At 33.7% G+C, this 72,089-nt stretch overlaps 2 protein-coding genes across 4 annotated transcripts; both read right to left on the minus strand.

Moving 5' to 3' along the window:
- Positions 1–20,432: 20,432 nt before the first annotated feature.
- LOC129307392 (ankyrin repeat-containing protein At5g02620-like) lies at positions 20,433–26,019 on the minus strand. Of its 3 annotated transcripts, XM_054948333.1 has the most exons (7): positions 25,886–26,019; positions 25,564–25,650; positions 23,535–23,656; positions 22,470–22,952; positions 22,105–22,251; positions 21,213–21,634; positions 20,433–21,096 (listed from the first exon to the last, which is right to left on the minus strand). In XM_054948333.1, the coding sequence occupies exons 3-7, from the start codon at positions 23,650–23,652 to the stop codon at positions 20,482–20,484; spliced, it is 1,785 nt and encodes a 594-aa protein (XP_054804308.1). In that variant the 5' UTR covers positions 23,653–23,656; positions 25,564–25,650; positions 25,886–26,019; the 3' UTR covers positions 20,433–20,481. The 3 variants fall into 3 exon arrangements, with proteins under 3 accessions (XP_054804308.1, XP_054804309.1, XP_054804310.1); XM_054948334.1 differs by lacking the exons at positions 25,564–25,650; positions 25,886–26,019 and adding an exon at positions 25,169–25,187; XM_054948335.1 differs by lacking the exon at positions 23,535–23,656 and having other exon boundaries at positions 20,435–21,096.
- A 28,049-nt stretch (positions 26,020–54,068) lies between these two features.
- LOC129305424 (uncharacterized) lies at positions 54,069–58,547 on the minus strand. Its single transcript, XM_054945456.1, has 2 exons — positions 58,448–58,547; positions 54,069–54,439 (listed from the first exon to the last, which is right to left on the minus strand). Exons 1-2 carry the CDS (start codon positions 58,545–58,547, stop codon positions 54,069–54,071), a joined length of 471 nt encoding a protein of 156 aa, XP_054801431.1.
- Positions 58,548–72,089: the final 13,542 nt, after the last annotated feature.

Consider the following 72,089-nt stretch of genomic DNA (forward strand, 5'->3'; position numbering starts at 1 on the left):
TAATACTAAGCTACACTGATGTAGTAATAGTATGAACCTAGGTAGATCTCTATGAGGAGGCTTAGTTGAAAATTTTAGTTTGAAGTGTGTTACAAGTTAAAAGGCGTGTGAGATGGATTTAAACTCAAAATTAATTAAGCTATTAAACTTAATTTTAAAGTGAATTAAGTAGATGTGTGAAAACCTATTAGAAGTAAGAACTTCTATATGAATTTAGTCACCTATCCTTGTTTGATTAAAGCCTAGCTAGTGTGGTCTTCTTTCTCGTCTCTTTAGTTTTAATGACTTAGTTATATTAATCAAGACTTAGCTAATCTCTTGACTAATCTTAATTGATAATTATGGTCTTTGAATGTGCCAAAACCTTACTAGCGTTAAGCCCAACCAAAGTACTACTCGCTTGAATCAATTATGTTAAGTACACTTAATGGAACCAACATGCTCAATATTACAAAACATGGAGATATACACATGCATTCAAGTTGGCAAGATTATGACAAGCAAGAAAACATTTTAATATCATTAAGCAAGCTAAGATTATAAACAAGCTATGAAGAGGCTAAAAATTCATGCACTAAACATAACTAAATTCAGGTTGCAACAAGCTCCTCTCAATCAAATGAATCATCACTTGAGATTACAAGTTCAAACAGTCATATAAATTTGTAATTCTAAAGAGAGAAAGTAGAAAGAGAAATCCAAACTAGCTAGAAAATAATACAATCTCAAGGTTTCCTCCTCCTCATAGTAGCTCCTTCAAGAATCTGGCCTTGTATCTTTAAGCAATCTTTAAGTTGAAGCTCTGACATTCTAGCTCTTTTTCCCATGAATTTTGCCCAAAGCTAACAAGGTTTGATCCTTATGAAAGCTATTAGGTTTTATAAAGGAGCAAGAAAGGAAGATAATGGTAGTGGTTTGATGAAATTTAGATGGTTAGATTGAGAGATATGAAAGAGAGAGAGTGCAAGTGTAGAGAAAGAATTGAGAGAAAATGAAGAACATGAAGAAGAAAATCTGAAATTGTGCTTGCTTGATCTGAAAATCTAATCCAAGCCTTATCCAAATATGTTTGGATGAAATTATAGGTGAATGACTCGCTAAACAAGTTGCCACAACACACATTACAAGTCATTAGGTCAAGTGAGGTTATGGGTAGTCTAGGTTGCAAGTTACTTAGATGATAATTCCAATGCTTGCTCTTCTAATCTCATATGTACATGGATATGATAAGTTCTTATGCTCCCTTGTTTGCCTTGGAATTTACTCCAAATGAAGATCAAATGCATACCTAAAATTTGCCTCCAAGCTTCTCAAACACAATGTAATTAACTTGAGCTTTAACAAGTTAACTTAATCCCTTGTGTGCAATTACATGAAAACTTTATGTGTGCCTTATTTTCCCTTGAAAATCATGCCCAAATGAACTCATTCTAGGTCTAAATCATGTCCATGATGCTCCTTGGAAGCTCTCTTCAATTGCCTAGAGTTATGTCTTGATTTGTCATACTAATTCACCTAAGTCACAATTAAATCAAATAATCAAATAACAATAGTGTGACATATATTTAATTAGACTAAGATATAAAATATTTAATTCATCTAAAGTATTAAAATGACTAAGGAAAAATGAATATGGAAGCCTCACATGGTAGAGCTATATTGACTCCTTGGGATTTATTTGAATGGATATAGGTAGAAGAGTAGAGTCCTATGGTAGAGCGTGTGAGTGCAGTGAGAGTTTCCCTTACTGCACCATACGCCGTGGCAGAGGGTGGATGTGTTGTAATGTATGGTACAGAACTTTGATAAGTAAGAATGTGTCCAGCTCGTGAAACAGAAGAGAAGAATAAGAGAAAAAGGTTCTAGCATGGAGAAGAGTTCAAACTGTGCTATGACTTTAGTTTTTGAGAGCAAAGATGACATTTTTGACCTGTTACTTATTAGATAAGTCTCGTACTATGTTAACCTCTGATTCAACCATGTTTTATCTTAGTTTTAACTAGTAAGAAATTAAATCCAAAAGTTTTAAGGAGGCAATTTGTTACCCTATAGTAATAGAAATTTATACAGTCAAGCTGGCACCATGGGACATCTAGTACAGCATTATACAGGTTATTACCATAGGTAATCCAGTATAGCATACTATAGAACTATTACCATAGGGTATCCAGGTAGTTTGACAACTCCCCAGTGCCCATTAAGGTGCGGTTAGGAGTCAACAATGCCTCTATCACAAGTTTGTGAAGAGGGAAACCATAGTTCGCAGGTGGGTTAGATTACCTTTGGCCAGGTATTTCTACCACCGAAAGTATACTCAAGTCAATAAGTAATTGATCCAATTAAGGTCACTCACTAAGGCCTTTGTAAGATTTGGTGTAATGAACTGTGTATTGTTAGCTATGAATATGTATAAGTTTCCTTAAGATTTAAACCATTTGCATAATATGTTGAATATTGTGTTTTGGTGATTTTAAGCTCCTTGGCCCTTTACATATGTGTGAATGGTGAAATGATTAAGTGGGCTAGTAGATGAATGTGTATAAGTGTGACTATAGATGTTTGAAGTGTATGTGGAAATTATTTAGCCTTATATGAATTAGAGAATGAAAATTGAAATTTGGCCCAAATTATGTATTTTGGGCAGTCTACAGGCCAATTGTGTGTATATGTGTTATATTGTGCATATGATTTCTCAATTAGATGTGTATTGTCTAATTAGATATGGTCAAGGCCCTAAAAGCAGCTAATGACATACGGTTTTAATTGGTGATGTTTAAGTGGTGAATTTTGACTTAAAACAATCAAAATACACTTGAGTGTCCAATTTTTAAATGGGATATCAGATTGAAATGAAACTAGTGTCACTAGTTAAATTGTGAAATAAGTTTTGTACTTAAACCACCCCAATCGAATATTGGATGCGAAAATGGTGAACTTCCAAAGTTCACACTAGAATTTACAAAATGACAGTAAATTCAGGTGTGTGCACCGCAACACATGTATCCACATGCCATGGTGCATGGCATAAATGGCCAGCGGTGGTCTCTATGCCATATGCAACAGCGTATATGGCACAGGCCATAGTGTAAGCCCCTATTTTGACTTAATTTGATGGTAGTACACATGTTTTCTTTATCTTTGATACACTTATATTTATTGCTTCTACTGTGTGTAATGTTTTATAATTCGAGTAATTTGCTAAATGATTTTGAAAATCTTTTCTTAAGATCCTAATGTTTTCAAATTGAATAATTTTAGATTGATTAGTAATATAAGTAATGGAGCGTATGGTAATGTCAATAAGGGCATTACAAATAGTTGGTATTAGTTTCTTGAGTTTCAAGATCGGTTACCCTCCTTCTTTGTTGCATTTATCATTGACCATGGCAACTTATATATTGTTCATTACACCTATTCTTTCCCTTTTGCTTACCTTTCTTTTACTTTCATCCTTAGGAGGAGAGAAAATGAGAAGAAGAGGTACTCAAGCTTTATGTAGCACTCAAGTATCAAGGTGTCTAGTTGAGGATGAGCTTGTGCCAGAGGTTCAATCGGATGTGCCTCAACAAGCCAATAGAAGAGATGGTTTGTTGGAAGATCTAAGAGATATGATGATTGAAATTAGAAAAATGGTAAGAGATCACGACGTTTTACTGAGGTAGAGATCAAGTAGATAAGAGAGGAGCCCAAGAGAGACCGGTGCAAGAGAAGGCTCGAAGCAAACTTGAGCCACCTCAAGTTTCAAGTAGTAGGAAAATTGTGGGAATTGCTGCTAATCTATCTATCAATCAAGCTTGGAAGACCTATATAAGATTCAGTCTACCTACTTTTGATGGCAATATGAAAGAGGGAGAAGCCAAGCAGTAGATTAAGTGCCTCGAGACAATATTCAAGGTCACCTATACTTTAAAGCAAAAAGTAGTTTTAGCTATGGTTTAGCTAGATGGAGTAGCTAAGGGATGGTGGGATTTAGTTAGACTATCTAGTGGTGTAAGGTATTCTTGGGAAGAGTTTAAAAGGGTGTTCTTTGACTATTACTTCCCAGCATCCTTTCATATTAAGAAAGAGAAAGAGTTCTGCTTGTTTAGGTAAGGGGACTTGGATGAAGAGGAATTTATCAAGAGATTCAATGACTTGTTAGCCTATTCCACATATCTGTAGCACCACAATGACACCAAGTGGAAGGCAAAGCGATTCTTAAAAAAGATGTGTCCAGTGTACTGGCAACAAATTGCTCTATTTGACATTACTACTTATGAGGACATATGTTATAAGTTGAGAACAACTACAAGAAGAGGCAGGGAAGCAAACGCTAGAAGAATAGAGATAGTATAGGAAGATTTAATCCTTTTGGAGCTTGAGCTCAGGCAGTGTATTGAAGAAGCCTATGTATAGCTCAAATAGTTCTGGAGCTTCTAGGAAGAGGAGCTTCATTAGAGGTTCTCAGACTCGAATTATTCAGAGAGGGTCAGTATAGAGGAGTACTGGGGTTAAAATTGGGCCTCTGTAACCTTTAAGGTAATCCTTAAACACACCAGCTCCTACTTTTAGTACTAAAAGGTCACCTCAGTGCAATATATGCAATAGATTTCATGTGAGGAGATGTTGGTCCTATTTTAATATGGGAAGCTAACCCATATTGCCAAATACTATCTAGAAGAAACAATATAGATGATAAAGTAACGGTCGACAATTTTAGGGTGAGTATTCGCTATTCGCTATGACACAAGAAGAGGCCAGAGTGTCTTTAAACTTGATTAAAGGTATCATTTCTATCTATGGTAATAGAATATAAGCATTGTTTGACTCTAGAGCCACATATTCTTTTATCTCTGAAGAGTATGCAAATACAATAAAATTAGAGTTGAAAAAGTTACCTGTGTTAATTAAAGTGACCATGCCTTTAGGATCCTCAAGTATTACTAGTAGAGCATGCTAGAAAGTAGAAATTGTGTTTGAAGATTGAGTGTTTGTGATCAATTTGATTTGCATTCCCACGAAAGAGATCGATGTAATAGTTAGCATAGATTGGCTAACAGTAATAATGCTATATTAGACTGTGCCAAAAAATTAATACCTTTGCCAATGTTGATGGTCGGGACTAGTTCTACTGGGCAGGCTAGATTCTTGTTAGTTGTGCAAGCTGAGAAATTGATTAGACAGGGATGTTATGCCTACATGGTGATTTGTACAGCAAGCAATATATATGATGGGGGTTATTGAGAAGATTAGAGTGGCAAGCAAATTTCCAGAGGTACTTTCTTTAGAGATGTCTAGATTACCTTTGGAAAGGAAAGTTGAGTTTTCAATAGATTTAGTTTGTGGTACAGAACCAATTTCTAAAGCCCCATATCGAACGTCACCCTCGAAGTTGAATGAGTTGAAGAAGCAAATTGAAGATTTTCTTGATAAGGAGTCTATCAGGTTGAGTATATCATCTTAAGGTTCAAAAGTATTATTTATAAGAAAGAAGGATGACAATTTATGAATGTGCATCAACTACTGGCAGTTGAATAAGGTGACGGTGAAGAATAAGTATCCTTTACCTAGGATCAATGATCTGTTAGATCAATTGGTTAAAACCTCAATCGTTTTCAAGATTGACTTGAGGTCAAGGTATCATCAATTGAGGGTCTTTGAGAAAGATGTACCTAAGACGACCTTTTGTATGCGTTATAGGCATTATGAGTTTCTTGTCATGCCATTTGGTTTGACTAATGTACTTGCGGTATTCATGGACTACATAAACCATATTTTCAGACCATATTTAGACAAGTTTGTTGTAGTTTTCATTGATGACATTTTAGTTTATTCAAAAAATGAGGAACAACATGTCAAGCATCTCAAAATTGTCCTTTAGATTTTGAAAGGGAACAAGTTATACACCAAACTCAGTAAGTGTGAGTTTTAGCTAAGGGAAGTTAGATTTTTAGGTCATGTGGTGCCAACAAATAGGATTTCTATTGTTCCGCATAAAGTTAATGTTGTGTTAAAGTGGGAGCAACCTAGCTTAGTTATGGAGATTCAAAGTTTTCTAATATTAGCTGGATATTACTGAAGGTTTATCCAAGATTTCTCTTAAATTACTTCTCCATTGATGAAGCTAACCCATAAAGATCAACCTTTTGTTTTGGATGACAGGTGTGAGACTGCATTTTAAAAGTTAAAAGAGAAGTTGACTGCTGCACCTCAATTGTCTGAGGTGTACATGGATGCCTCTTTAAGAGGTTTGGGTTGTGTGTTAATGCAAGATGTATGAGTAGTAGCCTATACATCAAGACAATTAAGGTCACATGAAGAGAATTATCTAGCTTATGATGTTAAGCTTACAGCAGTGGTCTTTGCACTAAAGATTTGGTGTCATTACCTTTATGGCTCAGTGTTTAGCATGTTTAGTGACCATAAGAACTTGAAGTATCTGATGGATTAGAAGGAATTGAATATAAGGCAAAAGAGGTGGATGGAATTACTTAAGGATTATAAGTTTAAGTTGAAATACCATTCAAGAAAAGCTAATATGGTTGCTAATGTATTGAGTAGGAAGACGTTACATATAGCTAGTTTGATAGTCCGAGAACATAATCTAATGGAGTCTTTCTTCGATTCCCAATAAGATGCATTGTTAAAAGCTTTAGTTGGTATGTATATTATTATGATCAGTAGTGATTTCTAGAAAGAGTTGAGAATGGCATAGCTAGAACATAAGCATCTTCTTAGGATTTAAGAAGATGTTGAGTTAAATCTATCTAAGGATTTCAGTTTTAATGATGATGGATTTGTGGTATACCGAGATAGAATCTGTGTACTTGATGATGTTGACTTGAGAAGAGTAAGTTTGAATGAAGTGCACTATAGTAAATAAACTATTCACCCAAGAGCTACGAAGATGTACCAAGATATATAGCGCTGTTAGTGTCTAGTGTTAGCCAAGAATGAAGAGAGATGTAATTGAGTTTGTAGCACGATGCTTGACTTGTCAAAAAGTGAAGATCAAGCATCAGAGGCCGATTAAGACATTACAGCGATTAGAAATACCTAAGTAGAAATGGTACGGCATTTCTAAGGATTTCATCTCTAAATTGCCAAGAACTTAGTCAAGGCACGATGCTATCTTAGTGATTGTAGATCAATTAATAAAGTCAACCTACTTCTTAGCCATCAGAATCAATGATTTTTTAGAGAAGTTGGTTGAGATCTATATCTAAGAGGTGGTTCGTTTACATGGAGTGCCTAAGGATATAGTGTCTGAATGGGATCTAAGATTCACATCTAGGTTTTGGGCAGCATTACAGAAGGCCATAGGTACTATCTTGAAGTTTAGTGCTGCTTACCATCCTTAGACCATTAGGCAGACTAAGTGGACTATTCAGACCTTGGAGGATATTCTATGATCCTGTGTGTTAGAGATATATGGTAGCGGGATAGCTACTTACCATTAGCTGACTTTGCATATAGTAATAGTTACCATTTTAGAATTCAAATGGCACCATTCGAAGCTCTATATAGAAGGAAGTGTAGATCACCATTATGCTGGACAGAGCTGAGTGAAACAAGCATAGTAAGGCTTGATATTGTAGACCAGACCACTCAAAAAGATTAAGTTGAAATTGTAGAAGTTATTGACAATACAAAGCCAACAAAGAGTTATGTTGATCGAAGAAGAAGACCATTAGATTTTCTAGCAGGCGATCATGTTTTTTTAAAAGTTATGCTAGTAACAGGAATCAGGAGATCGATTAGAGCCAAGAAATTGACTACTAGATTTCTAGGTCTATTCAAAAGTTTAGAGAGAATTGGGCCGATTGCTTATTGAATTGCCTTACCTCCTCAATTAACTAGAATTCATGATGTGATCCACATGTGTAACCTCCTCCTATATGCACTTAATATAGGAGAAGATTATGGTGTTACCATTGCCTCACATCAAGTACAATACTCAAATTTCATTACAAAAGCTTCCATCGAAAACTTATTTTTTAAAAAAATCATTCAATTCACAACACAATCAGAGAAATACCCAGATGAAGCAAATTATACACTCCTATAACACGTAATGGACATAACCCACTAGCATTCTTATCTTAATATCATGCTTTTCATCATAAAATAAAACTAAGAATTGGTATGTGATGGACCTCATAGCACGGGTGACATAGCATTAATGGCAACGAAGCTTGAGGATGGTAATCATGAGCATGGTGACATAGAAGGGGCCTAATACTTCCAATCCAACGTACCTAAAGACCCATTACAACATATAGGAGGTTCAATGATAAGAGCCCGAACTAAAGCCATGAAGCAAGCCTTGTTCAGTCTTGTGCAAGAAGTTCAAGAGCTTGGAGAGCATTGGGGCACTCCTCTCAAGCCCAAAAGAGAGCATCTATACGTGTATAATGTATTTAAGATCCAAACTCATGAAGAGTCAAGCCTAAGAGATGCAGACCTTAGCCTAATGCAAGGAAGACTACAAGTTGAGCCTCTTGCAAGCGAGGACACATGAAACCTTAGTAAAGAAGTCAAGGGTGGCATGATTTTAAATCCTTTATGATCCCTTAATTGTCTCCTAAATTCTTTCCTATTTTAATGGTCCTTTGATTTGATTTTCTATTTTGAGTCTAGTGAAAGGTTAGAATTAATTATAGTATTAATTTCTAAATTTTATAATCCCATAATTTTAGGATCACATCTCCTAAATTATGTGGCTGAATATTTTATCATTATTTTATTTTATTTCTCCTTTTAGTATTAGGAAATTAGGGTTTTAATTTTAGGAAATATTTTTTTCTATAAGCCTATATAAATTAGGCATGCTCCCTATTGTAAACAACACAGAAGTTGAATGAAATTATTCATTTTAGAGTTTATAACTCTTATGAGCCTTAGTGCTTTGTGGTGGTATCCCGTGTGAGAAATAGATGTGATCAAGAGCGTGATCAACTCTTGTGGTGTCTTCGAAGGTTGAGGTTCCTAGAGGCAGGTGCTCTAGAGGATCTTCTCCTTGATCATTATCCTATCGTTTACTTCATACCTTTCTTTATTTCTGTCATAAATTTCGTCCCTTTCTTTTTGTTCTTGTGTTTTTGTTTTTTCAGGGTTCTGTCCCTAAACTAGCACGATTCTACTTTCGCGTCCCTATTAGATTGGCATCAGAGCTTTGGTTGCTAGTTTTGGTTTAAATTGTTGTCCTTCCTTCTTCTTTTTCATGTTGAGTTATTTCTTTTTGTGATCATCTCTTATCTACCCCATCTACTTCTATCTTTTGGTTTTTCTCTTCTTCATCTTTGTGACTTTTTATCTTATGTGAGTTTTCATTTTATTAGCCTTCTCAAAAAAAAAGAGAAAAAAATACCTAGAAATTCGTGCAAAAAAAAGGCAAAAAAAAGTGTTAGTGTGTTGAGAAAAAAAAAGAGAAAAAAATCCGAAAATTCAAAAAAAAAATTACAAAAAATATATTGCTGTGAGTTATGACTGTAGAAAAAGGCTATTCTTGAACTCCAAGTCACCAAGAGGTTGCCTAAAGAGAAAAGTCAACTTGGGTGATAAGAAAGTCTTATACGTTGATCACTTTCTTATTTTTAATTTTTGATAGCACTTTTCAAATTCTCTACTCTCTTATTTGCTATTTGTACTACTCTCTTATTTTATTTAGTTTTTTTTTATTTTTGTCTTTGAGTATTTGACTCTTTGACTTTTATTTCTTTCTTTCTTATTTTTGTTGTCACGTGTGGTTTTTCTTTTAACAAGCTTAATTTTATTTGAAAATTTTGCTTTCCTATTTGTTTCAAAATTGCAAAAAAAAAAAATCCTCTTTTCACCTTGTGCTTGTTTTCTAGTTTCCTTAATTTAGAAGATATTCACTTGATTGTTCCTTAGTTTCTTGATTTGTGTTGGTTTCACCATTGGATTCTATCTACAAGCTTAGTGAGTGGTAAAAGGCAAGTGTGTTTTTCATCATTAAAAAAAAAGCCATTACTTTTTTTTTATGAAACACGAGTAACTTTATCTTGAGAGTAAACACGTGAGTTTGTGTGTGTGAGGACCTATTTTTATCTTATATGGTTTCTAGTGCTTCTGTGAACATGAGTAACAAGGATGAATCTCCTAGTATTGATATGAACTCTGTTTTAGAACTTATCAAAATACAGTCGCAGCAGTTTTGCTTGGAACTTGATCATAGGTTCCATAAAGAGGATAAAGATGAGCTAAAGACTTCCTCTTCTAAAGGAAAGAAGCATAAGATCCCCAGCGATGATGAGGAGTATGAAAAACCCCTTTCTCCAAAGGGAAAGAAATCCTCAAAGCGTGGTGTTGACTTACCGAACCAAAAAGTAAAGTATCCTTTATTCAAGGGTAGTAACAATCTAGAAAAATACCTTGATTGGGAAATGAAGATGGACCAAATCTTCATGACTCCTGATTTGTCTGAGTCAAGAAAGGTAAAAACTGCTTCTTTGAATTTCACTGACTATGCTATTTATTGGTGGCAAGATTTATAGTGCAAAAGAAGCCAACTTGAGAAAAAGCCCATTAAAACGTGGGAGAAGCTTAAAAGGTACTTGAGAAAGGCTTATGTCCCCAGCTACTACTATACAGAGCTGAATAGAAAATTGAGAATGTTTTCTCAAGGATCTATGACAGTGGAGGAGTATGTGCACGAGTTGAATATCTTGAAGTTTCATGCAAACATTCAAGAAAATGAACATGAAGCAATGTCAAGAATTATGGATGGCTCGAGGCCAGAGTTGAGAGATAAGCTTGACTTGTACACTTTTGTGGATAAGGAAGAGCTCATACATAAGGCTATAAAGTTGGAGCAGAGAAATAAGAACAAACGTTCCAAGTCCTCTTGGAAAGACTCCAAGACAACTTCCAAATGGAAGGATTCCAAAGCCAAAGATACATCCCAGGCCAAGGAAGAAATAAAGACCAAGTATGAGGGTAAAACTTCTAACCCTAAACCTTCTTCTTATTTATCTAACACTTCTCCTATTAAGTTTTTCAAATGTCATGGTGTGGGCCACATGGCGAGAGATTGTAGCAATAAAAGGGTTATGATCTTGAGAGATGATGGTGGCTATGATAGTGTGCATGAAAGTGATAAAGATGATGCTAATAATGTTGATGATGATTCTACCTCCCATGAATCAAATGATGAGCTTGAATGTAATGGTGTAGTTGACTCTATCTTGGTGGCAAGAAGAGCTCTCAATATTCAACCAAAGGAGGATGATGAACATGAGCAACGCGAGCATATTTTTCACACTAGATACTTCATCAAAGAGAAAGTGTGTAGCATGATAATTGATGGTGGTAGTTGCACTAACGTCGCTAGCACTTTACTTATAGATAAATTATCTTTACCTTTAATTCCACACCCTAAGCCCTACAAATTGCAATGGTTGAATGATTCTGCTGAAATTAGGGTTTCTAAGCAAGTGTTGATTACTTTCTCTGTTGGAGTTTATACTTGTGATGTATTATGTGATGTAGCCCCTATGCTTGCTGGACACTTGTTATTAGGTAGGCCTTGGCAGTTTGATAGTAAGGCTACTCATGATGGTTTTAGAAATTGTTACAAGGTGCCTTTTAAAGGCAAGACTGTTGTATTAAATTCTCTCAGGCCCATCTAAGCCTATGAAGATCAACTAAAGATTACTCAAAATTACAAGTAAAGGAGAGATCTCCTTGATTGTGGCATGAGTGAGAGAGAAAAGAAAGAGAGTATTACTTTACTTGAAAATCAATTAAAAGAGAGGAAAAAGAGTGGTGAGAAGGTGAGAAAAGAAAAAAATAGAATGGTGGGAGTGAAGGAAAATAGTGAAAAAAAATATTATTGTGTGGGAAAAGTAAGATTCAAGAGGCTTTGATGAGTGAGCAAGCCCTTATTATAATTCCCAAGAATATTTATTTTTCTACTAACACTTTTGACCCCACTTTGCCTTCTAGTGTTGTCTCTTTGTTGCAGGATTATAGAGATCTATTCCCTGATGAAATTCCTGATGGACTTCCTCCCTTAAGAGGAATTGAGCATAGGATAGATTTCTTGCCTGGAGCTGCTATTCCAAACAAGCCTGCTTATAGGGCTAACCCTGAAGAGACTAAGGAGATCCAGCGCCAAGTAGAGGAATTGATGATGAAAGGCTTTGTGCGTGAGAGCCTTAGCCCTTGTGCTATCCCTGTTATCTTGGTGCCAAAAAAAGACGGATCTTGGAGGATGTGTGTTGATTGTAGAGTAATCAACAAAATCACTGTAAAGTATCGTTACCCTATCCCTAGACTTGATGATATTCTTGATGAATTGCATGGTGCTTCTATCTTTTCTAAAATTGATCTTAGAAGTGGTTATTATCAAATTCGTATGAAAGAGGGTGATAAATGGAAAACTGCCTTTAAAACTAAATTTGGATTATATGAATGGTTAGTTATGCCTTTTGGTTTGACTAATGCTCCTAGCACTTTTATGGCATTAATGAATCATGTTTTTAGAAAGTTTATAGGCAAGTTTGTTGTGGTTTACTTTGATGATATTTTGATTTATAGTAAATCTTTGACTGATTATATGAATCATCTTAAAAATGTGTTTGACATCTTGAGGGAATATAAGTTATATGCTAATTTTCAAAAGTGTTTCTTTTACATGGACTCTGTTATCTTTTTGGGATTTGTTGTTGGATCACAGGGAATTCGTGTAGATGAGGAGAAAGGTAAGGCTATTCGTGAATGGCCAACCCCTAACAATGCAAGTGAAGTGAGAAGCTTCCATGGCTTAGCAAGCTTCTATAGGAGATTTGTTAGGGATTTCTCTAGCATTGCTGCCCCTCTTAATGAACTTGTTAAGAAGAATGCGACCTTTAAATGGGGTAAAACACAAAAAAGGGCCTTCTAAACCCTAAAGAATAAATTGACTAATGCCTCTTTACTTGTTTTGCCTAATTTCTTTAAAGCATTTGAAATCCAATGTGATGCTTCTGGTATTGGTATAGGTGCTGTTTTAATGCAAGATTCTAAGCCCATAACTTACTTCAATAAAAAGCTTCACGGTGCAGCATTGAATTATTCCACCTATGACAAAGAGCTTTATGCTCTAAAGAGGGCCTTAGAAACATGGCAACATTATTTGTGGCCCAAGGAATTCATCATTCATTCTGATCATGAAAGTTTAAAGTTTCTCAAGTCTCAAGGTAAGTTAAACAAGAGACATGCTCGCTGGATGGAATTTATTGAAACCTTTCCTTATGTGATTAAGTATAAGCAAGGTAAAGAAAATATCGTTGCTGATGCCTTATCTCGAAGGTATACATTACTTTCCTATTTGCATGCTCAATTACTTGGTTTTGAGATTCTAAAAGATCTTTATAAAACTGATCCTGATTTTGAAAATATTTAGAAATCTTGTGAAAATCATGGATCTAGTGATTTCTTTAAATTTGATGGATTTCTTTTTAAGAAAAATAAATTATGCATTCCTATTTGTTCTATGCGTGAGTTGCTTACTAAGGAAACACATAGTGGTTGTTTGATGGGACACTTTGGTGTAGATAAAACTTTGGCTATTTTGTCTGATCATTTCTTTTGGCCTCACATGTAGAAAGATGTCATATCTGTTTGTGATAAATGCATTAAATGTAGACAGGCAAAATCTAAGATCCAACCTCATGGACTTTACTCTCCTTTACTCGTCCCCTCTCACCCTTAGGAACATATCTCTATGGATTTTGTAATTGGATTGCCTAAATCTTCTGCAGGCAAAGATTCCATATTTGTTGTTGTTGATAGGTTCTCTAAGATGGCACACTTTATTGCTTGTGCTAAGACTAATGATGCTATTAACATTGCTGACTTATTCTTTAAAGAGATTGTTCGTTTGCATGGTTTACCTAAGACTATTGTGAGTGACAGAGATGTGAAGTTTCTTGGTCATTTCTGGTATACCCTATGGCATAAATTAGGGACTAAGTTACTTTTTTCCACTACTGCCCATCCACAAACTAATGGTCAAACTAAGGTAGTTACCAGAACTATGACTATACTATTAAGAGCAATAATTCAAAAAAGAATTTGAAGAATTGGGTGAATTGTTTACCTCATATTGAATTTGCTTACAACAGGGCTGTTCATTCTTCTACTTCTTATTCTCCATTTAAAATTGTTTATGGTTTCAATCCATTATCTCCTATTGATATTTTACCTTTGCCTTTCTCTGAGCATGCTAACACTGATGGCAAGAAAAAAAGCTAAGTTTGTGCAGGACTTACATGCTAAGGTTAAAGCAAACATAGAGCGAAAGAATGAGCAATATGCCAAGCAAGCTAATAAAGGCAGGAGACGTGTGATCTTTGAGCCTGGAGATTGGGTTTGGTTGCATTTAAGGAAAGAGAGATTTCCTAATTAAAGGAAGTCCAAACTTCAAGCTCGAGGAGATGGACCTTTTCAAGTTTTGGAAAGAATTAATGATAATGCTTACAAGATTGATTTACCTAGCTTTTATGGCAATGTTAGTGCCACATTTAATGTTTTTGATTTATCTTTATATGATTCTGCAGATTCGAGGACGAATCCTTTCCAACTGGGAGGGAATGATAGACCCCATGGCATGGGTGACATAGCATTAATGGCAACGAAGCTTGAGGATGGTAATCATGAGCATGGTGACATAGAAGGGGCCCAATACTTCCAATCCAACGTACCTAAAGACCCATTACAACATATTGAAGGTCCAATGATAAGAGCCTAAACTAAAGCTATGAAGCAAGCCTTGTTCAGTCTTGTGCAAGAAGTTCAAGAGCTTGGAGAGCATTGGGACACTCCTCTCAAGCCCAAAAGAGAGCATCTATACGTGCATAATGTATTTAAGATCCAAACTCATGAAGAGTCAAGCCCAAGAGATGCAGACCTTAGCCTAATGCAAGGAAGACTACAAGTTGAGCCTCTTGCAAGCAAGGACGCATGAAACCCTAGTAAAGAAGTCAAGGGTAGTGTGATTTTAAATCCTTTATGATCCCTTGATTGTCTCCTAAATTCTTTCCTATTTTAATGGTCCTTTGATTTGATTTTCTATTTTGAGTCTAGTAAAAGGTTAGAATTAATTATAGTATTAATTTTTAAATTTTGTAATCCCATAATTTTAGGATCACATCTTCTAAATTATGTGGCTAAATATTTTATCATTATTTTATATTATTTCTCCTTTTAGTATTGGGAAATTAGGGTTTTAATTTTAGGAAATATTTTTTTTCTATGAGCCTATTGATAGGAAATTAGTCGCTTATCCTCAAAATTACACTAAAGCTAACCCTAATGCAATATAGGGCCAACCCTAGGTCATCTCCCAAGGAATGGTTTTAAGTCTAATTGAAAGTTATCTAGTGAAATAAATCAACCAAAGTTTGTAGGAATTTAGTTATCTAGCTAATTATCTAAACTAATTACCTAATATGCAAGTAATTAAAATGCTAGTGAAAGTGAGTGAAATGAACTTCCCTTTTTACAATAATGGAACCCTAGAGATTAGTTGATTTTGGACTCATTATCTTCTCATGATTAGGCTAAGTTTAGCTTCCCTTTCCTCTTGACTAAAGCTGTCATGACTTAAGAAAATTATCCTAAGCCAATTAACCTAATTAGCTAACCTCCCTAGGTCTTAGATTAAAGTCCCTAGTTCAATTAACCAATTGGTGAAGACATTAGCCAAGTGATTCATTTAAAATTCTCTCTCAACAGCCATGGTCAAATACATAAATTGAGCAACCACAAGATTATGTCAAGCTACTTAACAACACAAGCATTAACACCACAAGATTATGCAATATTAACACAAGAAATTCACTAATTGAAAAACACAAGATTGTGTGCCAAACAAAGAGTGGCAAAATTCAGTCATGGCTGTCCAAGGAAGAAATTAAATGAAACAATCCTCTCTCTTTACATCAACATCAAATTCAAATTAGAATTTATAAGCTAAGATGATTAAACCCTAGATTAAGGAATCTAACCATCTAGTAAAAAGAGAAGAGGATAGGAAACAAAAGAACTTAGCCAATTTGAAGCTCAAGACTCATCCTCCATCTTCATCTCTCTAGGATTCCACAAAGAAACTTAGCCAATCTTCATCTTCAAGAACCCTAGTTATTGCTTGTGAAGGCCAAACTCCATAGCTCTTGAATGATGGAAATGAGCTTCAATCCTTGTGAAAATGGAAGGGATGGAACGAAAATGAAGAGAGGAGAAGAATGGTATGAGTTTTGTGGAGGTTTGGTGGCTGAAAATGGAGGTTAGGATGCTGGAAAATGAAGAACAAAAGAGAGAAAATGAAGAACACTATGAACAAGAGAGAGAGAATGTGGAAGATGAATGAGATATGTGTTGGATTCCATTTGGGACTTAAAATGGCGTGCTCCTTGGTGTCTCCCATCAGCTGAAGCTTAATTAAAATAAGGAAAAAGAAATTAAAATGTAAATGGGAGCCTTGTCACACTTGCAAGGTGGCAACTTCCTATTGGTTTGTAGATGATTCCAATGTGTGCCTAATTTCCCATGTGTCATCCACATCATTTTAGCTGATCTAATCCCTCAAAATAATCATAATTCACGTGCAAACCATCAGCCATTGTCCTCAAGGAGTGTTGACCTCAATTGCCCAATTGATGCACAAGTCACATGCCACCTATGTCACATAAATCACATAATTCAATTAAATAGCATATGATATAATAAAATCTAATTCATGTCCAGAATTAAATTCATAATTAGAAGGGAGAATTTATTAAATTAACCAAGTTTCAGGCTGCACAAAATTATATAAAAATTTTCACACAAAGGCAAACTAAAAACTAGGACAAACTAAGACTCTTAAGAAAGTGTTGACTTTTTTATTTAATTACTCCCAAACTAAAATGAATTTTAAAAATATAATTTCACCATTCATCAACTGGACATAAAATGAACTTTGTCAATTTTTCTTGTACATTTTCTCAAAAGTTCATTTTTTGGACCAAAATGCCCCTAGTGCACTGATCTTAGAAACTTAGGCAAAGTTCCAAATCTAATGCAATGTGTGCACTTGAAGGTGATAAATCATTAATAAAATGGTCCTAATTAACAAATAAAAGTGGGTAACAAATGTGTTCTATCACCTATATAAATTAGGCATGCTCCCTATTGTAAACAACACAGAAGTTGAATGAAATTATTCATTTTAGAGTTTATAACTCTTGTGAGCCTTAGTGCTTTGTGGTGATATCCCGTGTGAGAAACAGATGTGATCAAGAGCGTGATAAACTCTTGTGGTGTCTTCAAAGGTTGAGGTTCCTAGAGGCAGGTGCTCTAGAGGATCTTCTCCTTGATCATTATCCTATTGTTTACTTCATACCTTTCTTTATTTTTGTCATAAATTTCGTCCCTTTCTTTTTATTCTTGTGTTTTTGTTGTTTCAGGGTTCTGTCCCTAAACTAGCACAATTTTGCTTCCGTGTCCTTATCAGTATGTGTGTTGTAACTTGCAATCTATGCACCTTGGCATGTGACACAGAGCCACATGCTTACCCTTTCTGTGTCATATACCACAGCATGTGTCACCATGCGCTGTGGTACGCCTGTCTAAATTTCTGCTATCATTTTGATAGCAAAAATGACAAACTTCTTACATGTGCTGTTTTCACATACGATATTCGATTGGAGTAATTCAAGTGCCTACACAGAGCTTAGCTCGTATACTAACTAATGAGATATGTTTGGACATGATCTAACAGTCTAATTAAAATTTAGACATTAGGGTGCAAAAGTCACTTTTTCTAAAAAATTTACACACTCAAGCACTCAAATTGATCCCTTACTCTCATTAGACCACATTAGGTTTTGAACCAAGTCTAAAAGGATCTAATACACCTGATTGACCATAATTAATTATAATCATACTCATATATCAAAATTTGACCCTTCTATAGCCAATTTCCACCATTTTACTAACTTACACACTTTGCCATTTCTTGGCATAACTAGCCCACTTGGCTACTTCTCAACCTATTCGTATACAATCATATTCACAATACAATCTTAGCCCCCAAATTACTCATTTCGTTATAATTTATCTCTTGGCTTAAGATCCACTAACACAAAATCATTTCAACACAATATACTCAAATCATAGCCCCTTTATTTCAAAAAACACATATACACATAATTGGGCTTGATTTCACAAAATCTCTTTTCAAATCATGCATGCAACCCTATGAAAACTCATTTATACACATACATACAACCTCAGTTCTGTTCATTACACAAACTCAAAGTACATGGCTTCATAACTCAAGCCAAACTAGACTCTCTTCCCTTACCCTAGTCACTTCCTAATCCTATAAACATGTAACCATAGGGGTGAGATAAAAATCTCAGTAACAGAATAACTCACTCCTATTGACTATCACATGTGACAATATGGAAGTAAACATAGTATATTATTAAAAACCTCATAAAATAGCATTTATATCACATATCTCATTTCATTTCTCAACTTTTCCTCAATCACATAGGATTCCATGTTATCTTAACATATTTCATCATATCACATAACATGCTATCGTGATCTCTACCAACTAAACCTCCAAATCACCTTGACACGAAACTATAGGCTCATCTTAAACTAATGTACACTCTCATTAGTCTTGAGCTCACCTATAGTGGTAGAATCACCTAGCCAAAGATGTTTTAACGCATAATATGGACTATGGTTTCCCCCAATACATATAATAGGGTATCGTTGACTCCAACACCGTATCACAAAGACACTAAAGAGTCTCTCATCTCTAATTCCGTACCTCAATAGGCTTTAAAGAGATCTTCTCTAACACTGCACCTTTCAAGGCACTAAGGAGAATTGTTTCCAACACCACACCCTAATAAGTACTAAGAAAACCTTACCATATGATCTTTATCATCTTCTACACTCGGGTAAACTCCCACCCCTATGATCATGCTTTTTCAAACCATTTAAGGTTTCATTTATCATTTCACATACTTTCTTACACATAATATATATAAATAATACTTTACATTACAAAACACAGAAGAAGAAAGTTCCATGGTTGCAAGCCAAATTCTCTGATACCAAGAAAAGATTTGTAGTATATGAATGAATATTATATGTGGTACAATCAACCAAGAATATTGCAAGGGTTTATATAGGGAGACACGCAACACTAGAATATGGGAAAAGAAGCCATGCATATGCAAGGAAAAATAATAAAATACAATAAATCTAAGACTTATAAGAGTGGATAAGCTAAGATGTTATAACATTGTTTGTGCCTTCTTAATAATGTTGGACTGGTTCTTCATGGTCTTAGACTTGTTTTGGGCTTTAGCCTTTACAGGTACTATTGGATGTCTATGATATTTTTGTGTTTGCAAACAATGCTTATAATTTTAGGAACAGAGGTACTAGTATTGCAGTTAGAAGAAAGGAGTCTGCTTGCAAGTTGCTGGTGATTATGTATCTATGTTTGACTTTTCATTAGGTTGTGAGACAAAAGTTATGCTCATTACGCTCAAGGAGAGTTCCCATTATCCGGTTTCTCCCTTTGGTTGAATCTGGTATTGCTGTTTGTGTGCAGGAATGTTCAATCATAGTGGTTTTTTTTTTTTTTTTTTTTGAATCTTGGTCACCTACTAAGTACATAGGTACTGCTTTCAAGGGATCCCAAGAACTAAATACCAGGCTGTAGACTGTCTTGCTCTGGCTATAACGAACGAGATGTGCTCTTCATATTGGGCTCAATCAAAAGTCACCATCTCTCTAGCTCATCTTAGGTATCAAGTCCCTTACTTATCTAGGAATTTGGCTTGAGAGTTCTTGCTTCTGTTTCACACTTACATTTTTTGTTCACATTTATCTTTTGCTTTGTTCTTATTTCTTTTTGGTGTAATGCTAGTACCGTGAATACATGCTGTTTCTTTTTGAATGATAATTAAGTTTTCTAGCAAAAAAAAAAAATGGCTTTATTGGTACTATTGCTTGTGAACATGTCGAAAGCAAGCTTAATGATTGAATTGAAAACTCCCTTTGCTTAGCAATACGAATTAACAAAATAATATCTCAAAATGACTGAATATATCAAGGACAAATCACATTAAAATTGTGATAATACGTTATCATGTTTACCCGTGCTACTTTTGTAAATTAGTCGTTATATATATATATATATATATTTTATTTTATTAGTTAATTAGCTAAATATGCTTTTATGTATCAAAAGTTAATTGGTAGAGCTCATTGCTGTTACTATTTAGCCTTGTCATTGAGCAAATTATAGTTCTTAGTCAATTTTTCAAGCATCTGTCCTTAATTTTATCAAGTTGTTTGTCACAAAGGATGCACTTTTTATCCATTGCCAAATGAAAAACCAAAATATTATTTATATTAATTGCAAATTGACGTAAGATATACACATATACATCAGCTCTTGATTAGACGTTCTCTATGTTCTAGCTAGTAAAGCACATGTTTGCTTGGCCAGAACAAAGATCTTAAGTAAAATGTTGAGTAAATGGTATCATAAAAAAGTTTAAATTTTAGAATTAAAAAAATGACAATCGGCAAAATGGAAAGCATAGAAATGAAGCTAGGAACCCACTTTAACCCATGGCCATATGTCACGAAGAAAGCACTACTGAATGCTATCATCATGCTTGTTATGGAGACGAAGAGCATTACCAATCCAAATATCAGCTTAGAGGGCAGGGACTTGTAAAAGTCATACTCTGCATAACGTGAGATAAGAATAGACAAGAAAACAAGTATGGAGGATGAAGATGAGATCAATGCAATAGCATCTGATATTGCAAATATCATGAATGATCGTTCTCCCAAATAATTTGGAACTCTTGTATCATCGTTGGTGCCACCAGGTATGCTAAATCCGGCAGAAAACACTCCAGTTGCAATCAGAGTTGAAACAACCATACATGACTTAGTTGTTCTCTTCATCCATGACTCGGCATCTTTTTGTAATTCGGAGTGCTCCTTAGTGAATAACTCAGAAGGAGTTTCACCTTTTATATTTTTCATCTTTACAAATGATGGTGACATCATCTTCTTTACCTCCTGCCATATCAAATGGTTTTGTTCATGAATATAATTAATTTATTTATGTGTGTGTGTGTGTGTTATATAGCCATTAGATCATATTTGCCATTTCATAGACGCTAAGGAAGAAATACCTCAAACCATAATAATTCAAGCTTCATCTGAAAAGCAGCTCCGGAGACCAACTGAAGTCGATTGGTTGGTGCCAATTTTGCCGCCAAATGTAATATATTATTTCTGTCATCTGTGTCTCTGTATGACAATATGGTATCCTTGTTTGCACTTACTTCATGAATGAGATTGAAGACGTTAGCATGACGATATAAAACAGCAACATGAATTATACTTCGATTCTTATCGTCCAACTCCCATATTAAATCTGGGAATGACTTCAAAAGCTCATCTAAAAAGTCAAAGTTTCCAACTTTTGCAGCATCAAATAACAGTTGTGATGGTTGACTAATGATGTCTCTCATATGTAAATCTGAGTCTACTTGATTGAGAATTCCTCTCCACATGGAATCAACAAGTTGAAGCGCAACACCATGCATTATACCTAAGATATATAATTTGATGAATTGAGGAAGCCAAAGCTAAAGTTAGGAAACATATTGGGGGAGTCTATGATTTTAGTCATATTATACATTTTGGATATTAAAAAAACATGTTGATACATTGCAAGTTAAAACCAATAAATTGGTCTTCCTAAGAAGAACTCCCTCCAATCTTTAATAAAAGACACCTTTGCTTGGTTCTTAATATAAAATAACTTGTAAAGCCTGACGAAGCATTAATGAGTTTATCCCAAAAGTGCTCACATATCCAATTAATTCATTTGGATGGCATGTTTAACTTTAAGATTTAAAGATGAAGTTGATAATTTTAGTTAAGGCTAATTTAGGATTTCTATAGAAATGTTTTTTTTAAAAAAAAAAAAAATAGGACTCCTAACTAATTTTAACCATTTTTTAATCCATATGATTTAGTCAAAAGTGTTTTATAAATAGAATTGGAAGGAGTAATTACCTAAACTTGGAAGTTCACTTTGATGTTCTGCGCTATGACTTTCCAAATCTATCTCCTTCTGAGCCAAGATATGCAAACCTGTCATTCCATCCTCATCTGTTGCCATTGCAAGTTTAGGCCTTTCTCTCAGCATTTCCAATGCTAAATCTGTGAAATTTAAAGTAGTCTAGAAATGAAAATGTTAATTAAAAACATATTTTGTAACGCAGTTTAAGAAGTAACAGAGTTTTATATATAAAGCTCAAATACTTCACTAATTAAAAATGTTCTTTTCCATTTAATTTTGTTTCAAATCCTAAATCATGCTTCATCTATACTTCAATCATAACAAATGTATTTGTTATTTATAGGTAACATATACTTACCATAAATACCAGAGTCAATGCAAGTGAGGAACAACTTATTCCAGTCTGCTTCATCAAAAATTTCAGTAGTCATAGAGTATAGGTATCGTACCGTATCAGCTCTTCCTTGTAAAGCAGCAAAAAGAAGAGCCGTGAAACCATTTCTACCTCTAATTTTAGGCAAAGATGGATTTTTTTGCAGCATTAACTCAACAATCTCCATGTTTCCTGCTGCAGCAGCAAAGCAGAAGGCAGTGTTTCCCTTGTAGTCTTGTAAATCCAAATCCAAGTCACTCTCATTCATCAGGTTCACAAGCTCCTTCACAAAGTGAAAATGTCCTGCTCCTGCTGCTACATGAAGTACTGTTGGCCATTCCTTTGCTATAGCAGCATTCAGAAGCTTTGTATCTTGCATCAACATGGGCTTAGCCTTTTCCCAATTGCCTTCCAATGCATATTTGTATAGAGGCACACATAATCTCAGGAAGTTAATTCTAGCCTCCTCTGAAACAAAAGTGATTTAAACTAATTTTCATTCCATCTTGCATATCAATTTGTGAAATTCTCATACTAATTTTTTTTTTATGATATTTATTTATAGGCAAGGTTTCTTAAATATCAATCACTCGAATCTCCAATGAAAATACAACATGTGGACAAATAATAACGCTTCGGGAAACACATAATCATCTAGTTCTAATTTATAAACAAATATGTGTTTATTACGTTATTTTTATGAAATATCTAAGTCACAAAAATATTACCCAGACAATACAAAGAGATAAGAAAATCTATATTTGAAACATAAATAGAAAAAAATATGAGTGAAAATATGAGAAGTCTGTTGAACTTTGAAGTTAATAGGAATGCATAAATGTAAGAAGAACATGATTTAAAATTTATCATAAGATTAACGGTTAATTGATGACACGTATTAAGTTAATTTTTTTTTAATCATGGGAAAGTAATTAAGTTATTGAACTATAAAATTGAATCAAAAGTTAAGTAAAATTATGAGGAATAACAAAATAACTAAACATTAGTTTTATATTTGATTTTTTGAGAGATAATCAAGAGAGCAGTTACTTGTCTCTTCCAAAAGGTAAAGGGAAGGTGCCTTAAAAAAAGTTGATTGGACCCTCCGTAAATTGGTGTGATTAGGTCCTTCAGGAAGACTCACTGGCGCACAGCTTGAAGCATCCATTTATCTGTAAAAATCTTACGCATTCATTAATACGTCGCGTCACAAGTTGACTAGACATTATTTGTACAATTGCATTGATTGAGTAGCAGGATGTGAGTTTCCTATGAATGTTTGAAAAAAATAAATAAAAGCACTTAATCTTTTTTTCTTTTTGAGCAGATTACAAATACCTCTCTTAAATTATAGTCAAATTGAAGATATATCCCTTTATTTTCCAAAACTTATATTTAGTTACAGTTTTCTCACCATTAAAATATTATTCTCTTAGAGATTATAAAATACTTAATTTTATTAATTAAAATTATGTTAAAAATGTTTTTTTGAAAATATAATTTTTATTAAAATACTAATATTTTGATATTTACAAGTTAAATATCACATGTTTATATGAAAATCTTTAAGATTTACAAGTCAACATGTTTTGCGTGTAAATATAATTAAACTTGACATGTATATATATTTAATTATTAACCTTGTAAGATGTTGACTTGTAAATATAAAAAGTTTCAGTTGTTAATATTGATGATTTAGCTGTAAATCAGTAAATGTATGACATGTAAACGTTAAAATATAAATGTTTTTATAAATATTTTCAAAAAATAGTTTTGCTATCAACTTTGTCCGTTGACCATCAATGGTCACAAGCCATCAGTCAACGTTAGCTAGTGACGAACCAATGTTCGTGGGCGATCGGTCAACATTAGTCAAAGAGGATGAGTACAACGGCATTTGAATCTTTTTACAAAGAAAATTAATTGAGTTCTTTATCTGGAACTTATATGTAATTTTTTCCCTTATTTTAACTAAATTATGTATTTACGATTTAAGAAATTACTATATAAATAAGTTTACATCACTAAAAATATAAAATATGATACAAAATAAAAACATATGCATTAAAATTATTTTTGGTGACCTAAATAATTTTTTAACAACATTTATGTTAAACAAGAGTATTTTGGTCATATTAAAGGTTAATTATAGTTAGTTGTAAGGAAACGGAATCTTAAAAATAGAATTGTGATGTGTGCCGTGTGACTTTAAATTTTAAGGGAGTTCATATAGATTTTAAAAATAAAAAGAGCTCTCTATACTCTCTTTATTTAATATTATAAGATATTTTTAATTAATTTATACCTCCAATAAATTGGTTAATGTCATTTAAAATTACATACTATTTTCATGTGTTTATCATGATTTGTAAAATTGGACCGAACTGACCAATGATAAACTCACAAACGAACTGTGTGAGTGGTTCAAAATATCATTTAACCCGGTCTTTTTATTGAATCGAAGTGAACCAATTAACGCAGTAGCAACTTGATAAAACCTGGGTATAACCTAATGGGTTGATTAGGTTAGTTGAAGGAAATAAAAAAGAAGGAACGGAAAAGGAGAAAAGAAAGCCAGAGGAAGACTAGCGAAGATTGAAGATGAAGAAGCCTAGAAACTAAGAAAAAAATCCAAAAAATTAAAGAAGAATGAAAAGGAAAGAAAAAAACAAGAAGAAGATTACCAGAGTACGTACTGGAGACTTTTCAAAAGATTGAGAAGCAATTTTGCAGTACCTGTTTTACTTACAGATATAGATATATATCCTAATCAATCCTAATAAGAGAAAGAATGAAAACAGCAAACAACTTGATGAAGGACTAGAAGACCAAAAAATAAAGAAGCTAACTCAATATTTCAAGCGTGAGATATAAAGATGAAATGAAAAAAATGGGGGAGGAAGTAAATTCCTCCAACATACTGCAGAAGACCAGCCAAGCCTATAACATATAAAGATTGAATTATAAAAAAAATCATCGATTATTTTATGATAAAAATTTTATCTCTTCAGGTTAAAGAAACCTAAATAATATGACAAAAAATCAGTGAATTCTATGTAATAATAGCAATCCTCCATACCTACAATTTCGACTGAAACAAGAAAATTTCATCTCATAGGCATATTACCGAACCAGCTTCTAGAATCAAGCGGTTAGTATCCTGTTCCTGTGAAATGATAATAGAAAAATAATTTTTATTGAATTGCATTAATTTAATGACATTTAAATGATATGAATCATATTAATTCGAAGAGGAAAATGTAGGATGAACTGTGGAAACATATAACTGAGATATATTAAAAGAAATTAGCGTGTAAACACATAAGCAATACAGACACCGTTTATAGTGGAAGACGAAGTACTTGTCAATAAAGGATAGAGAAAGAAGACAGTTATTTTACCATGTGGAATCGCTTTACATGTTCTTTGCTTGTAGAGCGAGATTGCTTATTGATCCTTTTTTGTTGTGATCAAATTACTGTAACGAAGCTTCTGCAAAAGTAAAAGCCCTCAGGATGCTAAGAGGGATCGAGAAGGTCATAAATATAATGACTTTAACTAAGGAAATACCGACGTGTGAGAAAACCTAGACGAAGATTGTTCTTGTTAGTCAATGTAAATTATTAAGTCAATTCCAATAATTAAATCAAATATCACAGATAGAGAGACCAGCAACAGTTGCTTTCCATTCATTTGATGTTCTTTATATGGATGGACCCCATTCACTCATTAGCTTTCTATTTATGAAACCAAAAAAAAAAAAAATTGAGGTGATATGAATTGATTAATCAATTTCCTTTCCCTTGTTGAGTTTGATATTTTATAGAGAAGATTATTCGTAAAAGTATAGAAGTAACTAGACATATTTTTCTTTGCATTTTATGTAATTCATCGATTAATTGGTTTTGCGGTTTATGATTGGTAAAGAACATTAATATGCATTTATATTGATGGAACTTGGATATTGGTTGCACTTGACAAGCTAACCTAATTTAATTAGTCAATTAAATTGCAACTTGCATCGTGACCCAAAAAAAAAATTGCAACTTACATAGATTTCCTCCTATTAGAGGCAATCCTATTCAAGGTATGCTTAGGTATTAAATGTGAACCTCTCCCATTACAGATTTAAATTAACCTTGGTTTATCATATTATGAGGAATTAGCTCCTTCCACTAGACCTAATTCCTTTTTGTTCAAATATTTTATGCCAAAGTGCTATTTTGAATTTTTTTTTTTTTTACTTTTTATTGCATACATGTATTCTCTTATTAGAGGTAATCTTATTTAAAAAAATATTTTATTAAAGCATAGATATTTAATAGAGACAAAATTAAAAATTTACAAAAATTTTAGAGTTAATGAATTTATTTATTTTTAAAATTTTATAAAAAAATATTACTACAAGAGCTCTTGTCGTTGATTCTATCTGCAATGACAATAAAAGTCATCGTTAAAAGTTAAGAATCAATGGCGACAAATGTCATCATAGAAACCAAATATTAGTGATAATTATTTGGTCATCGCTCAATGTTAAATATTGTTGCTATAGAAACTACCAATCAGCAACAACTTTTTTGTCACCGTTAAAAAATAATATTGGTTTTACTTACCCATGTGGTGCCACATCACCCCCCACGTGGTAGCCCACCTCATACCATATGGCACCATGTCATCAATTTATATTTTTATTTCACACTTCCTTCAAAGTTTGAACCCATGACCTCCTCCTTTTGTATCCCACCATTTTACCACCGTGTTGTAATGAACCTATAGTTTATTATTGCTTAATAATATATATATATATATGTATTATTAAACTAGCAAACACATATATCTTAAATATTAAATGTTATAAAATATCATTACTATCATTAAATATTTTAATTTAATTCTTTTAATTTATTAAAATTGAAAATTATATTATTTATTTTGACTAAAGTAAACTACAAATATAGTTGATACAATATCATTTGTATTATTTATTTTAATTTTTTTACTTCTTGAGGTTATTATATTATCTATTTTGATACTCATATTTATAATTATAATATAAAAAATTATAATAATAAATAGTAAAAATATAGATGATTATACATTAGTTTATAATTATTTATTTTTCTAGCTTGTTTTATTTAAAATTTTTATTTTTACTTTTAATTAACAATAACTCTTAATTAATGTAATTGGCTTGTTTTTACATTAAATTTTTCCTTTTTAATTAGTTTTCATTTTTAAGTTAAAATTTTATAAGAAAATTATACACTATATTATCTTTTCTTTTATATTTATGTCACAAGATAGCACCAAATAAAAAAAAATCATACAGCATCACATACGTAGATATATTTCATATATTGTAAAAGTTAAAAGTAGAATTTTAAAATATCTTATTTTTCTTCTTTTCTTTTTTTTATTTCCTATTTCCTATCATTAGCCATTAAATTGAGAACATTTAAACCAGCATGAAGTTTTAAAGTTACTGATATTAAATATAGAATTTAAATTAAAAAATTAGATTAGATAAAATATCATTTTATGAATGAATAAATTTAAAATATCAATTTAATTATAAAAATAATTAATTATAAAGTTTTAACTATCACATGTCTAATTATTATAAATAAGTAGTGTTATTATTTAAAATATCAATTTAGTTATAAAACATTTGAAAATAGAGACTTATCACCACATTATATGCATTCTAAATTAAAATATCAAACCTTAGATTTTAGAATTAATTTATCACTTCACATAGGGGTATATATTAGTTAATTAAGTTAGATTTGGTATTAATTGACTAAAGTCAATTAATCAAACTAGCCTAAATAGTTAGACTAAATCAAACCAAACATTACTTAATAATAAAAATTGACGTAAAATAATATAGTTTGGCTTAATTCTTTACTCAAGCTCATTAGTATTAAATAATACCTTAACCTTATCTTAAAATAATTTTATTATTTTAAAGTTAGAATTTAACCATAAAATATATAAAATAAAAATCATTATGTTATTTTATATATTCATTATAAAATTACAATAATACAATAAAATTAATGTTTTAAAATATTAAATAAAATTAAACTTCCACTGGCGACTTTGAATGTCACCGCTGAAGTTATATTAAGGGTTTGTATCTGGATTAGTGGTTGTTGATTGTTTTTTGGGGCTTTGGTTGAATTATAGCCTCAAATGAAAGGTTTAAAGTTATGAGAATCTTATATGGGTCCTAATTAGATTAGTAGTAGAAGTTGTATAAAGCTTATAAAGGTCAGTTTGGACTTAAAATTGTCTAATGATAGAAGTTAGAAATTTAAGTTAGTCTATTTGTATTATCAAGTACTTATGTTAATTAGGAAAACTAACATACAGTGCTTAATCTTGTAAATTGACATATCTCAAGTGTTTATTTAGTAGGTGAAAGTACAAAGAGCGATAGATACCATAAGTAACCCTTATATCTAAAAGGTTGAGTTAACTAGATAATTCATATTTTTTATTATCTTGTTTGGCTGTTTACAAGTTATATTAAATATGATATTACATGTTGTGTGATTTAGAACTTGAAAAGTGAGGACAAGAAGAAGATTTTTTAGAAAATATTATATATTTAATTAATTCTATTTATAATTCAAACTAAATAATGAAGAAATGTGAATATGACAAAGTGTGTTAAATGCATTGTGTGTTAAAATTTAATCATGATAGCAAGGGTGAGAGTTCACCATAGGTGGAGTAATGTTGAAGTCTATATGGTCGAGCTAGCACCATGGAACATTTGATGTAGTGAAAATGTTATGGATTATTCTCATGGGACATTCAAGTAGTCATAATATGAATATTGCTCCTTATTAACCAAAAGAGTATGGTATTAGAGTAAACAACACCCCCAATTATATGCGTAATAAGGGGAGTCTATAGTTTAAAAATAGGATACAATAATGCCTTTGGCTGCGCAGTTCTACAATGGAAGGTGAGCTCAGATTAACTTAATTTTTACATCCTTCCTTGCTTATGTTGTGCATACAAACTTATTATTTTGAGTCTAAAAATGTTTTGAAGAGTTTTTAGGGTCCCAAACATGTTCAAAAGCTTTATTTTCTATGTCTAAGGTAAATTTAGGGATTGACGACTCCTAATTACCATTATGTGTTATAACCCATAGTAAAATTCATGGCAATATCAATGTAGACATTACACCTTAGGTGTGAATAATTTTGCAAGAAAAATCACCTATTTGCCTTGACTAAGTCAAGAAAAAAAAAGAATGAAGGAAAGAGAAAGGTATTTGCATGTGATGGAGGTAACCAGCTGAGCTCTTGCGATTGTCTTTAGAAAAGTGAGCTGGTAGGATCATTTTATAGCTAACTGCTTGTTTGGGATTTGAATTTAGTTGGCTTAAACTATAGTTTGTAGTCTTAAAAGCTAGTTAGAGGCAAGTAAATATGCTTGGGTAAGAATAATTAGCAAATGAGCTTTTCTTTCCCAACTATAGATAAAGCCAAAAGCTAGACTTTGAAGTTTCTAGATTAATTACATTGAAATCTAACTGTTAGTAGCATTTAATGCATGTTAAATTTATTGAATAGAGTATTTATCCTTTGACATATTTCCTTTTGAAATATAATATTTTCTTATTTATAATTTCAATATTTTTATTATTTGTACTCTATATATGTATTCTTTAAATAAATCTAATTAATTAAGGTTTTAGTTATTTAAAAATATTTTCTATATTAATACATTAACTCTTTTATTTTTAGAAGTATAATTTTAATATTTTTTCCTTGAGTTTATCAAATTGCATACTTATATATATATATATATATTAGTGAGAGAGAGAGAGAGAGAGCTTATGTCCTTTTTAGCTTTTTTACCAACCTATGTCCTATTTTATTATTATATATTTAATTTTTTTAATCATATATTATCTAATTAAGTTTCAGTTTGTCAAATCGACATTTTACAAAAGAGTATACAAATATAAATCACATTATGATAACTGACTTTTAATCTAACTTTAGTTTGCAAATTGTAAGTTATACAAAATGAATTTCTACAAACATTAATCCAAAAAAGTTGTAAGTTTGTTCAATGTCTGTGACTATATGGTTTCATCATAGAAGAAAGCCCAACTTTGACCTTTAGTTTAATGTTATTGTGACCATGTTGAATTAGGTAAATGATGATATTGGTTTGCATGTATTCCCTTTTAATTATTTAATTTGGTCTTTTATTGTTTAATTTGTTAATAGAATAACGTCATCTCTCTTTCTCTCTTTATGCTATGCATATATCAATTATGGGTGGTCTCTCTTTTACTCTTTATTAGTTATATTGTTATATGTGGTCACTAGCCTTGCATTTGTAATGGTGTACTCAAAAGTTTAGTGTTACTTGGTTGAATTGATAAATATGTTATGAAATGATAAGATATGTCATTAATAGCTTAAGATTCAGTTGTCAATATGTTATAGGTAGTTACCAATATGTTGTATGTGGTACAGATTGAAATGAAAGATGGTTATTAGTTCTAGAAAACATCTATTATGCTTTTTTCATATGAGGAAAAATTTGAAGATGCTGCTCAAGGTAGTAAGTAATATATGGGGGAGTATAAGAATAAGAACAATGAAGGAAGGGACAATATATGAAAAGTTGACAGGAATGTTATCTTCAATTATGTGTGAAAGAAATGGAAGATGAAATTCACAGTAAACATTAACAGAAGAGCACTTTCAAATTTTTATATCTAATTTTGAAAATACACATGCTCCTACTAGCTAATTTACTACTTATGCATTTATTCTTAGGAGTGAATACTTATTCCTTACTTTGATGTTATTGAGCTTGAGACTACTATCTTCCTTCTTTAAAAAAAACTACACTAGAGCTCTAAAAATCACACAATTCAAAAAAACTAAGTGTGGTTAAGGAGTTGATCCTCTAACCAAATTAGGAAACAAATTATTTAAACCATTAAACAGATATACTATCATGAAATAAACATTTAGAACCTTTAAAAAAATTATAGGTTCTACTCATAGCGCACAGAAGAAAGCTAGGTGAAAGTGGGACAAAAAGATGCTGTCATGACAGTATTAAATTACTGTCATAACAGCCCTTTTAGGCCCACTTTTGGAAGGCGCTTTTTTGTCATTCGGTCCCCAATCGAAAAAATTTTAAAGCTCACATGTCATTTGTAATGATTACTAGTAGTGCACCAAATTTCAAAAAGATCTAATAGTCAGATTAAAAATTGGACACGTTACAAATTTGTCATTTTTTGCTGTCATGACAGCACATTCAGACTAACTTTTAAAGTGCACTGTTTCATCATCTGACCTCCGATCAGGAAAAATCTAAAGCCCACACGTCACATTCAAAGGTTACTACAAGTGTACCAAATTTCAAAAAGATCCAACAGTCATATTAGAATTTAGACACTCGACAAGATTGGATAAAGTTGCTATCGTGACAGCACTTCTGAACCAACTTTCAAAGTGCACAATTTCATCATTTAACCTCCGATCAGAGCGACTCTAAAGCTCACATGTCACTTTTAAAGAGTACTATTAGCATATTAAATTTTAAAAAGATCCAATAGTTGGATTGAAATTCGTGCTTGTTGCTACATTAACATTGTTGCTATGACAGCACTTTTGCTGTCATGACAACTCCTCCAGACCAAATTCTGGAGTGCGCTATTTTTTCATCCGGTATTCGATCAATGTAATTCCAAAGTCCACACAAATCTTATAAAAAGTTTTATTGTGACCCAAATTTTAGAGAAATCCAACGGTCGGATTAAAATTTGGACACCCAAATGTAAAAGTGCAGTGTTTTAGTAAAAACTATTTTCAAAATTATCCAAATATCATCCTAAAGGTCACAAACTTGTGAAAAGGCTTTGCACACGTCAAATAAGACTAGGAGTACATGATATAATATTTAAATGATGGAAAAACCCCTTATATCAAAATTTGACCACTTGGGTATCATTTTTCAAAATGGAATTTATGCCCCCAAAATTTACAAATCACACAAGAGTGGCAAAAAACCATTCCAAATATCATATACACATATGAATACACATGCTAAACATTTCCACTTGGCTCAGAGATTTCCGTGGGGCCTACATACCCACTCCCTCTATCCAAGGTGTATGTCTGCCTTTAATATTGCAATGCAACCACTTTGCAATTGCGGGTAGAATTACATATATTCATATATATACACAAAAATAAACATTTGATTGTAGTGGAAACTTGGTCTATCAAATTAATCCATCAAAACCACACATCATAACCTAGTTTCCTAAACATAAGTTTACAAGCAGCAAAAATTCATACACAAGCACACAATCCACACATATTCATATATCTGCATAGTTACATCCTATTGGCACCCTAATCCTAAATACATTACACTATACTTTCTCAAAAGAAAGGGGTTGTAGATCTTTACAATCCACAAGCAAACCCCTAGCTAAGCTCTTTTTCCCGTCCACTACGGGATCCTTTACTTAGACCTGTAAATATTATAAAGAAAGGGGTCAGACAACTATAGTCTTAGTAATAGAGAAATCGATATTCCTTATTACAAGGAAAGCCATAGTTAAGTAAATAAATAATAGATTCAAAATAACATATAATAAATTAATTAAAATACTTGAATGCATGAGATAGGTCGATATAGCCTTTCCTGACCAACAGAATGCCCCCGGGTACTATTTAGCTTGTAGGTAAACCTTGTACCCACTGTACCTCCACAGGCACAACATATAAACCAAGGCATGATCTAATCCACCGAACAGCTTGTGCCCCTTCGACGTGAATCCTGAGCAATCAAAGCTAACTCCCTCCCAGAGCCAGCCCGACTTACTCTCCATGTAAGGGCTACCTTTGCCTAGGCACTTAACCTCACACTTCATATGCTGGATTCCCTCTCCCGCTGAAAGGTTTTGAACGCTCAATCCATTAACCACTTTAGTGTACTAAGCTCACAATACGAAAGGCAACATTGAGTACTGACAGTGAGCCATAGATCATCACAAGACCACATCTCCCTATTAGTGAACTCGCACTGAGATCATGTCTCATACCCTTTTCTACCTTTCCTGAGTATTGACCACTTCAACACTTAAGGCAGTATAGCACTCATAATTCATCTCTTAAGTGGTTCCTTAGCCTTTCTAAGGTACCAAACCTAATTGCACTCCCTAAGTGCAACTCGTCGTTTTTATGACCATAATGCATGCTAATAATCTTATTTTCATAAATAATGTCATTATTAAATAGATAGTTAACACAGATGAATTATTATTAAAGTAATATCCCATAAACCCTTATAAAACACATTTTATTTACATTCAATTATTTAAAATATGTAATGCATGCTAAATAATATTATCTACTCAAAAATAGCTAAACAAAGCAATAAGAAATATAAATTCCCTTGTTGCATCAACCTTTTAGTACTAAAACAATTCCCCTTATATAAAATAAGACTTGGCTTGTTCCTTAACTTCTCAATAAATTCCACCAATAATTCCCTACAACATATAAGTAATCCACATCACTTTTCATAGCAAATAGCATAAAAGAAGACTATAACTCATATCGTACAACTTGGATCAATGAGTCATAATCCATCTCGATGGTCTATATATTAAACCAACTATTCTCATATTACCACTTAACCACCAAAATTATTTATTAGCCACCATTAGGCAAATTTTCAAACCATATAATTTAAATCTTATTGGGTTCAAATAGCATAATTATAACCAAATAAATAGGCTCAAACTATTGAAGAGTGAAATCTAATCTCTTAGGGTTTGAATTTATGCCCAAAACCCCTCTTTTCATCCAATTGCCTACTTAAAATATTAGAGCACCATATAGAAACTCAAAACAACCTCCACAGGACTAAAGGAAACCAAAGCTAACATTTTGCATATTTTTGATGCAAAATTCAGATGTACACCATTTCCACATTTGATATGCAATTGGGATAGTTCAAATGCTCACACTAAGCTTGTTTTAAAATCCAACTAATAACACTAGTTTCATTTTAATCCAATATTTCTTTCAAAAATTGGATATTCAAGTGCATTTTGATCATTTTATGCCAAAATTTTGCCAGTCAAGCGTCTCAATTTAAAACCAAATGTCATTAGCCACTTTTTGGGCTTTGACCATATCCAAATGGACAATACATACCTGATTGACCATACACATGCACAACATGACACACATACACACATTTAGTTTGTAAATTGCCTATATAACACTTTTGGGCCAAATTGCATTTCTCATTTTAAGCTCATACAAGGCCAAATCATCACATACTCTTCCAGTACTTCTCATATCAACACATATTCACAATTATCCACTAGCCCACTCAATTATTTCACATTGACACATATATAAAGGGCTATGGAGTTCAAAATCACCAAAACAACATATTCAACACATTGTGCACATGTTTGAATCTTAGGGAAACTTATACGCAAGTTCATAACTAATAATTTACATGTTCATTATACCAATTCTTACAAAGACTTAGACAAGAGATGTCGACTCAACCTATGTCCTTTCCTTTTGGTCCACTAGTGCTGGAATTAAAAAATATAAATAACTACGGGTGATATAAAAGTCTCAGTAACCATTATAGTTTGTTAAATGTCTATTATCACAAATAACCATACTAAAGTGACAAAACTAAATTAATATCAAATATATGGCAAAGTATAAAAAAAATCTCATCTTTTCAAAATATTTCCACATAAATACATACTAGCATGATCATCTAGCTATTAAATGTCCCACGCTTCCCGACATGAAACCATAGGCTCTTTTGGATCAACCACTTACTGACCTGAGCACGCTTTTGGTGGTAGAAATACCCAGCCAAAGGTAATCTAACTGACCTACGAACTATGGTTTTCCCTCTTCACACCTTTATGATAGAGGCATCGTTGACTCCTAACTATACCCTAACAGGCACTAGGGAGTTTCCAAATTGCTCGAATGTCCCATGATAACAGTCCTATAATATGATGTACCGGATTACCTATGGTAGCACCCTATATAATGCTGCACTAGATGTCCCATGGTGCCAATCCCACCATATGAATTTTTCACTCACTTCTCCACACACACATCCCCACATATCCTAAGTGAACTCCTACCAGCTATGATCATGCTCTTTTCAAAATTTCCATTGCTCTCACATTTCTATAACATATAATCTCATAACACATATATATAAATATATATCAATTGAGGTCAGTAACCTTTCACATTTCATTTCACAAATCAATTTTCATGCTAAAATCTTTTTACAAGATCAAGTTACACATAAAACTCATAAAACAACAAATTTCTCATATTATATTTACTTCTACACTGTTATAATAGTTAATAAATACAATAATCTATATAGTTACCTCAACCCTTTTGTCCGATAGAAAGGGTTACCTATGAAACTTCCTTACTCAAATCTCTCTCCACTTATCTATGAGTCACACACTAAAATCTACACAAAATTGACTTTTAAGTCAATTTAACTATTGACAAAAAGTGCCAATTATCATAATTAAGCACCTAATCGCTATTAATTCCACAATTCAGACTCGATTACGCATATCACAACTAATTACCCCTCATTACCAGCTTTAACACTTACCTAGCCAAATTTCTCTCACTACTCTCTCTAGATTAGATCAAATTGTACCTACAGCTTCAAAGCTTTATCGTTCTAACTCAAACCAATCACAAAGTACTAGTTTAGTTCTGGAGAACCTTTCTATTACTATAGGGTAAGAAATTAATTCCTTAAAACTTCCAAATTTAATTTCTCAATAGTTAAAATTAAGAGAAAATATGGTAGAATTAGAGGTTAAGGTGGTACAAGACTTACTCGATAAGTAACAGGTCAGAAATGTCACTTTTGCTCCTGAAAATCAAAGCCCTAGCAATTGTTCTTCTCTTTTCCATGCTAGAATCCTTCTTTCTTGTTCTTCCCTTTTGTTTCACGTGCTGGACACGTCCCAACTTATTACCATCATGACTTTAACTTTCACATTTATTATCTATTGTTTACCATTTAGCTAAATGTCATTCATAACTTTAAACATTCATTCATAACTTTAACTTTACATTTTCACTTGGACATTAGAATTTATTGCCTCATCTTAATATTTTCATACAAGGAAAGTAGACTTAACTCATCATTCATATGAACTAGCAAAATCTGAATTGAATTCATCATAACTAAAATATAGGCACAACTTTAAGTCATCTTTAACATAACATAAACATACCAACATTTAACATAGAGATCATAATATGGAATCATATAATGATACTATTGAACACATCTGTATTACCTACTCATCTTATCCAAATCATCCTCTATCCTTTCAAGATACTTAACATAATCATTGTCATTATTGTTGACATCATCAATATGAAGTAGGTATAAGACCCTTAAAGCTTTAGTTTTTTTAACATATTTCTCCTCATCAAGCTTTAATAAATACTTATCCCAAAATTTTATTACCTCTAGCTTGTCACAGAAAATCTCTAGACTACTTTCTAGAATATCCTTTCTAACTTGAACACGTTTATTACCCATAAAAAGATACAACAATGATTAAAACTATTTATACTTATAAAATCACATCATACAAGGGCTCTTTTATTCCAACTACCTAGTAAGATCCATGAGCAAATCATATTGATTTGTACAGTCAATAATGGCTAGTATATTTAATTCCATGAATATGTGCCTTAAATTTCTTCTACTTTGTGATCTTAAAAGAACTCAAGTAACCCTAAGGTCCTTGATACTTTGCTAGATATGTGTTTTGATCTCTTCTTTCTTTAATAAAGTTAAGGAACTTAATTTCCTCTCTAACTCATTAACGTCTAGTACTCTTTTACTTTTCACATCTCCATAGCGAGATCAGTTACATTGTCTCCTCTTAAAAGGAGTTCTCATAACATTAGATTTTGAGAAAGTCCTTACCAAACATAATTGAGTTCCTATGCCTCTTACTCTTGACATATCTTTAACAAAAATCTCAACACCTACTCTAACAAGCTTTACTAACCTTATTGGTATTAGCTTCAACTTTCTAACAATGCTCCTTGTCTTAGGTCTTCCTATAGAAGAACCTCCCTACCTTACATAACCCCTATCAATTTGTTCCTATAATCACCTATAGCTTGCAGTACTAGTTTATTCTCATCTCTATAATAAGTTGCAGGAAACATAATCAGTTACTACACTAAACTTAGGGAACTTATGTAAACTTTACTTTTTTAATAGAGGCATATCTGACTTTGTGACTCATTTGAACAATAGACACTAAACTTTTAACTTTAAGACATTTTTAGAGTTAGTACTTCTTAATACTTCTATCCTTTACTAACCTAATCAAAACAACGGTCTTAGCTATTTACCAGAACTGCACTCCAATACTATAAATGCCACATCTTACCTTTTATACTCTAAGTATGCCATTAAACAATGGGAGGTTACTAAAAGAGCATTTACAAGCATACGCAGTGGAATTCTTTAAAATAAACTTCTTGCTTATTTTCTCTTTAAAATCACACTCTTCTATTTCTAGATTAATTAAAACTCTTCTTTACCTATTTTGTAACACGACATACATAAGGAAGATAGACCAAGAGGATTAATCACTATCTAGCTCAGGATAAATTTTTAAAAAGAACTATTCTTTTGCACATGACCATATCCTTTAAGCCTCAATAAGATTTCTATCCTTATCTTTCTTAGCTCTTTCTTTCTTAATTTCACATCACCACCGTACACTTTTACCCTCTGATAACATTATAGTGTACTTATGTTCATTAATACATTCATTAATAAATCTCATAACATCTTTATGCCATAACCCATATGGCACCTTAGTGTCTAGAAGATAGGTGGAGTAAGTGTCCTGTTACTACAACAAACTTAGCCAATAGTAAACTTCTATTTTCTTAAAAGCCACCCAACTTATGCCTCAGTATTTTCTTTATTAATCCCATTGGTGCCTAAAAGGTTGGTCAAAGGGGATGAGATTCGAGGGAATCTCAATATCAAACTATATAACTCAAGTAGTTAAAGCATGACATACTTTTCATAAACATTCAAAGCCATGTAGATAAACATCATAATCATAGCATGAAAAATCACATTGGCTAAGTAATCCAACATAACATCATCATCATAAACATCATAAACATTTTTGAATTTAATATTCATAATCATACATGGCAAATGTATCATCTTATAACATATTCATGAAATAAATATAAGAGTTTCATAATAGTTTGCTACCTGTCTCAACTACTTCCTCTTAAGCCTCAGACATTGGGGCATGTTCATAAGTATCAAGTCTTATAATAGGAATTTAATACTAGGGTTAATATTAACATAAAATTTCTTTAGTAATTAAAGAATGCACCCTGGTCTACCCCTATTTAACTTAGGGACTAAATTAGGTTACCTATATTGGCATATGGACACTTGACTATATCATAAAAGTAAGCATGACATTACAACTTTGACTCTAAATGGAAATTGACTTTGCATCACATGGCTTTATGGGAGACTTCTCTCTCAACCTATAACCTTATTAAAATTTTATTACATGCCTTTCAAGCTTGTTATGCTCTAGGTGATTGAATTAGGTATCATTCATTAACATCCCACAATCCAATAACATATAAGCAACTTATATACATTCTTTAACATAGACAAATCTTGAGAAATCATAAATTTGTCCTTATGCTCTCAGCCAATTACTTATTCCTTGGGCCTCTTAGAGCTTTAATAGGACTCATTTATTATTTTGCATGCATTACATAACTTTCAAAGCCATGGAAAGATAAACTTTAATCTCCTATAATTAGTGCACATACTTGCCTAACTTCCCTAAGCCTCTGCAATACCATTCATAAGGTTGCATAACTTAACTTTACTATAGAACCTTTATGACTAGGTGTCCTTAGATCATTGACCTCAAAGGGAACTTCGTCTTGACTTCTTTGCTCATCAAGACTAGCTTTAGGTAGTAGTTGTGCCCTTAAATTCAAGCTTAATCTAGTCTCAATCATGGAACATAAGGTCCATTAACTTTGGACTTGTATATTCTCAAGTTTCTACCTAATTAATTTATATTCCAGAATCATATATTAAATTTGAAAAATCATAACTAATTCTAGAAAAATCATTTAGATATGATGTAGGTCTCGAATTAAACCTTGGGAAGTCCTATTTAAAATAAAATAATTTCTAAGAGACCTTTTGCACCATAGACAACCCATAAACTTAAGAATTACACTATTCTAGATTTGCCCTTACATTTTCTAGATTTCAAACCCCAACTTTAAAAATTCATAACTTATTCATTAAAAATAGTATGAGAATGGTTATGGTGTCCAAGTAAACTTCTTGACCTAAATTATATGGGAAAAATATAAAGTGGACAATCCATCACACATATGTTTCCAGAATCACACACAAACTTCATTATTACAGAATCTCTTCACGTCATTTCCAGATTTTTAGCCTTAATTTATAAAATTCAAACTAATTCTGTACATCTTTGATTTGGGTAAAACAAGACTCATTTTAAATCTATTAGTATCCTAAATTTGGTGGTCATATTCAAATTAAAAATTTCAAAAACTACCACAAAATAAGACAAACTTGAATCTAAATAGTGATGAACTTGTGTTTAAATCTCATATATTAACTTAGGGTTCAAATTTCATACATGCCCTTGGATACTTCCAACCTTAAATACATGCATGTATCACCATTAAACAGCACTTTCCAAGGTTCCAAAACTTTAATCCAGTCCAAAAAATAACCTAGAAATTCGGACAGCATAACACCCAAGACAAAACCCAAATGCAAGCTTCTAATATTATGGTTTCCATCAAGATTCTCAATAAGCAATGCCATATACATCTTAAACACATATTTTTCTATCATTTCCACACACAAACCCATGTTTAACATGAACAAGAAAGAGATCAAGCTAGCAAAACTCACACACAAGCTTGGAAACTAAGAGAAAGTGGAAGAAAACTTGAAGAAATCATGATTTACCTTTGAGATTTGGCTTGAAGCTTTGAGATCTCCCTCTTCCTCTTCTCCTTCTCTCTAAAAATCTCTCTTCCTCTCTCTCTAAGGTACTGGGTGAAATTTTAGAATGGAGAGGAAAGAAGAAGTGGTCTTCTATTTAAAACATAAGGCTTCCTTTATAAGACTCATTAATGGCATGCTTGGTAATTTGGCTTGCATGATGTCTACTTTTAATCATTTTTTCCACTTGCTTTAATTTAATTCAAATATGAATTTTGAATCATCTTTACTCATGTGATGACAAGTGGCATGATCTTATATTAGGTGTGAGGCTCACTTTAACTTCTTGGCACACTTTTCAAGTATGGGGCTGATTGTCATATTTTGCTGGATTCATTAGGAATCGTGCCCACCGGATGCATGCTTTTGCACATACTTACATAAAATTTGATCCAGATAGTTTTTTTGGACATTTTACTCAAGATGTACCTTGCCTCATTTTCCATGCCAAAATACTATACTTGTGTAAGCCCCTATTGGATTTGGACACTCATAAAACATGTCCTTGATTTATGCATATTAAAATAACATTTGTTTCTCCTTACTCATGCACATAAATACTTTTCTCTTTACATCCTAAAACATGCATAAATTCTCATCTCTCATTGCTCATTAATTCCTTGACTCGTAAAGCATACACTCTAATTTTACTTATCTTTATATATACTGGAGGCTTCTCATAAGACATGCAGTTGCTTGTAACTTACTTTATGACATAGAACACCATAGTTAGGCATGTTTATGCCTTACTCTGATGCATTAAATGTAGGATGTTACATTTTTCCCCTTAAAAATAAATTTCATCCTTAAAATTTAAGTCATACGTCATAGGGACAGCTCTGGATACTTGCTCTTCACACTTGCTTTTATTTCCTAGGAAGCCTCTTCTAAACCTAGGCTCATTCTAGATGAGTTTCACCTATAAATTTCTCTTATCTATGAGTTGTGTTAACCTTTGGTTAACTATCTATTCTAGCGTAACCTCACAAGAGATGTTATCTTTTACTTTTCTTTTCTTATGTTTTAGAACATGAGAGCCATCTAGCTAGTACTTTATTATATGGAATACATAAAATACATCATGTAACTAGCAGATGCCAAGTGAAAGAGCTATCCAATAAGCTACTAGACCTTCTTGGTAAAAAATGAAACCAAGCATGTACCTTAGGCCATTAATTCCCTCATTGTATAGCTGTTAAGAGACAAAGCAACTAACGGGTGAGAACTTTTTGAGAGGTTTTCTTAGTGGCTGATAATGAACTTGGTGACTAGTGAGATAGGAAGATGAGAGAGAAAGATCTCGATATGAGTATTGGTATAGTTATTCGGCTTCGTATGGCAGTTACATAGTGGGCCCTCATTGTTTTCAAATTAGGGTCATTTTAGTAAATTGTTAAAATACCTAAATTAATCATAAGGATCTAGGGACTACAAAATAATTTTATCACTTGGTGGGAATTAGCTGTAGATGTAATATCCTCATTAACATTACCATACAACCTTTCACATAATCTACCAATCAATTTAAAATTGTTTTCTTTGAAGGTTTTGGGATCCTAATTTTTGAAAATCTCTTTGATTTAAGTTATTCCAAACAGCACACAGCAAAAGCATTCAATTAGAAATAGGTAAATCTTAAAGGATACCAACTAAAAACACTAGAATTTTCACAAAATATGAGTTGTGCATAATGGCTCATGCCAAATGTGCTACGGCATGTGGCACAGAGACATTGGCATCATGCTCTATGCCATGCATCATATGCACATTCTAGAATCTGTTGTCAAATAGCAATTTCTGATACAAACTTCAGATGTGTGCCGTTTTTACATCTGATGTCTGATTAGGGTGATTCAAGCACCCACATAAAGCTTGTTTTATAATCTAACCAATGACACTAGTTTCATTCAAATTTGATACTCTATTTAAAAGTTAGACACCTAAGTGCATGTTGATTATTTAAAGCCAAAATTTATTGCTTGAGCATCACCATTTAAACTACAAGTCATTGGCTACTTCTAAGGCATTGACCACATCTAAATGGACAACTTACACTTGATTGAGCAATTATATATGAAATATAACACATATACACACATTTGGCCTGTAAATCACCTATCACACATAGTTGGTCATATTTGCATTTTCTCATTCCCATTCATATAAATGGCCAAATTCCACACATATAACATATGCCCTACATGTATACATAGTAAGTTACTAGCCCATGTCATTACATCATTTCATACTTGCATTTTTACACACACTGGGCTAGAATATCAAAAATCACACACATATTTACACTCACAAGTTTATACATAATGTAACATCCTGATTTCTAATCCTGCATTAATGACTTATTAGTGGATGAATTAGTGATTTAATGTGAAATTAGGATTCTTAATAGTGAAGTATTATTTTGACCTATTAGGATGTTATATGAATAGATACGAGCTAGAGAGCGAAATCCTGAAGTAGTGCACATAAGTATGGTGAGGATTTTCCTCACTGTGCCACGTGCTACAGTGAGGGATAGATGTACCATGGCACAATATGTAGAACTCTGATTAATAAGACGTGTCCAGCTTGTGAAAACAAAAAGGGAGAGCATGGGAGAAGAGGTCTAGCATAGAGAAGAGTGGAGCATCTACTAGGGCAAGTGTAATTAAGAGGAAGGATGGTGTTTCCAACCTATTACTTATTGGGCAAGTCATGTACTGCCTTAACCTTCAATTTTACCCTATTTTCTCTATGTTTAAACTAGTGAGAAATTGAATTCGAGAGTTTTAAGGAGTTGATTTCTTACACTATAATAATAAAAAGGTTCTTCAGAACTAAACTAGTACTTTGTGATTGGTTTGAGTCGAAATGATAAAGCTCTAAAGCTGTAGGCAAGATTCACCCTAATCTAGATGAGAATAGTGAGAGAAATTGGCCAAAAAATGTTAAATCTTGAATGAGGGGTAATCAGTGGTAATATGCATAATCGAGTGTGAAACGCAGATTTGATAGAGATTAGGTGTGTTATTATGATAATTGGCACTTTTGTCAATAGAGAAATTAACTTTGAACGCCAATTTTTATGTAGATTATAGTGTGTAAGAGTAGAAAAGCAGAGAGAGATTCGAGTAAGGAAGTTACATGGGTAAACTTTTTTATCAGACAGAACGGTTAAGGTAACCATATAATTTATTATGTTTATTAACTATTATAACTGTGTAGAAGTAATTACCAAATGAGAAATTATGAATTTATGAGTTTTATGCATGATTGTTATTGAAATGGTTTTAGCATAAACATTGATTTGTGAAATGGAATTTGAAAAGTCATTGATTTCAATAGATATATATATATATATATATATAATATGAAAGTATATATATGTTGTGAAAATGTAGATAATTAGTGGTAATTGTGAAAAAGCATGATCATGGGGGGAGTTCACCTAAGATATGTGGGGATATGTGTGTGTGAAGATATGTGAGTGAAAAATTCATATGGTCGAGCTAGCACCATGGGACATTCGGTGCAGTATTATATAGGCTGTTACCATAGGTAATTCGATACAACATATTATAGAACTGTTACCATAGGATATCTGGACAGTCTGACAACTCCCTAGTTCCTGTTAAGGTGTGGTTAGGAGTCAATGACGCCTCTATTACAAGTATGTGAAGAGGGAAAATCATAGTCCGTAAGTAAGTTAGATTACCATTGGCTTGGTGTTTCTACCACTGAAAGTATATTCAAGTCAACAAGTGATTGATTTAGGAGAGCCCATGGTTTTGTGTTAAGGAGCATTAGAGTTTCAATGGCTTGATGATCATGTTAGTGTGTATTTGTGTGGAATTGCTTTGAAATGAGGTTATGTTTTCATATTTTGATGTGTGTGTGTGTGTGTGTGTGTGTGATTACTTTAACATGGTTATTCATGGTAATGAGCATTTGATAAACCATATAGGTTACCGAGATTGTTATCTCACATGTGGTTATTTACATTTTTCAAGTTCTGAAACTAGCAGGTCAAAGGGGAAAGACATTGGCTAAGTAGAGATCTCTCACTAAGCCTTTGGAAGATTTTGGGTATAATGAAGTTGTTGTTATTAGTCTTGAATATGTATAAGTTGCCATAGGATTTTATACATGTGCATGAAGATGTGATTGTGGTATGTTTGATGATTTTGAGATCCCTAGCCCTTGTATATGCATGAATGGTAAAATAAATGGATGGGCTAGTGGATTAATGTATATGTGTGTGAACATGTGATGTGTGGAGTGGATGGGTAGTGATTTCGTCATGTATGAGATTCATAAATGAAAATGTGATTTTAGCCCAAAATGTGAAATAGGCAGTTTACAGGCCAAATCTCTGTATGTGTGTTATATTGTGCATATGTGTGGTCAATCAGGTGTGTATTATCCATTTGGATATGCTCAAGGCCCAAAAACTGGCTAATGATAATTGGTTTCAAATTGAGACACTTAAGTGACAAATTTCTGGCAAAAAACAGTCAAAATGTACTTGGGTGTTTAATTTTTGATAGAAATATCGAATTGAGATGAAACCAGTGTCATTTCAAAGTAAGCTTCGTGTGGGCACTTGAACCATCCCAATTGGACATCAGATGTGAAAATGGCACGCATTTGAAGTTTGCACCAAAAAACTGCTTTTAATCGCAATTTCTGGTGTGTGCGCTGTAGCGCATGTACTTGCATGCCATAGTGTATGGCACAAAGTGAAATAGTTGTGGTCTCTGTGCCATATGCCATGGCGCATGTGGCATGAGCCGTGGTGCACGATGCTAAATTTCACTTTGTTTTTCATATATGCACATGTTTTCTTGATCTTTGATGCACTTAGGTAAAATGCTTTCGTTGTGTGTTAGGGTTTTATAACCTGAGTGATTTATAAAGTGATTTGAAATCTTTTCTTGATATCCCAAGGCTTTTAATGTTTTCAATTTAAATAATTTTAAAGTAATTGTGATTGCTTGTAGTGGAGCGTATGGTAATGTCGATAAAAGGGCATTACATATAATATTTGATCCTATGGCAACTTATATATACATTCACAACTATTAATAAGCATATTTGTTACACCATCTTACCATAGGCTTTGTAGAGGATTCTCTATTCCCAGCCAGCCAAATCCTTTCCTTTTTGCATGATTACTACCAAAACCTAAAAAATGTAAATAACCACAAGAGAGAAAAAAAATAGTAACCAAAATAGCTCATTTAATGTTCATTAATACAAATAACTATGTCAAAATAATAAAACCAAAGTAATAGTTTACATATAAAAATAAGTATAGAATTCTTCTTTTCTAAGCATTTTCACACAATCACAAATAATAGCATGATCATCTATCCACCTAGCCTTAAAAGCTCCTCGACTTGAAACCATAGGCTCTACTGAATTAATCACATATTAATTCGAGCACTCCTTTAGTGGTAGAAACACCCAGCCAAAAGTATTTTATCCCACTTCGAGACTATGGTTTCCCTCATCTTACATACTTATGATAGAGGTTAAGTTTACTCCTAACTGTACCCTACTGAGCACTAAGAAGTTGCTAGACTGTTCAGATGTCTCATGGTAACTGTTCCAATATAATGCTGTACCGGATGACTAATGATACCAACCCTAATAAATGCTACACCGGATTTCCTATGGTGCCAGTCTGACCATATAAATTTATTTACTCATATCTCCACTTACATACACATCACCATATAGCCTAGGTGAACTCTTACCCCTATGATCATGCTTCCACACATAAAAGCACCACTTTTCACACTCTGTACCATATATATATATATATATATAATTATTCAAAGCTGAAAATCATTCAACATTCGTTTCACAAATTGATTTCATGATAAAACCATTTATACTGTAAAACCATGCATAATAAGCTTTAAAACAACAAATCATAATTACATATTTACTTTTACATAGTTATAATAGCTAATAAATATAATAAATTATGTGGTTACTTTAGCCTTTCTGTTTACAAGAAAGGGTTACCAGTGTACTACAACCCTATTCAAACTCCTTCTCACAATTTCAACATGTCACACATAAGAATCTACACAAAATTGGCAACCGTAGTCAATTACTTTATTGACTAATAGTGCTAATTATAACATTTTAAGCATCTAAACCTCCTAACCACTAGTTCCAAGTCCATTTCCATCTATTACACCTAATCACCTCTCATTCCAACATTAACATGCTTCTTCTCAAATTTTTTCCATTTTCCTCTAAGTCAATCAATTTGAGCCTACTGCTTCAAAGTCTTATCGTTCTAACTTAAACCAGTCACAAAGTCTTAATTTAGTTTCAGAGAACTTTTCTATTATTGTAAGGTAAAAAATTAACTTCTTAAAACTTCCAAATTCAATTTCTCACTAGTTTAAACTAAGAAAATAAGGTAGAATTATATGTTAAGGAAGTACAAGACTTACCCGATAAGTAAATGGTCGAAAACTTCGTCCTTACTCCTAAAATTCATTGCTCTAGTAAAGCACCATCTCTTCTCCATACTTGAACTTCTTTCTCTTGCTTTTCACTTTGTTTCATGAGCTAATACATGACCTAATTATCAAAGTTCTATGCCATGCGGCACGTGGCACAGTGAAGGAACTCCTCACTGCACTCATACGCTCTACTTCACCATACTGCTCTCCTACTTATATTTGTTCATATAACACCCCAAAGAGTCAAAATAATATTCCACCATCCGAAACCCTAATCCCACATTAAATCACTAATTCATCCCTTAATTAGCATTAATGTAGGAATAAAAAATTTGGGATGTTACAGTAGATAAATTCATTTTATGGGACCTAAATGTGATTTTCCCTTTAAATTTCTCTTATGGTACCAAATCTAGTCATGCAAATGATGGATTAGATTAGGAATTTTGTTCATAGTCTTTTAGTTATATGAAAGAGAGAGTATATATTTTAGTCCTATTAATAAGGCATTTCAATAATTATTGTGCCTATGTTTAATTACACTTTTCCCCTATTAAATGCTAGAAATATTATTTGATACTAAAGTATTTTATTTTTAAAGTATTTTTAAAGATAAGATGCTAGAATATTTTATTTTTAAAGTATGTTTACTCAATAAGGGCAGAGTTAGAAACATGTTGAATTTTCAAACAAGATTAATGAGATTTAAGAATTTTTTTCATTCTAATAAAACATGTTAAAAATAATTTATAAATAGGAGCAGATGAGTACCTCTTTAGTAACATTTACATTGTATAAATAAACAATTATCTTTCTTATATAGGCATGTTTCGAGTACAAAATTATCCCAATTCTGGTTGGTTTTTTTTTTCCCCATCTGATCGTCATTGCTTATTTTGTTTAATACTCCCCTTGTTCCTTATTATAGGATACCTTTTAGAAGAATTAATTGGTCTTTAACACAAGGCACTTGATGGGAATTAATTATGTTTTTTCAATATTACTTTGATCTATTTAAATTCATTAACAATAAGAGAGAATGTAGTGTAAATTTAAAAATTTTTTATTTAAACAGAGATAAAATAAAAAATTTATTCTATTTTCCAAAACATTAAATCAATGAGTACAAAGATCTCTAGTAAATTATTTTAAAAAATAAGTAGCAAATATCTATTCAAATAGCAAGAATCCCAATCCCGGATATAATTTGAAGTTTAAATGCATTATTTACATTTGAAACTACTGAATTTATACTTTTTTAAATTAATATTTACAAATCATTTTTTGAAATATTTTTTCAAAAATTTAAACATCATTAATTTAAATTTTTGGGACCTAATTGTTACTCTCTGAAAAAAAACACCTTTTTTGACAACAAGGTTCACCAATGAAAGTCTAAAATCATTGCTAAAAACCTTTAAAAGAAAACTGTTAAGTCGTTGCCGTAAATTTCGTGGCCAAAAGTTGTACAATTAATTAGCAATGACTATTGTTATTGTTGTTGCTACTTGCCAACTTGCCATCAAAAGGAAATAAAGGGTGTGTTTGGAAAGCACCCCAGTTGATATTTGGATGGCCAAAATCACAGACGAGATGTTAAAAGCTAATCAGCATTATATATATAAAAATAGGTGTTTGTACCCAAATTATGAATTTCAAAGCTCAGGCTCAACTCAATTTAATTGACTTTAAAATAATTATAAAAATAATAATATTTATGAAGCTTTAGCCATTAAGTCAAGGCCATTACCCATGATTAGTGACCACGATGGAGGAAATGCTTCCTAAATTTAAGGAAAGTTACAATCATAGGGCTTAAGCATGAAGCTAAGATCATCTATAAATAGAGGAGCTCTCTCTCAACAATCATAATGAGCATCAACAAACTATTAATCTCAGACTTTATGTTTGCTACTTTATTTTACTTTTCCTTTTATCATGTAGTTTTAGTCTTTACTTTTCTATGATACGGCCGGCATAGTTGGCCACCTCTTTCTTTAATTAATGCATCTACATTAATTTTTTTTTACTTCTCATTTTTACATCCGAGTGAACTGTGGTAATGAAGCTCGGGTTTCCCACATTTCAATAGAGGTCAGGTTCTTCCATCCTTTTAAGACCCCGCATCTCTGACACACCTCGCGACACCACGCCTAATTGTTTTTTATGAACAGTAAGGTTAAAGTCTACAAGAAAATACCATGTATTCATTTTTAGGTTTGCTGTAATTCTATACTTTGAAATGCCTTTCCTACGATTATGTGCTTTAAAGTTAGATTTGGGATTAGATTCAAAATTGTTTATTTTTTTTTAATGTATACAAAATATATTATTCAGATTTGGAGTTAGTATGGAATGAATTGTTAATTTTTAAATATATACAAAAATTATTTAGATTTAAATTAATATCCATCTATTTAAAGTTTTCATCCACCCTAAAGATATACTAAACATTATTATTTTATATTTTTCATATAATTCTAAAATTATATTTTATTAAAAATATTTTTGAAAATATCTATCTATTTGAATCTAAATTAATATATATATATATATATATATATTTAGAAAGAAAAATCTGTGTTAAAATTTTTTTATCTATCCTAATAATTTCCTAAAATTAAGCTTCAAATATGCATATTATTTTTGAAATATTTCGTAAAATCTATTTGACATTTATTTTTCTTCAGCAAGATCTATCTGTTTTGATTGCAAATATGTTAAAAAGAACTAAAATTAAAAAAAATATTGAATTAAAGTATATTATATATTCAGTTAAAGTATTCTTATTAAATAAAATTCTTTAAATTAAAAAATTGTTTTAGAAAAAATTAATATCTATTTTGTAATAAATTATGAATGTGTTGGTTAGAATTAAAGATTTTAGGTCTATTTATTTTAAATTCAAATCAACATTTTATATTTAATATTAAACATTTTAATCAAAAATTAAGGTGGACAAAAACTAAAATAAATGAATTTTAAGAATGGTCTATTAGCTCAAGATATGTTTTTCTTATGTTATTTTTTTTATAATATCCATTTTTGGTTCTTTGAATTTTATTCTCTATGTTTTTGCTGTAGAAAAAAAAATATTTCAATATTAAATGTTTTGATAGAAAATTAAGGTGTGAAAAAAAATTAAGATGACCAAAATTTAAGAACGACCTATTACCTCTTGATATGTTTTTATTCTATTTTTTTCGTTATAATATATTTCTTGAGGTATATAATCTAAACAAAAATATGTTTTTGATCATTTTATTCTATCATTATATAACTAGATAATGGATAATAAGAAATCAACTTATTTAAAAAGAAAACTATTATAAAATATATTCAAATTTAAGTTTAAATTTAAATTATATTGACATTATAAATTGATGGCTTTAATTTCAATTTTAATTTATATATGTTACTATTAATGATAATCATTGCTTCAGTTGTTGATCATTTATTTTGTTTGGATTTTAATTTAATTTAAATTTTATTTGATTGAAAGTTCAAATTCAAAAATTCCTCCAACATTAGCCTTGATACTAATTATAAATAGAGTGGACTAGATACATGTTCGTTCATCGATTCTGGTTTTTTTTTGTTGTATTTTATTTATCTTTAAGGCTATTGTATATTCATATGCCTTATCATTATGTTTTGTCTCTTCAATAATTTATATGATAATTAATCATTTCTTATTTTGTTAGTTTGGGTTATTCATTCCATTGATATTTGTTTTGTTTTGTTGTAGGATAGAAATAATTTATATATTCCTGTAAGGTGTACTAGCATATCATGGTTTCAATAATTTATCTTAAAAATATAATTGAGTGCACTTCATCAAACAATTCAACTTGTATATAAATTTTTACTAATTGTACAAGATTTATCACTGCAACCTCCCTGAGGTTAAACCACAAATTAACTCCAATAACGTAATTTTCTGTGTTAAAGAGAATTTCTCAAAATTATTTCAAAGGAATCCCAATTTGTCATTTCAAATCCCAAACATAAAATTAAGGACTCCAAATTAGAGTTTTAAAAACAAAGCGGAAGCTTGGAAGACAATAGGACCCAAATGATGAGTTTTTAAACTCAAAACAGATTTTCACACAGAATTTGACATGTGCACCGTAGCTTACGGTTCGTGCTCCATGGCATATCTTTTATGTGCCATGCGCCATGAGGCACCATGCGCCGCAGTGCATTGCACGAAATTTGACAGATCAATGCTATCATTTGACAGCACAAGGAGCGAACTTTCGATGCATCCCAAATCTTCGTCCGATGTCCGATTGAGGTAGTTTCAGTGTCTACACAGAGCTTTCTCCGAGCACTAGCTAATGGCATAGGTTTCACATTCAAACTCATTTTTTATAAAAAGTTGGACACCAAAACCTATTTCTACCACATTTTCACAAAATCTCCCAAATGGGGTGTCCCAACTCAACCACACATGCCAATAGCTTACACCAACCCTCCAATCACACTCAATGGACTCTTGCAGACTCATGCAACACACCACACACAATCAAATACACTTATTTCACAAATCACCACTTAGTCCCATTTTTTACAAAACATAGAGGGGGAGGAAAAGTTGCATAAAAATTAACCATTTCATTCATATTTCTCAAAAATACAAATGTTCATATTTGCACAAGTATTTTAGCCCTATCCTCGAGTTCACAACAAAAACTCACTGACCCAGGGTACAAAATACACTAGTTAAACACAAAACCATGCAAGTAGTACAGCAATCATGACAGTTAATTCTAGTGGGCAATTACATTAACAAATATACATGAAAACAATTAAAGAGAGGCATAAAGAGGATTTACTCCATAAATCCTAAGCCTCTGTATGTTTTCCCCAACTTAGATCTAATGAGCTAGGTCTTAATAATATTGAGAATTGAGGGGTAAGTATAACCACTCAGTAACCAAGTTTCACTTAACCCTTACAGTTACTTATTAATTGTAAATAGATACAAATAGGCACATAAACACATATATCACATAGCATTAGGCCACGGTTCATAAAACTAACAACCATATGACTGGGCTTGCCATAAAATGCCATATCATGTCATTTTCAAAAACATAACTTAGGGTCACATAAAATAACAACCATGTGCCCTTAACATGTGTCAAACTACAAAACTAACAACTATGTGGCCGGACTTATATGCTTATGACATATGCCAACCTTATACTCCTCCTGTTACTATGCATGATATGCCAACCTTATATCCTCCTGGTGACATGAAACTGGTGGCTATCACGTGACTACGCCCATCACGGACTAACCTAGCCTTTTACTTGTGGGGAGCTACCGGGCCAAGGTTAACTCACTCACTTATATAATCCAGTTTCCCCAAATACTAACAACCATAGGGTGTCGTACCCCTAATCTAGTCTCCTTATAAATCGGTGGAGACTAACTAAGTTCAAGTCCCTTATAAAACAAGTGGGCCAGCTCTGAATCAACCATGGGAAAAGAGCTACCTCCTGATTCTAACGGTTACTGCCAATACCACATGAATTTCAACCAATCTACTCCTTTCCCTAGGCAAACTCCTGCCAATGATCATGCTAAGCACATTTCACACATAATAGCATTTTAACAATCTTTTCTCAAGACATGAACTCACATAACACAAATGCTCTACACTTTAACACATATTTCATTACAATTCTCCACCCCTATTCATAAATCATAATTAATTTCATAAAACATCTAGGGTGGTAGAAATCAAGATTTTCTTTTAAAAGAAACCATTTCACAATCACGCACTTGCCAATATGCATCATCAATTTAAATTCATAAATCACATTTCACAAACACAATTAACATTCAACTATAAAAATTAAGTTTCCCCTAGTTACCTTAAACCTTTGAGAGGTCAAAGGTTTACCCCTCACTATATCAACTTCCCCAAGCTTTAATGAGCTTGACTGGTGCCAAGATGAACCTCTCTACAACTATATCACAAAGATATCATCAACATCTCGCTCTTTAAGCTTTATCAACATAAAAATCCTCATACACTATTTTACCAACTCATAATCACTACCCATTCATACCCAATGGGCTCATTAGATTCCATTAATGCACATTATCATTAATAACACGTCAAATTAATGCACATTAATCTCTTCCAACTACATCATAAATGCCAATTTTGGATATTAAATGCTCCCATGGGCCAATCGCTTGCAAAATTATCAATGTGGTATTCCAATACATTAAATCACTCCATTAATCTCATTTTAACTAATGGAATCAGACCCATATTCTTATGGACCAAAAATTCATATTCCAACTCAAACCCTACTATAAATAATCATAAATGAGGGAAAGAAAGGAGGAAGAAGAAGGCACCATGATCTTACCTTAGGTGTTTGGGAGCTCCAATCTATCAATAATAGGACCAAGAGTCGTGCCCCAGTAGAGCTAAAACGAAGCTCTTTATTTTCCTCCTCTTTCTCTCTTTTACTTTCACATAGCTCACGAGTTGATTTATCTAATTTTTGGCTGTGCACCGTGGTGCACGATGCCCTCCACCACGGCACATGGCATAGAGGAGCCTATTACATTTAAATTGTGTTTGTACATTACGGTAGACTAACCACACATCATGACATGTGGCATAGAACACAACTCTTTACTTTTTTCGTCCTCTTTTCTTACTCGAGTGGCCTGCCATCAATCTGGACCTACTTCTAGGGCTGAAATCACAATAATTATGGCAAGTCAAGCCCCTCTTGCCATACACCTCATTAAATCACTAACTACCCTAATTAAGTTAATAAATTAAGGTTAAAATTTTTTGAATGTTACAACTCTCCCATCCTTTTAAGAATTTTATCTCTAAAATTCAGTAAATCATAAAAATCTTACCTCGCTGAAAAAGATGGGGATACTTTTACCTCATTTTCTCCTCCATTTCCCAAGCGGCATCACCGGGAGTCATTCCCTTCCATATCACTTTCACTAAACAGACAGTCTTGTTTTTGAGTTGCTTATCTTTCACATCAGCTATTCTTTCTAGCTCAGTTCGATAAGTCAAATTCTCCAATAGCTCTACCTCTTTTGGTTGAATAATGTTAGATAGATCGGGTTGGTACTTCTTGAGTTGTGAGACATGAAACATGTCATGTACACCTGATAAATGTGGGGGTAATGCAATCCGATATGCCAAAGGCCTAATCCTCTCTAGAATCTCAAACAAACCAATGTATCTGAGAGTCAACTTCTTGGCTCGAATAGCCTCCCAATACCAGTCATAAGTGATACCTTCAAGAATATATGGTCTCTAATCATAAACTCTAGCGGTCTCCTTTTCTTATCCATATAACTCTTCTATCGACTCTGGGCAGTCAACAACTTCTATCGAATTACCTCTATCTTCTCTGTAGATTGATCCACCAATTTTAGACCCAAAACACTTTTCTCACTTAACTCAGTCTAGCAAAGAGGCGATCGATAATTTTGACTATACAAAGCTTTTAACATCTAAAAAATTTTAACCCTGATTTATTAACTTAATTAGGGTAGTTAGTGAGTTAATGGAGTGTTGGCCAGAGGGGCTTATCTTTGCATAATTGATGTGATTTCAGCCCTAAAAGTGGGTTTGGATTGATGGCGGGCCACCCGGGCAATGAAGAGGATGAAAAAGTGAAGAGTTGTATTTTGTGCCACACGTTACGGCTTGTGGTTGGCCTACCATGGTTCACGGACACAATTTAAACATAATGGGCTCCTTTGTGCCATGCATCGCAGTAGAGGGTAGCGTGTGCCATAGCACACGGCTAAAAATCAAATATATCTAATTTGTTTCTGTGTGAAAAGAACAGAAGGAGAAGAGGAAGAAAATGAAGAGCTCATTTTGGCTCTGCTAGGGCACGACTTTTAATCCCATTATTGATAGATTGAAGCTTCCAAACACCCAAGGGAAGATCATGCTGCCTTCTTCTTCCTTTCTCTCCCTCATTTATGATTATTTATGGTAGGGTTTGAGTTAGGAGATGAATTTTCAGTTTATAAGAGTATGGGTCTAATTTCATTGGTTAAAATGAGATTAACGGGAGTAATTTAATGTATTAGAACATCATATTGATGATTTTAGAAGTGGTTGGTCTATGGGAGCATTTAATATCTAAAAATTGGTATTTATGAGGTAGTTGGAAGAGGTCAATGTGCATTAATGATGGTTTAAGGTGTTATTAATGATAATGTGCATTAATGGAACCTAATGAGTTCATTAATTATGAATGGGTAGTGGTTATGAGTTAGTAAAATAGTGTATGAGCAATTTTATATTGATAAAGCTTAAAAAGCTAAATGATGATGATATCCTTGTGATTTGGTTGTAGAGAGATTCGTCTTGGCACCATTCAAGGTTGTTGAAGCTTGTAAAAGTTGATATAGTGAGGGGTAAATATTTGACCTCTCAAAGATTTGAGGTAACCAGGGGAAACTTAATTTCTATAGTTGAATTTTAATTGTGTTGTAAAATGTGATTTGTGAGTCAAATTTATGATGCATGTTGGCAAGTGTATGATTATGAAATGGTTTCTTTTAAAAGAAACCCTTCATTTCTACCACCCTTGATGTTTTATGAAATTACTTGTGATTTATTGCTATGCGTGGAGAATTGTGATGAAATATGAGTTAATTATGAGCATATGTGTTATGTAAGCATTATTTGAGAAATGATTCTTAAAATGTATATTATGTGTGAAATGTGCATAGCATGATCATTGGTGGGAGTTCGCCTAGGGAGAGGAGTAGATTGATTGGAAATTTAGGTGGTATTGGTAGTAACTGTTGGAATTGGGAACTAGCCTTAGCACCGACCGTTGGAATCGAGAGGTAGCCCTTATCCTATGGTTATTTTGGGACTGTCCCAGTTGTTCTATAAGGGACTGGAACCTAACTAGTCTCCACCAATTTATGAGGAGGCTAGATTAGGGGTACGACACCCCATAGTTGTTAGTATTGGGGGAAACTGGATTATATAAGTGAGTGAGTTAACCCTGACCCAGTAGCTCCTCATAAGTAGAAGGCTGGGTTAGTCCATAAAGGATGTAGCCTCGTGATAGCCACCGGTTTTGTGTCAGAGGTAACAGGAGGATATAAGGTTGGTACATGATCATGCATATAAGTCTGGCCACATGGTTGTTAGTTTTATAGTCTGGCTCGTGTTAAGGGTGCATGGTTGTTATTTTTACAATGTTGAGTTATGTTTTTCAAAATAACATAATGTAGTGTTTTATGGCAAGCCCGGTCACATGATTGTTAGTTTTGTGAATCTGGCCTAATGCTATGTGAAATATATGTTTATGTGCTTAATTGCATCTATTTACAATTAATATGTAACTATAAGGGTTAAGTGAAACTTGGTTACTGAGTGGTTGTACTCACCCCTCAATTCTCAATATTTTCAAGGACTAGCTCATCAGATCCGAGTCTGGGAAAACATACAAAGGCTTAGGATTTATGGAGTGAATCCTCTTTATGCCTCTCTTTAGTTGTTTTCATGTGTATTTGTTAATGTAATTGCCAACTAGGATTAATTATCATGATTTGTGTACTACTTGCATTATTTTCTGTTTAACTAATGTATTTTATGCCCTGGGTTAGTGAGTTTTTGTTGCAAACCTGAGGATAGGGCCAAAATACTTGTGCAAGTAGGAACATATGTATTTTTAGGAAATATGAATGAAATGGTTAAATTTGTGCAACTTTTCCTTCCCCTCTGTGTTTTATGAAAATTGAGGTTGAGTGGTGATTTTATAAAATAAGTGTTTTTGGTCATATAGCGTGTGTTGCATGAGTTTATAAGAGTTCATTGGGTGTGGTCGAAGGGTTGGTGTAGGCTATTGGCATGTGTGGTTGAGTTAAGATACCTCATTTGAGAAATTTTATAAAAATGTGTTGGAATGGGTTTTAGTATCCAACTTTTGATAGAAAATGAATTTGAGTGTGAAACTGATGCCATTAGCTAGAGCTAGGAGTAAGCTCCGTATAGACACCGAAACTACCTCAATCAAATGTCGGATGGAGATTTAGGACGCATTGGAAGTCCGCTCTCTATGCTGTCAAATGACAGCACTGATCTATCAAATTTTGTGCCATGCACCGCATAGAGAAGACACGCCGTAATGCACAAGCTGTAAGCTATGGCACATGTGTCATTTTCTGCACAGAAATGGTTTTTGAGTTTTAAAACTCACTTTTTGGGTTTCGATTGGTTTATAAGCTTCCGCTTTGTTTTTAAAACTCTAACTTGAAGTCCTTAAATTTATGCATGGGATTTGAAATGGAAAATTGGGATTCCTTTAAAATAATTTTAAGAAATTCTTCTTTCAAAACCTTAGATAACTATGATTTGGAGTTAATTTGTGGTTTAACCTTAGGGAGGTTATAGTTTGGTATCAATTTGGTATCATTTACATATAGAAAGTTGGCAATTGACATTATACACATATTTTCCCTTTTGAGCCAGTGTTAACTATTTTCCTTTTATGGGATAACTTTCATCCTTAGGAGGGCAAAATGGTGTAAACAAGAAATACTACTGGCAACATTCCAATAAATGTATCAAGATAGGTACGATAAGTCTTAGTACAAGAGGAGAACATTATCCCTAGTGAGCATGTTAAGATGGGACAAGGCTCGGGTCAAGCTAGAAAGCAACCGAGGCCTACAAGCATGATGGAAAGAATTGAATAGAGAATAGATGAGTATGATGAGATTCTAAAGAAAAGACTGGAAGAGTCAAGCAAAACCGTAGAAAGATTTGGCGGTCAGGGTGAAGTGACATTAGAAAGGGAAATTCTTAACTAAGAAGAAGGTAATTATTATGAAGAGAGGACCAAGGAGGCCTTTACCAGTGAGGCCTAGAGAAAGAGAGACAGAGAGCTCTATCGATTTAGCTTTAAGAATGTTTATAAGGTTAAATCCTCCATCATTTGAGGGTTCCATAGAGAATAGAGTTGCTGAGAGGTGGATAGATCAGTTGGAGATGATCTTTTTTATTATGACTTGAACCTCTGAGCAGCGAGTATTACTTGCTACATTCTTGCTTGAGGATGCTGCCAAGAAGTGGTGGGAGAGTGTGAGACCGGTAGATGGGTCTCCATTGTCATGGAATGAGTTTAAGAGGAGATTGTTCTCCTACTATTTTCCTGCCTCCTTCAGAGCTGAGAAAGAGGATGAGTTTCACTGGTTGCAATAAGGGAACATGATGAAGAAGAATTCATAGCTAAGTTCAATGAGTTGTCCAAATACTCGACCTACTTGAGGAACCATGATGATAAGTATTAGAAGGTTGAGCAATTACTTGAGAAGATGCAGCCTGATTATAGACAGCAGCTAGTACCCTTCGATATTGTCTCATACAGCAACATGTGCAGTAAGTTGAGAGCAGTAGCCAGACAAGGTCATGAGGCTGAGGACAACTAGAGGAGAGATGTTAGGGGCCATTTCTCTACATGTATGGGTCCTACTAAAGGTGTTGGCAAGAGAGCTAGTTATAGCTCTAGATCATCTAGATTGGGTAGTCGTGGTAGTAAGAGAAGTTTCCAGAGGGGTTCACATTTTAAAGGTTCCTAGATAAGGAGTAATGCCCCCAGGAGTATAGGTGGGCAGAGTCAAGCTTTGAGACAGGATTCTGCTCTTATGATAGCTGAACCAATTAGAGCCTTATAATACAGCAAGTATGGAAGACACTATATTAGGAAGTGTTGGACTTGTTTCAAGTGCCACAAAGTTAGGCACATCGTGCAGTATTGCCTCAAGAATGCTCCTCACATTGATCAGAGGTCTGCTATTCCTAGTCATGTGTTTGCTATGATAAGGGAAGAGGATGAAGCTTCCTCGAAGCTTATCTGAGGTATGATTTCTTTAAGCAATCAATAAATTTATGCTTTGTTTGATTTTGGTCTTACTTACTCGTTTATCTTCGATGAGTGTGCACAAGGACTGAAATTGCATGTGGTTGAAATGCCTTTCATGATAAATGTGTCTACACCAACTGGTGCTTCAGTGAGAACCAGTTAAGCTTGTTTGAAAGTAAAGTTGAAATTTTGTGAAATAGTCACAAGTATTGACTTGATTTGTTTACCCATGTTGAGAATTGATGTGATAATTGGCATGGATTGGTTGTCTACTAATGGAGCAATGTTAGATTGTAATTGGAAGACAAGTTCATTACCAGTATACATGGCGACCACAGTAAATGATAAAACTACACAGTCTGTACTTGTTACTACTTTAAAGACTCCCAAGTTCCCATCAGCAGTACAAGTAGAGAAATCAGTGAAGGAAGGATGTCAAGCTTTCATGGTGTTTTGCTCAGTGCACAGAGTATACGATGGAGCAATAGAAAAGATTGGAGTTGTCAATGAGTTTCCTGAGATGTTTGTAGATGAAGTGTCAGGATTGCCACCAGAGAGAGAGATTGAGTTCTCAATCGACTTGGTGGTACCGAGCCAATCTCTAAGGCTCCATATCGAATGGCTCCAATAAAATTGAATGAGCTTAAGAAGTAGCTAAAGGAGTTATTAGAAAAGGGGCTGATTAAACCTAATGTTTCACTTTAGGGTTCACCTGTTCTGTTTGTTAGGAAGCAAGATGGTAGCTTGAGATTGTGCATAGACTACCGGTAGCTGAACAAGGTGACAATTAAGAATAAGTACCTGTTACCTTAAATTGATGACTTGTTGGATCAGTTAGTTGGAGTAGCAGTATTCTCTAAGATTGACTTGAGATCCGGCTATCACTAGTTGAGAGTGAAAATGGATGATGTGCCGAAGACTACTTTCAGAACGAGATACAGGCATTATGAGTTTCTTATAATCCCCTTCGTGTTGACGAATGCACCTACAATCTTTATGGATTATATGAATCGAATCTTTAGGCCTTACTTGGACAAGTTCGTGGTGGTCTTCATTAATGATATTTTAATATACTAGGTTGATGAGGAAGAACACACTAAGTACTTGTAGATCATGTTGCAAATTCTAAAAGAGAAGAAGCTTTATGAGAAGTTAAGCAAATGTGAGTTTTGGTTGTGTAAAGTGAAGTTTTTAGGCCATGTAGTGTCAGCCAGTGGTATTGCAGTTGATCCTTATAAGGTGGATGTGGTGCTACAATGGGAAAGATCGACTTTTGTGATCGAGATCCGAAGTTTCTTAGGTCTAACAGGATATTATAGGAGGTTTATTTAGGGATTTTTCCAGATTGCATCTTCTTTGACCAAATTGACTAAGAAAGATCATCCTTTCATATGGACTGACAAGTGTGAAGAGGCTTTTCAAGACTTGAAGCAGATATTAATGATTGCACTTGTGTTAACCATTCCAAATCCAAAATTGGCATTTGTGGTTTATGCGGATGCTTCACTTAAGGGTCTTGGATGTGTTTTAATGCAAGATGATAGGGTTGTGAAATATGCTTTGAGACAGTTAAGACCGCATGAGGAGAACTATCCTATTCCTACCTATGATCTTATGCTTGCGGCAGTGGTGTTTGTGCTTAAAATATAGAGACATTACCTTTATGGTGCATAGTTTGAGGTATACAGTGACTACAAAAGCCTCAAATATCTAGTTGATTAGAAAGACTTGAATATGAGATAGCGGAGATGGATGGAGTTCTTGAAGGACTATAATTTTGAGTTGAAGTACCATCCTGGCAAGGCTAATGTAGTAGTTGATGCTTTAAGCTGGAAAACGCCACATGTAGTATTGTTGATGATGCAAGAGCACAAGATGCTAGAGGATTTCTCTAATAAGCACAAGAATGTTCCCAATTTTGCATCATACAATTTAAATGTCATAGTGATTACAATTGAATTCTGGAAAGAATTGAGAAAAGCACAGTTAGATTATGAGTATTTATTAGAAATCCCGGAGGACATTGAGGAAAACCGAATGACAGCTTTTGGTTTCAGCAATGATGGTTTCATGTTTTGTCATGACCATATGTGTGTTCCTGATGATAAGGAGATTCAAGAGACTATACTATTAGAAGCTCACAGGAGTAAGCTAACAGTTCACCCTAGTACTACTAAGATGTACCAAGATATAAAGAACCGGTGGTGGTAGCACGGAATGAAGCAAGATGTGACTAAGTTCGTTTCTAGGTGTTTGACATGTCAGAAAGTCAAGATAGAACACTAGAAGCTACTTGGGCTATTGCAACACTTGGAAATCCCAATGTGGAAATGGGATAGTGTCTCTTTAGATTTTATAATAGGATTGGCTCGTACTCAGGTGAGTCATAATGCTATATGGGTGATTGTGGATAGACTAACTAAGTCGGCTCACTTTCTAGCCATTAGAGCAAATTATACCTTAGAGAGATTTAATGAGATTTATGTCCAAGAGATAGTACAGTTGCATGGGGTACCAAAAGAGATTATGTCAGATCGCGATCTGAGGTTCACATCAAACTTCTGGAGAGCTTTACACCAAGCTATGTATACTAAATTGAAGTTTTGTATGGCCTATCACCTACAAACCGATGGTCAGACCGAGGAAATGATTCAAACTCTTGAGGATATGTTGTGAGCATGTGCTATTGAGTTTAGTGAAGTTAGGATAAACACTTACCACTTGCAGAGTTTGCTTATAACAACAACTTTTATGTCAGTATTCAGATGGCTCCGTATAAAGCCTTGTATGGTCAAAAGTGTCAATCACCTCTTTGCTAGACTAAGTTAAGTGAGAGAAGTATTTTGGGTCCAAATTTAGTAGATCAAACTACAGAAAAGATAGAGGTAATTCAACAAAAGTTGTTGACTGCCTAGAGTTGGCAGAAGAGTTATGCGAATAAGTGAAGGAGACCACTAGAGTTTATGGTCGGAGACTATATATTCTTAAAGGTATCACCTATGACTAATATTGGGAGGTTTATTCGAGCCAAGAAATTGACTCCTTACATTGGTCCATTTAAGATTCTAGAGAGGATTGGGCCTTTGGCGTATTGGATTGCATTACCCCCACATTTATTGGGTGTACATGACATGTTTTATGTCTCGCAACTCAAGAAGTACCAATTTGATCCATCTCACATTATTAAACCAGAAGAGGTAGAGCTACGGGAGAATTTGACTTACCGGACTAAGCCGAAAAGAATAGCTGATATGAAATATAAGCAACTAAGAAATAAGACTATCCATTTAGTGAAAGTGATATGGAAAGAAATAACTCTTGGTGATGTCACTTGGGAAATAGAGGAGAAAATAGTGCAAAAGTATCCCCATCTTTTTCAGTGAGGTAAGATTTAAATGATTTACTGAATTTTAGGGATAAAATTCTTAAAAGAAGGGGAGAGTTGTAACATTTGAAAAATTATAACCCTAATTAATTAACTTAATTAGGGTAGTTAGTGAGTTAATGAGGTGTATGGCCAGAGGGGCTTAACTTGGCATAATTGATGTGATTTCAGCCCTAGAAGTGGGTCCGGATTGATAGCGGGCCACCCGGGTAAGGAAGAGGATGAAAAAGTGAAGAGTTATGTTCTATGCCATATGTCACGACGCGGTATTGGTCTGCCACAATGTATGGACACAATTTAAATGTAACGAGCTCCTCTGTACCATGCATTGCAACGAAGGGCAGCTTGTGTCATGGCGCACAGCTAAAAATTAGATATATCTTATTCATTTCTGCATGAAAAGAATAGAAGGAGAAGAGGAAGAAAATGAAGAGCTCATTTTGGCTTTATTAGGGCACAACTTTTGGTCCCATTATTGATAGATTGAAGCTTCTAAACACCCAAGGTAAGATCGTGCTGCCTTCTTCTTCCTTTCCCTCCCTCATTTATGATTATTTATGGTAGGGTTTGAGTTAGGAGATGGATTTTCAGTCCATAAGAGTATGGGTCCGATTCCATTAGTTAAAATGAGATTAATGGGAGTGATTTAATGTATTGAAACACCACATTGATGATTTTAGAAGTGGTTAGTCTATGGGAGCATTTAATATCCGAAAATTAGTATTTATGAGGTAGTTGGAAGAGGTTAATGTGCATTAATGATTGTTTGAGATGTTATTAATGATAATGTGCATTAACAGAATCTAATGAGTCTATTGAGTATGAATGGGCAATGGTTCTTAGTTGGTAAAATAGTATATGAGTAGTTTTATATTGACAAAGCTTAAAGACCTAGATGATGATAATATCCTTGTAATTTGGTTGTAGAGAGGTTCGTCTTAGCACCATTCAAGCTTGTTGAAGCTTGGGGAAGTTGATATAGTGAAGGGTAAACCTTTAACCTCTCAAAGGTTTGAGGTAACCGAGAAAAACTTAATTTTTATAGTTGAATTTTAATTGTGTTGTAAAATGTGATTTGTGAGTAAAATTTATGATGTATGTTGGCAAGTGCATGATTGTGAAATGGTTTCTTTTAAAAGAAAACCTTGATTTCTACTACCCTTGATGTTTTATAAGATTACTTGTGATTTATTACTATGGACAGAGAATTGTGATGAAATATGAGTTAATTATGAGCATATGTGTTATGTGAGCATTGTTTGAGAAATAATTGTCAAAATGCATATTATGTGTGCAATATGTATAGCATGATCATTAGCGGGAGTTCGCCTAAGGAGAGGAGTAGATTGATTGGAAATTTAGGTGGTATTGGTAGTGATCGTTGGAATCGGGAACTAGCCTTGGCACCGACCATTAAAATCGAGAGGTAGCCCTTTTCCCATGGTTGATTCAGAACTATCCTACTTATTCTATAAGGGACTTGAACCTAGTTAGTCCCCACTGATTTATAAGGAGACTAGATTAGGGGTATGACACCCCATGGTTGTTAGTATTGGAGAAAACTGGATTACATAAGTGAGTGAGTTAACTCTAGCCCGGTAGCTCCTCACAAGTGGAAGGTTGGGTTAGTCTATGAAGGATGTAGCCTCGTGATAGCCACCGATTTCGTGTCGGAGGTAACAGGAGGATATAAGGTTAGTATATGATCATGAATATAAGTACGGCCACATGGTTGTTAGTTCTATGGTCTGGCATATGTTAAGGGTGCATAGTTGTTATTTTTGCAATCCTGAGTTATGTTTTTCAAAATAATGTAATGTAGTGTTTTATGGCAAGCCCAGTCACATGGTTATTAGTTTTGTGAATCTGGCCTAATGCTATGTGAATATATGTTTTTGTGCTTAGTTGCATCTATTTACAATTAATATGTAACTGTAAGGGTTAAGTGAAACTTGGTTACTGAGTGGTTGTACTCACCCCTCAATTCTCAATATTTTTAGGGACTAGCTCATTGGATCCAAGTCAGGAAAAACATATAGAGGCTTAGGATTTGTGGAGTAAATCCTCTTTATGCCTCTCTTTAGTTGTTTTCATGTGTATTTGTTAATGTAATTGCCAACTAGGATTAATCGTCATGATTCGTGTACTACTTATATGATTTTGTGTTTAACTAGTGTATTTTGTGCCCTAGGTTAGTGAGTTTTCATTGCGAACCCGAGGATAGGGCCAAAATACTTGTGCAAGAAGGAATATATGTATTTTTAGGAAATATGAATGAAATGGTTAAATTTATGCAACTTTTCCTCCCCTTCTATGTTTTGTAAAAATTGGGGTAGAGTGGTGATTTTATGAAATAAGTGTTTTTGGTCATGTGGGGTGTGTTGCACAAGTCTGCAAAAGTCCATTGAGTGTGGTCGGAGGGTTAGTGTAGGCTATTGGCATGTGTGGTTGAGTTGGGACACCCTATTTGGGAAATTTTGTGAAAATATGTCAAAATAAGTTTTAGTGTCCAACTTTTGATAGAAAATGAATTTAAGTGTGAAACCAATGCCATTAGTTAGAGCCAGGAGAAAGCTCCGTGTAGATATAAAAACTTCCTCAATCGGACGTCGGATGGAGATTTGTGACACATCAGAAGTCCGCTTCCTGTGCTGTCAAATGACAGCACTAATCTGTCAAATTTAATGGAATGTGCCGCTGTACATGGCACCTCACACTGCGGTGCATGGCACAGAGAAGAAATGCCACAGCACACGAGCCATAAGCCGCAGTGCACGTGTCATTTTCTACACAGAAATGGTTTTTGAATTTTAAAACTCACTTTTTGGGTCCCAATTGGTTTCCAAGCTTTCGCTTTATTTTTAAAACTCTGATTTGGAGTCCTTAAATATATGTATGGGATTTAAAATGGAAAATTGGGATTCCTTTGAAATAATTTTGAAAAATTCTTCTTTTAAAACCTCATATAACTATAATTTAGAGTTAATTTGTGGTTTAACCTCAGGGAGGTTACAAAGCTTCATATGAGGCCATCTGAATAATTGCATGAAGGCTGTTGTTATAAGCAAACTCCACAAGTGGTAAGTGTTTATCCCAACTTCCACTAAACTCAATAGCACAAGCTCACAACATATCCTGAAGAGTTTGAATCATTCTCTCGGTCTGACTATCGGTCTGTGGGTGATAGGCCATACTAAACTTCAATTTAGTACCCATAGCCTTGTGCAAAGCTCTTCAGAAGTTCGATGTAAACCTCGGATCGTGATCTGAGACAATCTCTTTCTGTACCCCATGCAACTGTACTATCTCTTGAACATAAACCTTAGCAAATCTCTCTAAGGTATAGTCCGCTTTAATGGCCAGGAAATGAGCTAACTTAGTTAGTCTGTCCACAATTACCCATAAAGCATTATGACTCGCCTGAGTATAAGGCAATCCCATTATAAAATCTATAAGCACCCTATCTCATTTCCACATTAGGATTTCCAAGGGTTATAACAACCCAAGTGGCCTCTAGTGTTCTATCTTGACTTTCTGACATTTCAAACACCTAGAAACGAACTCAATCACATCTTGCTTCATTCTGTGCCTTTACCACCACTTCTTCATATCCTAGTACATCTTAGTGGCACCAGGGTAAATTATTAACTTACTCCTATGAGCTTTTGATAATATAGTCTCTTTAATCTCCTTATCATCAGGAACACACATACGGTCATGATACAGCATTAAACCATCATCATTGAAACCAAAAGCCATCATTCGGTCCTCCTTAATATCCTCCCAGATTTCTAATAAATATTGATCATCTAACTGTGCTTTTCTCAATTCTTTTCAAAATTCACTTGTAATCACTGTGACATTCAAGTTGTATGATGTGAAATTGGGAACATTCTTGTGCTTATTAGAGAAATCCTCTAGCATCTTGTGCTCTTGCATTATCAAGAATGCTACGTATAGTGTCTTTTGGCTTAAAGCATCAACTACTACATTAGCTTTACCAGGATGGTACTTTAACTCAAAATTATAGTCCTTCAAGAACTCCATCCATCTTTGCTGCTACATATTCAACTCTTTCTAATCAACTAGATATTTGAGGCTTTTGTGGTCACTATATACCTCAAACTGCGTACCATAAAGGTAATGTCTCCATATCTTAAGCGCAAACACCATTGCCGCAAGCTTAAGATCATGGGTAGGATAGTTCTTCTCGTGCGATCTTAATTGTCTCAAAGCATATGCCACAACCCTATCATCTTGCATTAAAACACATCCAAACCCTTAAGTGAAGCGTCTGTATAGACCATAAATGGCAATTTCAAATTTGGAATGGTCAACACAGGTGCAGTCGTCAATCTCTAGTTCAACTCTTGGAAAGCCTCTTCACACTTGTCAGTCCATATGAAAGGACAATCTTTTTTAGTTAATTTGGTCAAAGTAGATGCAATCTGGGAAAATGCCTGAATAAACCTCCTATAATATCCTGCTAGACCTAAGAAACTTTGAATCTTAATCACAAAAGTCAGTCTTTCCCATTGTAAAACTGCATCCACCTTACAAGGATCAACTGCAATACCACTGTCCGACACTACATGGCCTAAAAACTTCACTTCATGTAACCAGAACTCACATTTGCTCAACTTCACATAAAGCTTCTTCTCTTTCAAAATTTGCAACACGATCCACAAGTGCTTAGCATGTTCTTCCTCATCAACCGAGTATATTAAAATATCATCAATGAAGACTACTACTATAACATCCAATAACTTCAAATATGAAAAAATTGATTAATTAAGGGATAAATTAGTTAAAAAATATGATTAATTTATTTAATTATGTTTTTAGGTTGCTAATTGGATTTTTAGGTCATTTTTGGCTCTAAATTGAGATAGAATGAAAGTTGGATCAAGTCAGGAGGCATCGGGGGGAGCAAAATCCACTTGTTGCTTGTTGCATCATGAGCTGCAGCTTGCGTGGTGATGTGCGCTGCGATGCACGGCATAACAGGAAACTTAAAATTTCACAAATCATCAAAAATTGATAGTTTTTGGGGTGGAAAACTTAGAACACGAAGAGGGAAACTTTAGGTATTGCTAGGGTATCAACTTCAAACTCTTGAGTAAGTTTTGTACCCTACTCCTCTACCTTTTCATCTCATTTTTCATAGGATTTAGAAGAGTGAAAATTTAGTCTGATTAGATTAAACCATAATCTATGTTTTGAAGGTTTCTATTGACTCTAAAAGTTTGATTTAGGTTTATTAATCTTGGATATGTGGTAATATGAAGCTATTTTCTTGTTTGGTGAAATTTAGATCAAGCCGTAACTTGATCATGGGGTTTTGAAGTGTGATAAGTTGAGATATTAAGATATTGTGAGAGAGTTAGAGGGAGGCTTAAAGGGATTGTATGAATAAATTTTAATCTTAACAAGCCTCTTTGTTGAGAATTAGGTGAGAAGTGGGAGATTGGAAGGTTATTGGTAGCTAATAGTGACTTGTTGATGTAGATTGTAGTGTGAGAAGACTTACCTTAACACAAGAAGAAATTTAGTACCACGGGTAACCCTTTTAGTAACAAAAGGGTTAAGGTAACTAGATAATTTGCATTATTTATTACCTCATATAAGTTATTCTTAAGTTGCTTTTATATGATTTTTTGAGTATATATGTATAAATTCTTTAAAGGTTAACTATTTTAGAAAATGAGTAGAGTACTGGTTTGTGAAATTCTATATTTTTGAAGTAAATGGTAAGATTTGTTATATTCATTTGGAAAGTTATTTATGCATGGTCAAGTAGAGGTATATAGTAAATTGTGGCATATTAGAGGGTGGGAGGTCACCCTAGTGGAGTTAGTGAAAATTAAGTCCATATAGCACTACTGGCACCTCAAGATGCTAGGTGCAATATTTACTCTCCTTAGTACTTAAAAGGGTGTGGAGTTAGAGAATATGCTCCTTAGCATCCGTAGGATACAGTGTTGGAGTAACGACACCCCAATTACTTGTAATAAGGGAAACCAATAATTCAGAAGTGGTTTAGGACACCTTGGTCGGGTAGTCCTACCATGGATGGTGAGCGTAGGGACCATACATGTGGTTTGGTTTTGTGAAATAGCCTACCGGTTTAGTCAGGAGTATGGGAGGATCGGATGGATAGGGATCATGCATGTAACTTGTGGTGATTTTATATATTGTGCTTATTTTACTTGATTTAAGGCTGTCTATAACTTGGCATGTTAATCAATAATATAGATTATTTTAGTTATGGAGATTTTTATCTCACCCCGTGATTATCATTTTGCAGGTTCTACCTCTAAGATTGAGTAAGGAAAGGAATCGAGCAAGGACTAGTAGATTTGCTGCATCATAAATAGTAATGCCCAATTTTGGTTTGAGTGGTGTACATAATCTTGTTATATGATATTATATGTTTCCAATTAGGAATGCATAGCATATTGATTGGTTGCACTTGTTTCATACTATGTTGTTTTATATTTTAGCCCAATATCATATATGATATGAATATGTGGCATTTTTTATGGTGATGGGCTAAAATGCTATTACAAGTGCAAGGAATGTTTTATCTACTTAGTGACAATGTATATGTAGTGTATTATGTGACAATAGAGGCCAAATAGTGCTTGTAGTGTTAATTGTGTATTTTGGCCATATTGGGTGAAATAGCCATTAAGTGGCCAAATTTTGTGCTTGGTATATTTTTGTGTGTTTGAATGTTCACTCAAATGTATTTTAGTCCATTGGACTTGGTTCAAGCCTTACAATGGGTTAATGGTATAAGTTATGAGTTCTGGGTACTTGAATGGTTGAAAATCGCTTTAAAAATTGACTTTTACATTTGAGTATCTAAAATTCTCATATGGTGTCAGATCATAATGAAACTTATACCATTAGTTAGCTTATCAAATAAGCTTCACGTGGGCACTTGAATCACTCCAATCGGACATCGAATGCGAAAATGGTGCATGTTTGAAGTTCGTCCAGAAAAGCTATCATCACAGCATTGTTGTCATGGACACATGCATTGCGACGCATGGCTTGCGCAAAATGTGCCACGGTGCACGTTACAAGGAGAAAACTTGGCTTTCTGTGCCATATGTCATGGCGTATAGACCACGAGCCGTGGCACATGGACCAAAACACTCAAAAAGGACATTGTTGGCCCTATTTTGAAGTGTTTTGCTTCCCAAAACTTTTCCATGCTTCTAATACCTATATAAATCATTAAGTTTAAGCTCAAACCACAAATTTGAAGGGTTTTTATGGGATCCCAAATATTTCACAATTATTTTCGAAAGATTATTAATTTTACCTCTTATATCTATAATGTGAGCTTAAGAGCAATCCTTGCTCTTAATAATGATTATTGTTATGATTGTGTGGTAAATTTTGGAAATGTCAAAGTGGACAATACAACTATGAACTTGTCCAAGTAAGGCCTAAAGATTTGATTCATATAGTCTATAAAGATTACAAGTGCATTCATTAACCCGAAGGGCATAACAAGAAACTCATAATGCCCGTATCTCATTTTAAAATCAGTCTTTGGCACATCATTCGTTTTCACTCTCAACTGGTGATAACCGAATCTTAAATCAATCTTAAAGAATACCGCTGCTCCAGCCAACTGATCCAACAAGTCATCAATTCGAGGTAATGGATACTTATTCTTAATTGTCACCTTGTTCAGCTGCCGGTAGTCTATGCACAATCTCAAGTTACCATCTTTCTTCCTGACAAACAAAACAGGCGAACCCTAAGGTGAAAGACTAGGTCTAATCAATCCCTTATCCAATAACTCCTCTAGCTACTTCTTAAGCTCATTCAATTTTGTTAGAGCCATTCAATACAGAGCCTTAGAGATTGGCTCAGTACCAAGTACTAAGTTGATTGAGAACTTGATCTCTCTCTGGTGGCAATCTAGACACTTCGTCTACAAATACCTCAGGAAACTCATTGACAACTCCAATCTTATTTATTGCTCCATCGTATACTCCGAGCACTGAGTAAAACACCATGAAAGCTTGGCATCTTCCTTCACTAATTTCTCCACTTGCACTACTGATAGGAACTTGGGAGTCTCTAGAGTAGTAAAAGGTACAGATTATGTAGTCTCATCATTCATTGTAGTCACCAACTATCTTTGTATTACAGTCTAATGTCGCACCATTGTTAGACAACCAATCCATGCCAATTATCACATCAATTCTCGACATGGGCAAACAAATCAAATCAATACTATTCTAATATTCTTTTTGAATAAAAGGGAATATAATAATATATATATATATATATATATTAGAATTTTACAAGGCCCGAGAACGAATTCACTACCATATGGCTGACCGGCGATTACTAGCGATTCCGGCCACTAAATTTCAACTCTACTTCCAAGCAAGCTCGACTGGTTCTCACTGAAGCACTAGCCGCTGTAGACACATTCATCATGAAAGGCATTTCAACCACATGCAATTTTAGTCTTTGTGCACACTCATTAGAGATAAATGAGTGAGTGGCACCATAATCAAACAAAGCAAAAATTTATAGATTGTTTAATGAAATCATACCTTAGATAAGCTTTGGGGAAGCTTCAACCTCTTCCCTCGTCATAGCAAACACACGACTACGAATAGCAGACCTCTAATCAGGGTCAGAAGCATTCTCGGGGCAATACCACACGATGTGCTCAGCCTTGTGGCACTTGAAACATGTCCAACACTCCTTAATATGGTATCTCCCACACTTGCTGCACTGTGGGGCTCTAATCGGTCCAGCTACTGTAATAGCAGAATCCTGTCTCGAAGCTTGACTCTGCCTACCCATACTCCTGGGGGCATTACTCCTCATCTAGGAACCTCTTGAATGTGAACCCATTTGGAAACTTCTCTTCTTACTATCACTGCTACCCAGTTCAGATGGTCTAGAGCTATAACCAACTCTCTTGTCAACACCTCCAGTAGGACCCGTATATGTAGAGAAACGGGCCCTACCATCTCTCCTCTGGCTATCCTTAATCTCACGACCTCGTCTGGCCATTGCCCTCAACTTACTGCACATATTGCTGTATGAGATAATATCAAAGGGTGCCAATTGCTATCTGTAATCAGGCTGCATCTTCTCAAGTAACTGCTCAGCCTTCTAATACTCATCATCATGATTCCTTAAGTATGTCGAGTATTTGGACAACTCGTTAAACTTAGCTATGAATTCTTCTTCATTCATGTTCCCTTGTTACAACCGGTGGAACTCAGCCTCTTTCTCAGGTTTGAAGGAGGCAGGAAAATAGTAGGAAAAGAATCTCTTCTTGAACTCACTCCATGACAATGGAGACCCATCCGCCAGTCTTACACTCTCCCACAACTGCTTGGAAGTATCCTTAAGCAGGAATGTAACAAGAAGTACTCACTACTCAAATGTACAGGTCATAACAGAAAAGATCATCTCTAATCAATCTATCTACCTCTCAGCCGCTCTATTCTCCAGGAAACCCTCAAATGATAGAGGATTCAACCTTATGAACTTATTCAAGGCTAAATCGATAGAACTCTCTAGATCTAATCCTTTAGGCCTCACTGGTTCAGGCCTCCTTGGTCCACTCTCTTCATAATAATCCTCTTCTTCTCCCCTCTCAAGTCTT

This window comes from Prosopis cineraria, unplaced genomic scaffold (genome assembly GCF_029017545.1).
Source record: "Prosopis cineraria cultivar Desert tree isolate PC_DT_omini unplaced genomic scaffold, ASM2901754v1 PC3, whole genome shotgun sequence".
Taxonomy (NCBI): Eukaryota; Viridiplantae; Streptophyta; class Magnoliopsida; order Fabales; family Fabaceae; genus Prosopis; species Prosopis cineraria.

What these genes read in the sequence shown, in the direction of transcription:
- LOC129307392 (XM_054948333.1), bottom strand. Translation starts at nt 23,652, where the DNA reads ATGGATGCTTCAAGCTGTGCGCCAGTGAGTCTTCCTGAAGGACCTAAT. An exon ending in TTACCTTTTGGAAGAGACAA is followed by an intron (nt 22,953 to 23,534) that starts GTAACTGCTCTC and finishes CTTTTGTTTCAG; the next exon opens with AGGAGGCTAGAATTAACTTC. An exon ending in CATTGACTCTGGTATTTATG is followed by an intron (nt 22,252 to 22,469) that starts GTAAGTATATGT and finishes TAAATTTCACAG; the next exon opens with ATTTAGCATTGGAAATGCTG.
- LOC129305424 (XM_054945456.1), bottom strand. Translation starts at nt 58,547, where the DNA reads ATGAGACAATATCGAAGGGTACTAGCTGCTGTCTATAATCAGGCTGCA. An exon ending in TTATCATCATGGTTCCTCAA is followed by an intron (nt 54,440 to 58,447) that starts GTAGGTCGAGTA and finishes ATATTCTTGAAG; the next exon opens with GTATCACTTATGACTGGTAT.